This window comes from Motacilla alba, chromosome 1 (assembly GCF_015832195.1).
Source record: "Motacilla alba alba isolate MOTALB_02 chromosome 1, Motacilla_alba_V1.0_pri, whole genome shotgun sequence".
NCBI classification, from domain to species: Eukaryota; Metazoa; Chordata; class Aves; order Passeriformes; family Motacillidae; genus Motacilla; species Motacilla alba.
Window position 1 is genome coordinate 5,516,116 of NC_052016.1, and position 72,089 is coordinate 5,588,204.

General features: G+C 41.5%; 1 long non-coding RNA gene across 1 annotated transcript; it reads left to right on the forward strand.

Annotated features, from left to right (window-relative positions):
- The first annotated feature begins 16,877 nt into the window (after nucleotides 1-16,877).
- On the forward strand, nucleotides 16,878-36,160 carry LOC119702577. The gene is made up of 5 exons (XR_005257384.1): nucleotides 16,878-17,274; nucleotides 27,485-27,661; nucleotides 31,138-31,337; nucleotides 33,151-33,426; nucleotides 34,713-36,160. It is a non-coding gene; the product is annotated as an uncharacterized LOC119702577 (long non-coding RNA).
- Nucleotides 36,161-72,089: the final 35,929 nt, after the last annotated feature.

Consider the following 72,089-nt stretch of genomic DNA (forward strand, 5'->3'; position numbering starts at 1 on the left):
GCCAAATGCCATCAGGCAGAGATCAGCACATTTACTGAACCACGAGCAAGGCCTGGGGAGCCTAGTTAAGTAATTCATTACAGCTTCTTTGAAATTCCTCACAAAATAGGTTTGAGGTTGTTTTTTTGCCAGAAATGCTAGCTTGCTGAGGTGGAAACATTTTGTGGCAACGCACCAATTTCTGTTATCCGGAAAGTTATTTTTGGGTCCCAGGTGAAATTTTATTGGGAGAAAAGAAGGCAGAAAGGGACTTTTTATCTGTAATACTGTGCTGAACAAATGTAGCTACCACGGCTTCTGGGCTAGAATTGCTTGCAATTGCCTGAGCAAATCTGGGCAGATGGACTTAGCCCTTGATTTCAGGTGTCTAAATTGAAAGGCATTTGAAAGAGGATTGAAAAGGGGTTGGACTGGATGATCTTGGAAACCCAACCAAGCCAAACCATCCTGTGACTCTGTGAAGTCTATATGTTTGTGATGTGCAATTGCTAAATGTTCCTATTTATATCCGGTTATGAAAAATGATGTTGGAATTGAGAGAGCCATCAACCTGAGCAAAGTAGAAACATGATTTAAGCCCAATATTTTCATAAGGATTTAAATCCCATGTCATGAGGAAGTGTGTCATTCCCTGCCACAGGACACAATGTTAATTCAATGCTCAGAAGGCACTTAGAGACATCATAGAAGATCTCGTCAAGAAGTATCAGCAAAAGCTGTTTCTAGTTTAAGAAATCACTAAAAACTGGGAAAGTGTGTTGAATTAAATCCATGCCATCTTTACCTTGTCCTTACACCTTTTTCTGGCTATGTGGTCACTGTCCAAGAGAGAACTCTGGGCTAATGAATACTTAGTTCAGTCTGATGCAGTGGGACGTTTTATGCTATTTTAAAGAAATTTTGCATGAAGGCAACAGCAAAAATCCTTCCTGCCCCCTTCAGCTGTGCCTGCTCTCTGCAATTAGCACTGTATGTCTGTAGCTGCACTGGCTCTTGCAGATGAGATCTTCCACAAGGCTCTGGAGGTGGCAATGAAGGAAAAAGGATAATAGAGTTGTGAGGAGTGCTGAGGCTGGAACAAGACCAAATACCCATCAGCATTCCACTGGTTTTGATCCATCACTGACAGTAAACCAAAGTCAGGGATCCACATTAATAAAGGCATTCAAATACCTAAAGCTCACCAAAATCTCTGTGAGTAAAGTGTCTGAATATTTTTATTATCTGGATCCTAACAAAGTTAATAAATAGTGTTTGTGTTGAATCAGAGTGTTGATTTGGCTGATTCAGGCTTTATGGGAATACAGGAAAATTATAGTTATTCTCAAAGAGTTTAAGGTATTACATGGTTACCTTGCATTTGAAACACCACTATCAGCTTACCTCACTGTTGTGTTGTATTGTGTTGATATCACAGGCAGTACACGAGCAAAAAAATGAACTAATGATGAATGCTTGCACTCCAACAAAAAAACAGATCAAGATTTGCTTTGTATGTTGATTACCATTTTATTTGTAAGAAGGACATATTCTAAATATTAATATTAAGTGATCTACTTTGTAGTGTAGTGTAAGTATGAAGTTCCAGGGTTTTTGCTTAGATGCTGGTTCCCCATCTGTTGTATCCATGGTGATAGCAAGACTTTTGTTCTGATTCCTTTTCAAATCAGTGTTGTGATTCTTAGTGATTTTGAAACTGCTTTCCAGCGACTCTAAAAATTAATGGTTAATCAAACAATCTCAGCTTTGGCTCAGTTATCTATGTGCATGCACCCATTATTAAGTAGCAATCTACCTCCAGCAGCAAAGCCTTTCATTGTGGTTTCAGTTCTTGTGTTGTGTCTGTAGGGATAGGATAATCTATTTGAAGAAAATCTGATGAAATTGCACCAAAGCTTTCTGCATCCTTTATTGGGAAATATAAAGGTCGAGCTCTTTCTTTGTAGGGATTACTGGGTCTGTACAGCCTCAGTAGTAGGAGTGAGCAATAGGAATGAGGGAGTGGGGTGATAAATCAGAGGAACACTTGCTTCAGTAGATATCTCTCTTACAGCAATTTGCTCTTGGAAAGATAGTTAGGGTTTGTCTATCATCAGATATTTTCTGGAAATTTTTGGGTAAAAAACCCCCAAAGATAAAGTTAAAAGACGTGACTATAGGGAAAAGAGAGATTATAAAGGAAGGGTGTCCCCATGTGCATGTTTCAGAGGAAAGGAGCGAGGAAGGCAGGAGGTACAGCAGGGTGTGCAAAGGAAATACCTTGGAAAGCAAGTGAGAAATATTCTTAATTTTGACAGTTGTGGAATGGGAAAACTTTGGTTGTCTACCCCACACGAGGGATGACATGGACCATTATGCCAAGGGGACCAGCAAGAACCTGGGTTAGCCCAGGGTGTGTGCCAGTGGGGAAAATCAGTGTGTGACTGCTACAGCTCCTTCTCTTCTAGCTAGAGACTTTTCCCCAAGCTCGGGCTGAATCAAATTAATATGTGTCTGATAGGAACATTGAAAATCTTCCTGGTATTCATCAGGAACTGAAGGTTTCCAGAAACTGTGTATTGCTGTGCTCAGGCTGAACAAAATGAAGAAGTACTCCAGAGATTTGCTGTGCTGTAATTTGCCCTTGAACAAAAATGAAGCTTAAAAAAGGTTTAACAAATATTCGCACTTCTCAAATACTTCTCTGGGGTTCTGGCCTCCCACTTGGCTTTATACACTGAAGATGAGGGGGAGAAGCCTGCACTGTGATTAATCCCTCTGACAAGGTCACCTGGATAAAATATTCTTGGCTGGAAAAAGCCAGTGAAGGGTCAGCAGTGACGCTGCATATGTGGTTTGTTATTGACATACATTACCAGTGATTGAAAGGAAACCTGAAATCTTGTTTCTGCGACTGTGCAGGGCTTTTATAGTTTCAAATAAACAGCTGAAGGTTTTTTCTGTTCCTCCTCAAGTGAATGTGCAAAACATTTGTCTCTGGCCATTCCTCACACTTGCCATGACAGAGCTCCTCCCTGAACCAGTGATGACAGAATGTGGTCCATTTTTTAAATGGGGATTTGCAAACTCAAACACATTCACAAATCAAGTTCAGTCAAGGGGATTCCTCACATTCCTGCCCTGAATGGTCCCCAGACTCCATGAAAAATACAACTGGTCTGCACTCCATATGACCATGTTTTTTTAATTTTGCTCAGGGGGATGTCAAATGATAATCACTGTTGGCCAGTTTCACAAATGACTAGAAATTATCCTCAAAGTCAGTGCTATCGAGATGGAAGATTTCTAATATATCTTGTGCTACTTCTGATGTACAATAAGATGCAAAAATACCTATCTTTTTTACAAACAATTTGACCGATGGAAGAGATGCTTTTAAAACTTGACACTTCAGTTGGTGGAGTTGCAAGATGTTCTGAAGGACACAATCAGAGTTCAAAATGAACTTGGTCAGACAGACAGATGAATAGAGAACTTGTCAAAGAGATGAATAGGTGAATAAGCAAAAGGATGTTCAATGTACCAACTGTGACATTTAGGAAGGAGAGTACAAATGCCAGGTGGGTACTGTCTGCTAGGCAGCAGTATGGGAGAGGAAGGTTTAGAGATGAGAGTGGAACAACACTCTTTTAGTCAGCAGCATGGTATTAAAAAGAATGGGAATTTTACCCTAGGCTGAAGTTGAATTTTAAATAGTTTGGTAGTCTTAAAAGTTCTTTACCAGTACTTCTGTGATAAATGGCTCATTTAGGTCTGATGGCCATTTATCCTCTGTGTAGATGCTCCATTTATTTTTGCAAAGCCAACTCATTCATTACAGCTAGCTCTTAGTAAAATGAAGCATTCAACTGGGAAGGTTGGCTTATGGCAGTCAGCCTAAAGACATCTCCAATTTTGTTTTGAATTAATTGATACAGGCCCAGTGTAACAGCTCTCAAAGCCCACATGTAGTGTGGGGTGCCTCCTCTCCTTGGACTTGCTTTGTGAGAGTGAATTTTTCTGTGAAGAGACAAGGTGCTGCAGAGGACATCCCAGGGAGTCTTCCTGGGACTCCCATTATCTGGAGGAGTCTAAGGAAGTCCACCCAGATTTTGTGGCTTCATCCATTCATATGTCTTGGCTGACATGGATTGTTGATGAGCACATGATTCCTATATTGAATTAATCTGAATTCTGCATTTTATTAAAAGCAGTGGAGACCAAGCTAAAAATGATCTTGCGCAAAGACTCTGATATTCTCTTTTATTAAAGCACAAGCAATACAGAAATGCAGATATCTTCCTTAGTTTCCCTGTGCTTTCCTTATCTCTACATAACTATTTAGCCAATACACACTTAAACAGAAAGAGCTTCTTACCTGTGTATCATGTATTACACAAATTTGACAGTAGTTTAGCTATCCATCTTAGCTGCTCAGAGCTTGGTTTAAAGCTTTACAACAAAAGGAAATTTCAGGTGGTTTCAGTGGAGGCAGAACAGACTGTATGGTGGAAGAGTGGAGTGAGTTTCAACTGAGCAGTCTGGGGTCCCCCTCAAGGCTACCGTATTCCTTTAGGAGTTTCACAAACTTCTTTTACATATAACCTGTTAATATTTATTCCTGACTCATGAAAGAAGGGCTGGGCTAGATGACAGCCTTGAAGTGGCCTTTAATTTCTAGGACCTCTTCATTTCTTGCATAATGCTGTATGACTTCAAACTGCTTGTAGGTAAGTGCACACTGGAAAATGTTTCCCTTGCTTCCCTGAGGGCACCATCAAAATGAAGCAAAGCAAAGAGAAGTGGGATAGCTGAATGGGGCTCTCAAAATCTAGAAGATACTACATCTTGTCTGTCTGCAGATCCCCTCTGTGCTGCAGCCTCTGCTCAGTGCTTAGTTTGCAGAGATAAGTTTGTCTTATCTGGAAATATCTCTGTACTTGAAACTTCTAAGCAGAGCAGATGCACACACCTCCTCATACTGTAGAGTAACCTGTGAGGTTGGACTATCTGGTCTCATAAACCAGACTCTGTCATCAACAGTCTGCTTTTTGAAGTTTCTGCATGGGTTAACTGCAGAGTGCCATCTCCCTCTGAAGATAAGATCAGAGACTGGACCTTCTCTGCAGTGGTAGCCAAATGTGCTCGGCAATGTATTTCTTTTTTTTCCCCTTCTCTCTCTCCCATGCAAACACATACACAGCTAAACAAAACACAAGAAAACAAGTAGAAATAATTGGGATAAACCAATCTAATATAAAATTTGTATCAACAGCCTCAGCCTCTGCAAAGCTTTAAAAGCATTTCTGACTGACTTGGCTGACAAACCCCCATCACCTAAATCTTGTTCCCAGTGTTTGTACCTGATTAACCAGGAAGGTGCCTCCCAGAGAGACTATTGCTCTTGGTTTTCCTGCCAGTAGTGCCCAAGTTACACAGACCCAGAGCACTGCTGTTCCAAGCTCTTGCCTGAAGTCAGAAACAGAATGTAATGCACAGTCCCCAAGGAAGGTCAGAGGCAGCACTGGCAGCTCTTGAGATGTGTTGGGTCCACAGCACAGATGCTGTGCTGTCACCAAGGCTGTGCCATGGGGGGCTGTGGGGTGAAGCCTACGCCCAGGTGTGGGGCAAGGGAGCTAAGGTGAGGCCAACCTCTCTTTTCTGTCCTTGAGCCCCATCTCACAATGTAACAGCAAACCCTCCAGGAGATGCTCTCATTTCCTGTCTCCAAGCCATTAACAGGGTTTCCCAGATTTGCCAAGGTATAAGAGGTGTGTCTTGGGCTTTTTTTCCTTGCAAGAGAAGCGTGATATTTTCTTTAGAGAAAATTATGGCTTATCTCCACAGTATGTAGCTGTTTGAAACAGTCAAGCTCTGTCTTTTGGACTGATCTTCTCAAGATTAATCAAATCTGAAAGATTCCTGACCGATTAATTCTTGAACACTTTATTATTACACTCATCTGAGCTAAAATAGCTATGGAAAATTCTCTTGATATTTTGGATAAATTGCAAATACTTTTTCCTTATACTCTGGAATAAGCATGCATTATCCATAGAATCAAGGTTTCTCATATTTTCCCTAAATGAAAGTTTAATATTTATTGAGATCTTCTGTTGATTAAAAGCTCTGAATAGTGTATCCAGAAGACTAATCGATATTTTAAATGCACTCAGACATATTAGCTGCTTACTGTTACATAGAGAAATAATGAACTTGCTGTATGAGAAGGTAAAATTCATGAATAATTCATAGATGCATTAATTTATTCAGTTTTGCTTTTTGAATTGATTTGGCAATTATTCTTGTACTGCACATCATTTACAAACACTTAGATATAAATATTTACAGTTGCAAATTTGTGGTCAAATAATTTCTGTTCTCTGATTGAATGGCTTCTGTAGCACTCCAAGCAGTGCAAATTGTGAATTTTACTGTTAAATATACAGCTCAGTGGAATGTGGGTGCTGGAATGATCAAGTAAAGTGGATACATACTGACTGCAAATATGGACAAACTAATGTATTCTAAACAGAAATAAATATTTGCAGGCAAGTTTTCTTCATTTCTTATTGCAATAGGAACAAGGGAAAGACCTCATGTGTTGTGCTGCCCCAGACAACAAAGACTAATGTCCCTCGGCACTGATATTTTTTATTGTTTATTCAGCTCTTCTCACTTTTTCCTTTGTTTTCATTTTTTTCCCCTGCTAATTGCGTTTTACCTCTTTCAAGGATGACCACAACATTCAGAAAGAGGAGAAGTCCCTCTAAAGGGGGATGACTTAACTCCACAGTGAAGCGATGGAAAGAGAGGATCCAGAAGCTGAACATTATGGATTTCTGAAGAAAAGGATGGTCTGAGTGAAAGGGTTAATTCACAGTGGCTTATTTCAGCCAAAGGAGACTTGCCTCCTAAACTCCTGTGTATTTATTGGAGAAGGAGAGACTTCTCTGGAGGATGATTCAGAAGAGGAGCCTAGTTTTAAATGCTCTGAATCATGCTGCTAGTCTGCTTATTTTGAACAGTGCAGTTTATCTTCCCTCCATTTCCTACTTGTTGCCCTGATTGATGAGTAAGGATTTATGCAGAATGAATGAATTTCACCTTTTATGAATAAAGCATAGCATTGCAAGCATTTAGAGAACTTGATTTGAGACTAAAGAACAAGTGAAAGTATTAAGAAGTGTTATTTTATATATTTCTCTCTCTAAACAGTTAGAAGAACCTTAAAAATTCCAGCTTTTAGGATTTAAGTCATTTAATACAAAGCAATAATTCAAAGTCACTTCATGTGATTTTTTTCTTCTTGAAGCACTCCAGAAAATTGTTTTTCCAAAGTTCTTTCACTTTGAAATGCCTGCACAGAAGCACTTGAGGCTGAAAGTAAAGCTAATCCATTTGCAGATAGCACGTTCAGAAAAGAACAAAACCTGTGAAATTACGAACAGTTTGTTCTGAAGAAAAAAAGATGAACGCATTAGCATTCAAAGCAATCCTAAAGCAAAAGTAGGTATTTTGATGAAAATGCATTTGAGAAAAGAGAGTGGATGCTCAGTTGGTCTTAAAGCCAGACCAGTGGTAGCCTGGTAGGGATGCAAGGGATGCTCAAAGGAAATTTGTCACTGTGTGTAGCTCATGAAAGGGCACAAAACCATGTTCAAACTGTTTGTGACTGCTCCCCTCCTGGCATGAAGTGCTTATGCTCAGAGAAGAACTTCACCATCACAGGTCGTCAAACTGCTGGAGCTTCTGCTCTTGGGGAAGCAGCATCACGGGGCTGCTGGAGCACCTCACATCTGACTGAGTTTTGGGTCCATGTGCTGAGCTGCAGCTGATGCCCAGGAAGGAAACTCCTGACCAGCAGCCTCCTCAAGGCCTGCTGTAAGTGCTGCCCACTGCCTTGCTCTCCTTGGTGGTCTCTCTATGTCTTTTTCTTTCTGGCACTGGGGATGCACAGGGCTGTGGATGGCATCTTTCTGGCACATCAGCATCTTGGGACAACCGCTGCTGATGCCTCTGAAACTGGGTCACTTAACAGATGCTTCTACAGGTGTTGAACAGTGCATCTCTGTAAGGTGGCCTCCAGTAGGAAACTCAGGACTTCCAGCTGCCAAAGGCTGTTCTGCAGGGACCTCCGGTCCCAGGCAGCCACTGGTGGTCCCACTTGTAACACTGACTCCCTGCTGACATCCACTGCTCTTCCCCTGTGCCTTTGCCACCCCTATGCTTGATGAGGACTTAGGAAGACCTTCAAGCACCCTCACAAATGATTTATCATTAAAAGACTGTTTTAAATATGATTTCCATTATGGGCAAGGTCCATATGGGGATTTGTGCAGTTCAGAAATGCTGTAGGAGGGGAGTGATGAGTGAGCTCCTCAGGGCTCTGCCAGGTGACTGTAGCATGTGCTCCACTTGAGTCACAAACATCAATTGAGAAGAGGGGAGGCCACAGGGCCATTGCACAGAGGTGAGAAATTCTGTGTTGCTGAATTCAGTGATGGTGTAAAGGATGCTTGAACCTGGCTTCCTGCTCATGATGTGGTACATTGTGGAGCAGTGTGCCTGCGGTTAACTCTTCCTGTCATGGGTGAACAGTCAGAAATGATATTTGCTTTTTTGTGCAGTGCTAAAACACTCTTCTAGTCTCTTCACATTTTCATGTGAAAAGCAGGAACAAAATTCTTCTGTCACTAAATTGAGTTGTCAGAACAACTGCATGTATGAGTTTAATTTCAATTAATATTTAATAACTATCTAGCTTTTCTTGGGATAATGTTTTCACAAGAAGAGAAAGATCAGAGCAGACCTCCTGCTAGTGTAGCACAGATGCAGCAGGAACTGCAGAATTGCAGGGTCAATACAGCAGAATGAGATCCTGCCATCTGTAGTCATTGTGGGTAGCACTCCACTTCTTCAGAGTCTGCATTTGGGTCAGTATGATTGTGTAAAGGAAAGGACATACTCAGTGTTTATTGAGGATCAGAGTTTGACCCTAACTGCAAAATCCTCCTTCCCTTGCAAAGAACAAACTGGACATGGCTTAAGGCAATCCTTGGTGTCTGCTGCCTTTTGTGAGAGGGGTGAGATGCCTCCTCACAGATCTTGCATGTTTTAAGTCTGTGCTGTCCAGCCCTTTCCGCAGTCACATGAATTCCTCATTCAGCTGTGTCATGGCGATATAATTTTATATAAAGCAGACTTTAATACAGCAATTTCTACAACATGTTCGGAACAGCAAACACTTCTGTATGGCAAACAATGCTAGAAACACTCAACCATCAAACAGTAGCTCTATGATTTTGACATCAATGTCAAAAGTAATATTTCTACTCTCAGGAGGTTAGCAGATACAGGTGCTTGTGGTCCACAGAGAAGAATAGGTGAGGATTTGTTTCCTCACATTTGTATTGGCTCTGCAGTGCTAAAAGTCTTGTTAGTTCTTGTCCTTGGCACCGTCACATGCATTACTCTGAATTTTGAGAGTTAGAAGAACCATTAGGTACAAAGGAGGGAACAAGAAGACCCACAGCATATGTTCAGTCTGCAGGCGAACAGCACTGCCTGTGCTAACCCCGATCCATGTGCATAAAGATGGTCTGGGAAGTTAATTATGACAGGCAAAAAAAAAAAAAAAAAAAAAAAAAGAGAAAGGACTGTAGGAATTTGCTCCAAATGACAGCAAATGCAGTTGGCAGGATGACTGAAACTCAGTCCCTGAAGAATCCCTCCAGGATATGTAGCTTCCCTGACACAAAGTGACTGGGCTCATTAGCTGGATTTGATGATAGATTCATTTGCTACCCATAGCCAAACTAACATGTGTAATTCTTCCTCTTTCTAATTTTTTTTCTGCCATTGGACAGGGGCCAGCTCCATAGATCAAGTTGTTTATTTGTGGTGGCTTTTTTTTTTCTGATGATGGATGAACCAACTGATAGTGCCATCACTGCCTTGTGAACCCAAGGATAAATTCACGGGCTGTTAGCAAGAGCAGTGCCTGATACCTGTCATCTCCACTGAGCAGGCACTGCTCCCTTCTCCCCAGCTCTCAAGATGGCTGGAGGCACCTTTTCCTTTAATGTTTTATTTTTCACTGAGCTGCACTGTGTGGTTAATTTTCCTTCCTACTTTGCAGCTTCTCATCACCAGCCTCCTCCATTACATAGGTTTATTCCACTTTCAGATATCACAACTCACCAAGTGAGAGGCACAGGGAGGAGCAGTGGCACAGATTTCAGAGGATCTGGCTAATTTCTCTCCTGGCTGGCATTAAGGTGCAAATAACTGAGGATTTGTACCTATTCACTGGAAATGAATCCCCAAAGGTTTGTGGAGATAGAGGAAAGATGGTTTTCAGGCATGGCCCACCAGATGCCAACAGGGGGAGTTTCAGCTCTGCCTCAGATTTAGGCCTCTGTCAGTCTCCTCACCTTTGCTGATATTGATCATGAGGGATAAAAGTTATTTATTTTCCCACATTTAAATAACATTTCTTAACGCCTCTTTCCTTTAAAGAAACACTTCCGCAACTCTTCTATAGATTGAAAATGAAGACGCAGTTCATATCTCTTGTGGAAATCCTTTTAAAAAGAGACCAGTGATGGAATGGTTCTACACCTTGCTTTGCTGGAAGGAAAGAAAGTTAATTTGCCTCTGGGACAAATCAAAACCGGATTTTAGAAAGTAATCTCCATTTCTCTCACCTCCCTAAAAACCCTGATGATAAGGCACAGTTGACTTCTCTTGCTCATTTTGCAATGACTAAGATTTCAGTGGTAAGATTTTAGAAAACCAAAAATCTGCTTCTGGCCTATCAGTTTAAATAAATTCGTTCACAGCCAGATAGAAAAAAAAAAACAAAAGTAAAAATAAATGTACCACTTTCTTTGTGGGGCAATAAATGGAAGGACTTTCATTGTGAGGAGGCAGAAAAACACCTTATGAAAATGAAGCTCAGTCATTAAAGTGGGGGTGTAAACCATGCTCATGTACACATGAATGGAGAAAGGTTTTTTGAAGAGATATTTTTTTCTGTTTATAAACAGGATGGATTATGTCTGTGCAATGCTGCAGTCAGTTCTGCCAGGTCCCAGTGTACTGCGGTCTCTTTTCACAAAATTTCTCTTATCTTATTTGAAAAATTGTTTTGGAAATTGGCTTCAAAGAAGAAGGACTGTGTATTTTTTGAAACAGAAGCATGATATTTCCAGTTGCTACTGAAGAGGGTATCTGCCGTATAATGAGCCTCTAGGGTTCACTCAAGTTGCATTTCAATCATTTTTTGCAGCCATCCAGGCCAGACTTCAGCTGCTGAATCTGCTTCATTTCTGGGTGTGAAAACATGTACAGATTAAATCCAAAGCTCTTCAGGAGAAAGCTGAAACGTCCTGAGTCATCCAGTGAGAGTTAACACTAGCTCCTCTTTTCAGAGACTTATTACCTCTGGCTCTGAGCTTCAAAACTCCAGCTACTTTCAACTACGATGTCTCAGCTGAGAGGGTCCAGAGGTGTGATCTTGTCAATAGAGGACAGGATGGAAGAAATCACCCTTTGGCAGAGTTGGGCAAATCCTGGAAAATGGACTTCTTCCTACTTTGTGGAAAGAGCATTTTTAAGAGATTAAATATTCTTCATTTTCCACAAGGTATATGAAGTTTGAATTCACAAGCTTTGTATATTTCTTCATACCCATCCATTGGAGGGCCATGCTCTGTGTAATATCCAAAAACATATAAGTAAGGATGTCTGTGTATATATGTATGTATGTATGTATGTATGTGTGTGTATATATATATATATACACACACATATAAACTGTAATTGCTTATTTCAGAAATCCAAATTAAAATTCATATCTACAGCAGTGATATTCATCATTTCACTCAGTCCAGTTTTGCAGTCAGTTAAAAACCTTTTTAATTAGTAGCTATCAGCAATCCTGTGAGTGGGTTGCTGAGTAGAGAAGGTTAATGCTGTATCTGAGGGGGAAGGGAGAGAACTTACTGTAGGAATTAGGACATTTTTCTTGATTTGATGAAATTGTGTTGGAGAGAAATCCACTGTGTCTTGATATTGACGTAATTGCGTTGCATATGCTGAAACATCCCTCTGTAATGGGCTGATCCAAAGGGCAAGGATGGCCTGGTGAGGTTTGCCGAGATGCTCTGTCTATTCCCATGCCAGCAGACCAGCCAGGAGGGGTGAATGGTTCCAGGGGTATTAGGAGGGATGCCAAGATCAGTCAGGGCTGGCAGGTTTCACTAGGACAGTTGCAATATTGTGGTAATGCATCTGTCTGGGCAGGGCTCTTGAGTCAGAAATGGAGAGTAAAAGTAATTCCCAAGGATACTGAAGTAGGTCACTCCGTCCCTGACTGTGACCCAAATATCTCCCCTGAGAATGAAGCCTCATTTCACACCCCAGCCAAGCAGTGTGAAGACAGGGCTGGAAACCATTGCACTTCTCCTGTGTGTGAACTTCTGGTTGGAGCCCAGACTGGTTGTTGAGGCCACTGGCAGAGAGTGAAAGAGGGGAAAGGCATGTGGGTGTAGGGAGGGCATTCAGACCGAGAACTGAGAGAGGCTGTCTCGCAGGATTAAGGCAGCTATGCAAGCTTGCACAGGTATTTCCACTCGCGCTGTCCTCACACCTTCTCTGAGGGGAGGTTTATGTCCTGGACACAAGGGCTGTTTGTGCATTGCCATGCCCCACACACACAGGGCCCCTGGCCGTGCCTGCTTGTGTGGACACGCCAGTTTGCACTGTGCCAGGTGTACCCTGGAGAAGGGAACGGACAGGGAAGGAGCTGTGGAGCAGCAAACACCGTCTGGGATGGCTGTGGGATCAGGCCCTGCAGGGCCCAGCTGGAGGCCATGATGGGGACAAGGCCTGCATCTCCTCTGTGCCCTGCTGGGCTCTCAGGCAGCTGGGCTGAGCCCTGCTGAGCTCTTTGGGTTGCAGCAATGGAGATCCCAAGGCTATGTTCTGTAACTGGGGGATGTGGTCCGTGTTTGGGGAGCATAAAAAATGTTGCTTGGGAAACAAGCAAAATGGCCGCAGCGGGACGTGGGGTACGTCTTTCTGTGTCTTTGGCCAAGAAGACAAAACTGCAGCTGTCGTAACACCATGTGAAGCACCAAGGGTCACAATGGTGTTTTAAACAGGATGACCCAGTCAGTGGGGAGGTTGGTGGTGCATGCACCACGTGCACAGCTGGCTTTGCAAACCACTAAATCAGAAGCCTTTGGAAAGAGTAAGGAGGAAAGCATCAGCTGACTTGTAGAATGAAGGTGGACATTTGATGGAAGTACATTAAAATTGGTTAATGCTAAATGAAATAACAATAGAAAATGCCTTATATCTTTATCTATAACTCCCAGGCAGGCTTACATGGACAGTAAATAAAACAGTGTGTTTTTATGGAGTAAGGCCAAGATACTGTCAAGGATCACATAGCTTTTAGTCAAAAGTGATATAGAATCATGCTGCCTCTAAATAGAAAAGGGACAACTACAGAGGGGAAATATCTGTAGAAGAATTGTTGGTTCTGACAGCTGTGTGTTTAAAGCACAAAATCCCATGAAACACCACCAGGAATTAGAGAGGAATGTGAGGCAATTCTTTAGAACAAAACAAAACAACAAAATGGGAAGCAAGTAAGTTGTGTCTACCATGTGCCTAAGAACAATAGTGCTGAGTCAAAACCTGCTGGATTTGGTTGGGAATGCTGTGGTTTAGCAAGCCCAACTGAGTTGAACTGGAATGCTCTTTTTGTCTTTCAAAAAGCCTGTAGAGGCTGGCAGAGATCTGGTCAGCTGTTCAAGCCCTGCTGAAGAGCCCTCAGAGTTCAGTTTTTATACCTGGTTAGGGGCCCAGTAGAAAAATTAAGGGTCAGGCAGGTTGTGTTTGAGCACTGTGTGGAATGGGTTTATTCTGCATGGAAGAAAAACATTTGTTGCCTCAGAAAGATGTGTCCTCGTGCACTCTTCTGAAGCAGGGGATTGCTGTGTAAATAGGAATGTGAGCAGCAGTTTGGGGAATTATTTCATGCTTATGACGTTACACAGACTAGTTTAGCTCTTTGTTTAAGGGCTCATGTCCAAATTGATTCAGGTTCAAGTCAGAGCTTTGGTCTTGCACCTTGCTCCCTCTCTTCTTGCCAGCACTGATATTTGCATGGTCATGTCATGAGACAGTTCAGGGAACTAAACTTCTCAAAGGCCTCAGCTTTTTCTGCAGAGTTACTTTTTACTTGATTTGACTCACTGAACCAGCTTATAGTAGGATCATAGCAAGGCCTGGTACTGGCACACAACATCTCACTGGAATTTGTGGGTGGGGTGAGAAGGAAATTGCAGGACTTGTACTGGTTGAGCTCTTGGGGAGCCTCAACATGCAACAATTCATTCTTCCTCCTCCTCCACTGTATCCACTCATAGACCCTCAGTCCCCTTGGATATTTTATATCCATGTTTACCTGACTGTAGACTCTAACTGGACTCCTTCACTCATTAGCATGTGTCTATTTGGGTCTGTGAAATGCTGTTCCCAGCTTGGAAGGCTTAAATCTCACTACCCTGATGTCTCCTTCTCAGGTCAAGACAACAGGGGCATATAGAGAGGTACAGAGACTCCCTGCCATGTGACTGAGGTAATGCTGACATGTTTTGGGCACATCTTGGGAAGAAGAATGGGTTTGTGCCAATGTCTTGGCCTCATCCAATGCTGGTGAACCTTAAGATCATCACTCATCCTCTGGGCATAGGCAGGCTATGCAGTCACATCCATTTAATATTAGAAAGTATCTATGTATGAAAAGAAGTAGACCTCAGGATGGTAATGGTTTGGTCCCATCTTCTTTATGGGGCCCACACGTATCAACAGCAATGTGCACTTTGGTAGAACTGGTAGAAAGCAGGGCTTCAAAGGATGGTCTCAAATGCAGTCCCCTGGAAACTTGCCTTACCAAACGACAACATCCTTCAGTTCAAAGGAAGTCAAAGTATTTTCAAAATTTGGTATGTAAGTAACAGTTGCAGTTGCTGCAGAGATATTCAGCAATTGTGGCTCAGTGTGGGAAGTAGCCTGTGAAATCAGGAGAGGTGGGGAAAAGTCCCAATGTACAATTTCTCTCTTGAGTGTGGGTTCCACATTTTTTGAGGGCCTGAGACCCTGACTGTAATTTCACCTTTTCTGACAGTTTGACTTCTATTTCCATTTGCCAGACATTGTCATTATTTTGTGCCTCTATGGCTCATCTGTTTGCCAGAGCAATTTCTGCTAACTCTATCCCAGCTTATATGTTTTAACTTCCAGTGGCTTCCTCAACATTTCCTCAGTGTTCCTCTGTTGTTGGTTATGGAATGCAGGAATTTTTTTCCTCCCAGAATGAGTCTGTAGTTACCTGATGGTTGAAAAAATGAACATTATATTTCAAGGCAGTAGCACATAGAAGTGAAGAAAGTAGGTGATGCTTTTCACTTAGCTTGTTTTTTTTTCACCAAGAGCAGACAAGTGACTATTCCAATAATTAAAAGGAATACATCTAGAAAATAAGCTGCATAATGAGTGCCCAGATGTTGAAACTTCAGCACTGATTGTGCTTTTGGTCTCCACAGATCTAAAATGCAGAAACCAAATTCCAGTTTAGAGCTGATGCTTTCTGATGGTATCAGCTCTGGTATCAGCAGCAGTTAAAGAACATACTATTATGATTATTAAATTAATTATTCTTTTCCATTACATACTTCAAAGTGGCACCTAACAGGAGGAAGACTAGGGAAGAAATAAATACTGAAATGTGATAGCATGCATTTATATGATTTACCCACGGTCAGAAGTGAAAGCAGTAACCTGTTAAGTGTTTCTAGTTTTAATATACCTGAAGAAGGGACAGAATTACTCCCACTATGGAGCTATCTATGGCTGGTTTTGGTCATATGGAAATATGTAGCTTCTGTGCCCAGGGGTGATGGGACAAAATCTAGACTAGCTGTACTCCTCTATGTATGAGTAAACTGGCTGTATTTCTCTCTTATTCAGAGGATATTCATCTTGCTTTTTAATCTTAGAATATAAGCATGGCTAAATCTCAGAGAAAAGGCTTGAAAAAAACCCAGTAAATTTCTTTTTGTTATACTGCTTTGGACACCCTTTTATGAATAAAATGGCACGGCCAAGCGTGAAGTAACAAAGGAATTGTAAGCAGTGGCCAGCATGTGGGAAGTCAAAACTATCTACAGCTGAAAACGTTCTTATTAGAAATGAAGGGCAAACAGGAATATAATTTATTATTGCCTCTCTATGTGGCTTCAGAGATCACATAATCCAAAGTAAAAAATGGCATGCATATGTTCCCTAAGATATTCTTCACCATAGAGGGGCTATATATCAAAACCTTATTTCCTGGTAATGAATTTTAAATAAGTGCCCAGGGCATCAGGTCACTGATGTTTCCACTTTGCAAACTGGGTGGGCTATGAAAGCCCCTAGAGCCCTTCAAAGGCGCCTTAAAAAAAGATCCCAAGCTTTAACTGACCAAACTTTTCAAGAAAAATACCTGAAACAATTAGGAGAATGAAAACCAGGAGGTCAGATTACTTGGCCCATGGCTGAGGATTTACATAAATAGGCCTAACCTTTGACTTGAAAATAAAAGGTAAGTACAGAGACCTGACAGAACAGCAGGTCATTGGTATTTACTCTGTAAAGTACTGCCTCTGATGCTATGACAAAAATGCCAGGAATTCCACTGATCACTGTGTGCTGATAGGGCTCAAAGGTATGCAGGCAGCTAACAGAAACCCAGCCTACCTGACTGATCGAAACTGCATTACTCCCACGCATTTATAACCCGCAATCTGCGAGCGTGGGAAAGCGTGCAAGGCCTCAGACTAATTCCTCAGGAAAAAAAAAAAAAAGAAAAAGAGAAAGTTGCTGTCCTTGAACATTTTTTCATGGTAGTTACGGGCAACTTATAATAAAATTAACAAAAATTCTCTGAGTGAGCATCTTGAGACCTATTCTTCACAGTGTGTGCTGCTGTTCAAGAGACTACAGAGCTGGTGTTGCCCATGCAGGCTGAGATTGGTACCACATTCATCATCTTGGGACTTTGTCAAAGATGAGCTGTGCTTCGAGTGTTGAACTGGTAACCAGCTGTAGAAAGCCAGTCCCTGGTTTAACTGAGGGAACTCTAGACCGCAAACCTGCAGGAGAAATGCCATGCTGTGTGTTTGTGCTACATTTTGTCAAGCAATGGCTGTGTGCTCACAGATGAGAGAGGGAAAGGTGAGCAAAACAATTTTTTTTTCATTTTTAGTTCTAGTACAATAGCAAAGATGCTTTAGATATTTTTTTCTTTTCTACATGGATAGCAAAGAAAGAAGAACCCCTGTGAAAGTGGAAACAATAAGGGCAGAGTTTTTATGTTCATGTTTTATAGAGAGAGATTTGGTTTCCTGTTCCAGTTTGAGACACAAGCACACACCAAGTATCCTGCAGGCTGTTTCAAACTTGTTTCGCTAATTAATCAAAAGTGATCCATTACAGAAAACCTGCAGGAATGTCAGAGAGAGATGCTTCTGCTCTACTGTTTTTGACTTGCTTGTTGCAACAGAGGGGGAAGCTGTTAGTGCCTGTCTAGTAAATTATTGAAGGATGGTGTAAGAGAGCCTCCCGCCTTCCTCTTGAAGGGCCAGGGAGCCTGGGGCTAGCCAGCCACATGCTGCTTTCCCTGTCTGCTAGACCACTGTGGGGTTTTGGAGGGAGATGGAGGAACACCCCACAGCTGGATATTGATCACAAAAGACAGGCTGGCCCCATGCCCTGGGCACAGCCTGGCCAGGCCCCGGGATTGGAAAGCTGGGCAGGCAGTGCTGTAGCAGAAGGAGACAGTGGCCACCTGAAGATGGTCAAGCACAGTGTCCCAGCACCCATGTCTGACCAGCATGGCCAGGGTACCACTGGGCACAACTTTCTTTCCTCTCTGGCCAGCCAGCATGAACTCAAAGGGAAGTTAAAACCCTTTGAGGGACATCCTGTCTGGAGGGTGTTTGTGGTGACTACAGCCCCTTTGGTGTTAGTCCTGGTGCCCCCCCTAGCCAGCCTCAAGTGCCTCCTCCAGTGGATCCCACTGGCCCTGGTCTTCCTGGACAGAGCAGTAGCCAAATGGCCTGAGGTGTCACCTATCCAGTCCCTGTACTGTGCTGCCACACGCTCGATCTCTTGCATGCTGACCTGTATTGCCTGCCTTGCTCTCATCATCCGCTTCTGTTTGGCAGGCAGGCTGTTAAGGGCTGCATCTTTTCTGGAGTGCTATCCCTGCACAGTCCACTCACAGACTGCTCTTGAGTGCTCTCAGACTAGATTTTGGCCAGTGAGTTAGATTTTGTGGAATGCTGAACTTTGTACGCTTACCTTTACCAGTGGAGCACCAGACTGGCTGTACTCTTCTTCTGAGTCTCTTTTTATTAAGTGTCCAGTATATAAATCCTCTTTTCCCATTTTGCCATCCAAAACATGTTCTGGCTTCCTGTGAAATGCCTAAGGCCAGAACTGAATTCATCTTTATGTGATCTCTGATGGTAGGCGGCTTTTCCTTTATGGTGCTTGTGCCACTCCATTCTTGCAAAACCACAGGAAAATATTTAGTATGACAGGACTTTCAAACAGTGTGCTGCCATCTGCTTTCTTCAGATAATTATTTGCTTTTTTCACGATCACTGTTGAATGTGACATTCACCCTGACATTCTCTAGTGGCTGTTGAGCTCATGCACATGTAGCTTTTCCTTCAGTCTCTGCACCTAACGGAGCAATTCACCTTTCCAGCCCCTCTTTTAGCTTCTGCCTTGGAGGTAGAGCTAAGCTTTCACTCCCTACAAGAGCTGAATGGAATTTGTTGAGAGAGACTGTTGGAGCTGAACCTTGTTCCCAAAAACTCATCATCAGCCCCTTCAGTCTCCACCAATGTTGTTTTGCCCCCGACCAACAGGTGCCTCTCTCAGCAGATAAAAGCAAGAATTTCATAAAATTTTAACCCCAGGGAGACTTTTTCTTCCCCAGCTCTGTATTTGTTGAACATGTTACTTATTCCTCCACTCATCCACTTCCTGTGCTGCCTAATTAAGGTAAGACACTGGCCCTGTAAAACACAGATCAGCTCAACTTCCCTTCTTTTGCCTACAGATTTTCCCTCAGACCTAGCAAGACCACATTCTAGACCAGAAATTTGGGTACCTACATTCAAATGGAGATTAAGATGCCCTTATTTTTTGCTTAGGTTGGTTGTCTGTTCCACTCCAGGCACAGTGCTGTCCCCAGCTCTGCCAGAGGACTCCCTTGAGTGGTATCCCCTGACTCGCTCAGCACATGGTCTCCACACATTTGTAAACTCCTCCAGTGCCCTTGCGTAGCTCAGGCTCATTAGGCTGCTTCCCACTGCACAGAAGAGCTATTTCATATATTCACTCATAGCTGGAAAGCATAAACATTCAAAAGCAAAACATTACTCAAAGTCATAAGGATGGAAGGCTGCAGTTGTAAAATCTTGTGTAGAGAAGCCCATTTTCTCTTGTGAAGAGCTCTCAGGCAACATATCAAGCTTGTGTTTTGCTAGAGGAGGCATCAGCTGAAACAGCGGCAGCCAAAAGGCATTGATTCGTTTCATTTATTTTTAACTTTCCCATTGAAATGCCTGAGGGGGGAAAAAAAAAGGAAATCACTCCCTTGGAGAACCCTTCAGAGCTCTGGGAAAGATACCTGCTGCAATGTAGAAACAAGCTCGTTCAGGGAACAGCCAGGCCAAGCACTGCCCAGGGGGCTGCAGTTTGTTCTTTCCTAATCTATTTATTTTAACCATGAGCACAGCCACCTCTTTCAAAGGCTGTTGCCCTGGGTTTGTTTTTTGGTTTGGGGTGGGGTTTTTTTGGGGTTTTTTTTTAGATTTTTGTGGAGAGCTGAGCAGACTCCAGTCACAGGGGTGGAACGAGCAAGAGCAGGGAGAGCCTGAGCCTGGGCAGCCTGGGCTGCGTCAGCCAGCCGGTCACAAGGATGCCTGTCATGTGCTGCTGCTCCTCACACAAAGATCCCTTTCTTTCCATGCCCGGTGGGTTCTCCATCAATGAGAGGACCTTGTCCTAGGAACAGAAATCAAACGTCCGTAATTGCAGTGTCACTGATAAAACATGACTTCTTTACCAATTTGTGTGAGCACTTTGACCTCCTGCCTCAGTGCAGCAGACTTCGAAGATTCTTTTTTGTCTCTGACTCTTTTGAAGGCTGCGCTGGAAATATTGTAGGAAAGTTTATTTGGGGAGTATTTTTGATCCATCTCGAGCAAAAAGCTAAGCTCATGCACTTCAGTCAAAATTGCACTGAATTGTCTGGAGTGATTGCTAGCTCTAAAAAATAAAAATGGATTTCAGGTTATGGTTTATTTTTTGCTTAAATTTAGAGCTGCTTTTGCATGAATAACTAGTATTATGTATTTTCAACAAAAATGAGAGCTAAATTTCTGCTCCACACAGCTTCCATTCCTAAAAAAAGGTGAAAAACTTAAGAAGGTTGAAAAGAAAAAAAAATTCAGTGCTGAATAGCATGGCTGAGCAGCTGTCTTATTTTTTTCTTCCCTAAATTGGATTATTGCTATAACTGTTCTTTCTAAGTTAAGATCTCACTGGGGGAAGGAAGAAAGTTTCTAGGTTTCTCAGCAGGAAAGTCTTTAACAAGAAGTTAATGTAGGATAATGAAGGGGTCAGGAAAATTGTAAGCATGAAGGGATAGTCCAGAAGGCTCTGCAGAGAGGAGTACAAATAAAGATATTAAGGAGGAGGGGAAATGTGCAGCAACTCTTTTGAATTTTAACCAAGCTCTTCATGCCACAGCACATCACCCTGGCCACAGCAATCAGCAGCACCCATGGTCAGTGTCCCAAGTTGTCACAGAAAAGGGAAATTTCTTGTTCTCATGTTCTTTAAAGGAAAACACCTTACAAGTGACAGGATTTAAAGTCTAGAAGATACATAGGAAGACAATTCTGTTTAAACACAAAGCTGAACTGAAAATGGAGAGAAGCAGATATTTTTTGGGATTCTGACAATTATGCTTTAAGTTTCTAACATTTAACTCCAACAGGGAAATAGAACAAATTAACTGGGTTAGCAGACCACTTAGATTTGCTGTTGTTTTTCAGTCAATAGGTCACTTCCCTGGGTTAAGGGTTGTGCTCTGCCAAGCAGCAGGATTTTCTAGCTGATGCTGTATTGATGAGAAAATAACTCTCGGATTCAATGGTGCCATAGGTCATCAATAAAATAAGAAATTCTTATGTTCTTCAATACTGCAAAATTTCTGCCTTTAATATTTTTAGAGTACTATGTTATTTTTTCAAATATACTAGATTTTTTTTCAAATATATTAGAAACCCATCTCAGCCAATTTTTTTTTGCAAGTGACTTTATAGACATTATCTTCTGAATTCCCCTTGAGATGCTGTGTACTAACTGTGCTGATAGCTAATTCAGGTTTATTAAATAGAGTGGGATTTTGCCAGTTAGGTCCCTTTAGGGTCAGGCTTGGACACTCAGAAGTGTTAAGGCCATGGCAACTACTTCATCATGCAGATGTAGGTACCACTGTGGTCTCTATAGTTGTGTTTGCACTGATACCCCTAACAGTGAAATAACTTGCCAGCTTTAAACACTGCTTACGATGGGTGAGAGTAGCACTGAGTTCCATGAACAGATCTGTTGCTGAACAGCATCGTTAGCAACAGAAAAAATGTTATCTCATCTACCAATTTCAGGAGATTTTATTGTTCCCAGATAGGATAAGAAGATTCCACATTCCTTATTTCAGAAAGAAGTGTTTTTTATCTGAGAAATATCCTCACTTCTCAAAAACAGATGTCACAGGCTAAAATACTTAAATACTGAGGAAAATGACTGCTCTCCCCTTTCCTTTTGCCCTCAGCAAAAATGAAATCTCGGCTAGCTACTGGCATTTTTTTAGGAATTATGCCTGCTCAGATATTTTTTTATATATTGCTGCAACTATTTTTTCCTGATTCCTGCAGAAATGAGGCTTATGCAATCCTGCTGCGTGCGCTTGTATCTTCGTCACTTCCACACCCCCGAAATCTTTTGAACCTATTGACAAATTTCAACCCATTGATCTCTCAAAGAAAATCAAGTTCCTACAAGCTTTGCGAAAAGAACCTGCTCACAGAGAGGCTGGCTGCAGTGTGAACAGGCACCATTTCAGAAAGAGGAAAACCCACTTTTAGGAAAAGTGTTTATTTATAGACACCTGTCCATGGGGAGCATTTCAGGGAAAGCTGTTTCCTTCCTTGAACTGCAGTCAATTTAGTTTGAGGCTCTGGTCTTTCAGCAGCCAGGCTTCAATGTACTGATCTCCACAGCATGTGGGGATACTGATTTGCAGTAATGATTTACCACCTTTACTGCATTTAAAGCAAATGATTTTAAAAAACCACCTAATTTTCCATTTTCTCTCCTTTTTTTCCCCTTCCTTTTGGTTAAGAACCAAAAACTGCCCAATAGCCTGTATCTTAAGACCAAGACATTATACCCATCACCCTAGAAGTCAACCCTTGACCTTTAACACTGTCACTTTTCTCTGTGGATTCTCTGAGGTTAAAGTTACAGAATTGCTGAAACAGATAACAGAGTGCAGAAGGCTGAAAAGTGACTGGGACGAACCTCCAGGGACAAAGTTAATCTGTTGGAGCATTTCCTGTGTGTACTTTGAAACCTCTCAATTTAACTTGATCAAAGCATGAGCCGACACGTTTCAGCTCCCTACTGAACAAACAAATTTGCTGCTTATCGTTGTGTCCACCTCAGCCTTTAATTTACTTTACTTAGTAAGCCAGTACATGTTAAATGAACAACCTGGTTACTACAAATGCTGGGTGCTGGTCTCCAAAAAAAGGCTGCAGCTTCCCTGACATTATTTAGCTCAGCACATCAAAGACCCTGTTTTTCACCACAATCTCAATGCGAAAGGACCACAGCTAGTGTGGTCAACAGAGGCCTCTTAGGGACCACTAGATCCATCAGCATCCATTGGCTTATATTTCAATATCTTGGGATTCTACTTTTCTTTTTCATTAATTCCCACAAGATATAGGTGGACCAAGAAAATAAATGGTGGTACTTTCAAAACACATTGGTTAAATCACATTAACACTTTTCAAAGCACATATGGATTAACAGCTCCTATAAACATCACTTTTTTAAATCAAAAGCAGTAACTAATACTTTTTTAAAATGTTCTGGTAGTTGGGAATTTTTTCCCCAAAAAATATCTTTAGTCAAGTTAATAATAACAATAGTAAAGACTAGTGTGAGGTGTTGCCTGAAGGGAGCATGGCCAGACATGATAATGAGCTAAAGTGGCTGCTTTCTGTTTTTAAACCAAAACAACTTGGCAAGTGTTTTTAAACCAAGTCTGAAGTATTTTCATTGTTTTCCACTTACTTAAATCCACTGGCCCATATTTTCCAGCATATTTGCCTTTCCTTATTCTCAGAGAAATTGAGTCCAATGATTTTTAACTGTTCTTCAGTGCTTCTCTGTGGCAGTAGAACCCCTAAACTAGGAAATTACTCCTGTCCCTCCAGGGTGTAGGTTTCTGTGTCCATCATGCAAATATTGGAATATCCTGGGCTAGAGGAAACAATCAGTCAATAAACCAACCTCTTAATCCAGCCTTCCTCCCAGAGCAATGCTGGAAGGGAATTTCACTTGATACAGGTAGGTACAGATATAACCTACTCTTCATCCAAACAATGGTTGCCTTTGGCAGCTTCTTTCCTTCTTTCAAGTAAAACTGTCTTCTTAAAATATTCTGCAAGCTCAGATATTAACCACAATCAGTTTTTATTCTACTTCTGCGTTCATCACTCATTGAAAATGCAAAATACCTAGGCAATGTAAGCAATGATGGAAAATTTCTAAAAAAGTGCAGTGCAGTGACACGTCTCCTCTTGGAATTAATGGGACACCTGGGATGCTCTCCTGAACAATTCCCTCAGTGTCATTCAGAGACTTGTGAGCATCTCTGTAAGAAATGACAGGGCAGCCAGCCACATGGCAGTGTCTGCTGACACAGATCAGCCTCCACAAGAAATTCAATAATAAATGTATTGTGCCTTTCCCCATAATACCCACAAACCTGTTGAGTTTAGGGGTTTGTGAAGCTTGCAGGTGATCTTTTGGTTTTGCTGGCATATAAGACTCTTTCAATTCCACAGGGTTCCTTCCCAATGTGGACTTGCACTGATTACTCTCTTTCTCCATGTTATTAATTTAAACAAGTTAAGCAACTTATTTTTCCACCTAAGTGAAAACTGTGCCAGACATAGAAAACTACTTGCCCAAAAGAAGAGTTATTACTAATAAATGATCTGCATTTTGGGGTTAGCTTTAATGAATTAGCTGTAATTATTGCAAGATAATACAAGATTTATCATTTTGCCAACCTGGTTTCAAACTTGTCTAAGGAAATCTAATTGTAACTAGTTGCCATTTTCAGGAACAAATTTAGGCAGCAGAGTTGGCTGGGTAATCTTTCCATGCTTCTCTGGCATGAAGCTGAACTCTAAAATATTCTCCAAATAGGGAAAAGAGCAAGTTTATTCTGGACTAGGTGGTAGCCTGGTGCTTGTTTTTCACATTGGGGTTATTGGAGAAACAGATTTAAACCCTTCCTTGGCTTGATCTGGGTTTCTCATGCCAGGAGGGATTCCCCTGACACCACTCCATCAGCTGCTCTGTGATGGCTCTCCTTAAATGGGTCTGGCCATGGAAGTTGCTTGTGCTCCTCCAAGAGATGTTGTCAGTGTGGGTTTGAGCACTGCTCCAGGATGAGGGACACTCGGATGCTTGTTCCTGAGCCAAGTATTTTTTTATTTATAACAAGTGGAAACTTCTCCAGTGGGTGGGCTTGGAGAAGATGCTTTTTCCTTTCTATCAAATGACTCTGGTCAGGAGAACACCTAATCCTGAAATTGAAATCTCTACATCAGCAGCCTTGACATGTATTGTCTCCTAGAGTGACACAAGCTGGTTTTTATACCAAAAGTTTTGTTTTAACATCTATATTTCCAAAAGATTCTCTATTTTTTAACAAGTTCACATTTTGTAAAAAAAAAAAAAAAAAAAAAAAAAAAAAAGATATTTTACAGAAATTTCCATAGCAGCTGTAGAGAATAGGAGGTCAAAGGACTGGCTCCTTGGGCTGCTCTGTGGACCCTCTCACTCAGCCCTCAAAAAAAGGTCAATCCTTTGACTCCCCTTCTCATCCCAGCTGGTCTTGGCACAATTAATCATAGAACACCACAGCTGATGCTGCCTGGAACATGCTGCTAAGGGCTGCAAATGCTCTTGCAGGTATTCCTGTCTGTACTGAATCAGCCAAACAAGTCAGGGCCCTTAAATGAGCAGGGCTGCATGGAGGCCAGCAGCCCAGAGGTGACCTGTCCCATGTGTGGAGCCCTTACAGAGCTAGAAATGGTTTTTAAAAGCAGAATGGAAACAAATTATTTAAAATCCCCCACAAAAGAGTCACCGTCAGCTGCTCAGGTGTACTGGAGGCCCTGTCTCAATGGAAGTCTGGTTGGATGGTTGGGAAGTAAATTCCCACACACCCCTGGTTACCTCCCCTACGAGCCAGGATCTGTCAGCCTTGCATGCTCTTTGGTCCTCCTCTTCTGGATGAATATTAGTTATACTTTTCTAGGCAGTTTTGTGGGTGGATAGAGACAAAGGAGAAAATAGACAGGAGAAAAAAAATCTCTATTTATGTGACAAGGCCACCTGCTCATGTCTTCTCAGGGTGGTGGCCTCATTGTGTGTACTGCTTCTCTTTTCCTCTACAGACAGCGAGTGTTCCCCACATCTGCAATTTTCCAACCATGAGTAATTTTAAATTCAAACACCAGTTTTAGCCTTCAAAAATTAATCTTTGCAAAGCATCTATGTCAGGAAAACTGCTGTCCATTAGTAGGAAATTATTCAGAAAAAGGAAGACAATTTGCTTATTTATGTAAGAAACTGCTGTACAACTAAATACAGATATAGGTCAGTAAAATAAGTTCTTTGATCTATTGCCACAAGAAATCAGTGTAAATATGTTTCCTGATAAGAGCTGCTATGGCATAATTGCATTTTACAAACTGTGTAGTGTGCTATTACTCAGGAAATATGTTCACTGATATACATGTCTCCACTCAGCCTCATGGCTGAAAGGTTTGCTTTTTTTCTTATTTACAGTTCTTGCACATTTTTAATAAGGTGATTAAACTCATGAAGGCATGGAAGAGAGTACAAATAGGGAAGATTGATTCTAGAGCATACACAACCACTATTGAAATAGACACCAGTTGATTGTTTTCAAACATATGTATGTTAGTGGCATTTGAGATTAAACTGCAAGGCAAATATTAGGAGGGATTAATTTATACTGTCAACTATGACTGTTCTGGGCTTCATCCTTTTGCTAGAATAGCTGAGAGCACAACTCCATCACAGCTGTAAAAAGGCTTGTTCTTCATGGAGTTTTGTCCTGTTTGGGGAGAACAGTGCTCACTGTAGAAATTGAGCCCCCCCAGAGCTTGCTCAAGCTGTTCACTGAATGCTGGTGGTACTGAATGCTCACCAGGTCCTCACCTTAGGGCAGATTTACCCTGGGCTTTAGTGGGATTGCTGATATGGAAGATGGGAATGATCATAGCACTGTTAGAACTCCAACCGTGATTCCCTATTTACTAGGGATGCTGCCATAATAACGAAAGGTTTCCAGGTAACTCCTTTGTGAACCTACCTGAGCAATGCCTGCTGGATAGAAATTGTTCAGCCAGGCAGGACTGAGCTTATTAAACATTGTCTCAGCATGAAAATATGTATATGAGTCTACAGGTTTAAGCAAAGCCATCTCATCAGATTTAATATGGGGGATATGAAAAGACCATTGTTAAAAACAAGAGTGTCAGGGAAGTGGTTGCAGTAGTATTTCTTTGTTTTGGAGAGCACATGGTTGAGCTACCAGAAGCAGAACACTGCAGCAGGGTAGGAAGAGCAGGAGTGCATCTCTGCTCTCCGGCTACAGAGGCTGCGATTTGACTACTTGTGGGCTGCTATAAAGTCCCATTTTGCCTAGGCATGGTATTCATGACAGGGTAAACAATCCCCTTCAGGCTCCAGTGGGATGTCAGCCATCCTCATGGTCTGTAGTGGGCAGCAGTGGAAAAAACAGTGGGTCATTCCCGAGAGAGAGGATGTGGTTCTGGGTTCATGGCCAGAGTGGGAGGCGATTCCCGCATCCTGCCTTTTCACTGGGTTCTGGAGCCAAACGTGCTGCTCTGCACATCGTGTTCTTGTCATAGAAAAACAATTTCTACAGCTGTCTTCCCAGCAACAGCTTCAGGACAAGACCTTCCTGGGATAGCCTGGGGAAAGCTCTTGCTTTTTCTTACAGGAGGTGCAATAGGCAGTCACGTGGAGGACAGCCTGAAATCACAATGAAAATGAAATCTGATTTGTCATTGCCTGCTCATTTTGGAGGAGTAATGGGAGCCATCACCATCGCTTGGGATTTTTTAAGTGACCTTTGTGCTGTTCCATGATTTTACTGCTCCTGACCTCTCTCCTTGAGGTATCTCCTTTCAATTTTTTGGGAACCAGTATCTTTGTGTGATTGTGAAATGGTTCAGTAATAATTGCCTTCCTTCTTAATTCACTTGGAGATTGACTGGTGGGAAGTGTTTGGTGGGACATTCTAAGTTCCTGATGGCATGGCAGTTCAGACTGTGAACAGGTTCTGCAAAGCTAGAAATAGTTGTTGCTGATGTCTTGTTGTGATTGTAACTCCCAGAGTATGCAGAAAAACCTTCTCCTTAGAGATATGCAGGATTGTCATTGCCATAGTTGTTAAAAATTTGGCTTTATCTTTTTCTTTCCTAATATTTTTTTAACCTTTTAAAATATGTTGGAATATTGAATAAGATAGGCAAAATCTATAAAAGAATGTATTAGGAATATATTGTAAGAAGATACCAGAAAACAACAACATTCATGTTGCACACAAAGTCTCAATTTGGCTGCTTTGGGACAGTACAGTCTCTAATTACATGAACAAATATCATTTTTGAAGTCATATTATATAAAAGTATTGACTACTTAAAACCTTAGACAAACATGAAAGTCCCACCAGTTATGTTACCCTTGCTCTGCTTTGTCGCCCTTGTGGGTATGACACTCATTTTCTACAACAGTTCACTGACAGTACGGGGGGGTTGCTTTGAGTTCAAATGTTCCTGACTCCAGTGCTTTCCTGAACAGGGGTAGAAGCACTAGAATTTTGACAGGCTTTCCTCACTCAAGCCCATGAATATTGCTAGCAGGGGCCATAGCTGGAGAGCCGAGAACCTTGGCTGGGAGGAGGATGTCCCATTGCTGTGTATTAGAAGAGCAGGGCTTATCTTTTTCAGATTTCTGAAGAGAAGTCTGTAGGGATTTCAGAAGATATGTAAAAGGGATGTAAAATGGGAGATGTAAAAGAGGAATAGTCTGACCCAGGCAGGAAATTGTTTTTCCCGCCTGTGTGAGGGCATCTGACTTGAGTCATCTCACTTAGGGGTGAGAAAGTTAAAGCTCTGGATGCTAAAAGATAAGGCTATTGATAAGATACTTGAAAAACATGAAAAGAAATTATGTGTCTCCTTCAGACATGCATCAGGCTTTTCCTCAATCTCTTCCCCAGCAGTATTACATGGAGAAATGCTTCTTTCTGTACAAGAACTTTTCTAGTGGTTAAAGACATTAATGAAGTCTGAGACAGACCTTTAAGTCTTGTTTCTTGACGGCTCCTAATAGACTTCATGAACTCAATGACACAGTTTTACGTCCCTGAACTTCACCATATTTCTCTGTAAGACAGCCTTCTGCTTTCAGTGTTAGATACCTCACATAGCCTTGTGAGGACAGACTTCATATAAAGCCAGCAAAGATTTGCTGGGGGAAAATAATGTGTGCTGTAATCATAACATCTTAGAGTTATTATCTTTTGCCATTAAAAGCATTGTACTTTGGCATGTGAGAAAGGGAAGAAGGAAAGATGCTCATTAGCAGCTTCCTTCCTCAGGCTCTGAGCTTCCAGGGGCTCCTCTCTGAGAAGTGTGAGCACAGCTGCAGTCCCACAGCAGCCTCAGCTGATGGAACAGCTGCCTCTGCAGTGCAGTGCCATCATCTGCCCCTCTCCTTCAGCCCCATCTATTCCCTCCATTCCCTGCACTGGCCTGGATGTTCTCTGCTCCTTTGTGGAGCCATTTTAAGGTGTTAATGTGGAAGAAAGCTGCCTGTGACCTTTTGTTTGTGGAGATAAGGAAGGCTCTGAGGTGTGGCAGGACACTCAAGGTGCCCCAAGGTTCTTCAGAAGAGCAGGGTGGTGGGACAGGACAGCAGAAGTGGCTGTGGTGGCCAGAAGACACAGTGACTGAGGCTGCCAAGGAGCCACAGCCTTTCCCTTCAAGCCAGAGCTTCCTGGTGTGATGGAAGCTCCTGCTGAGACTGCCTGGCTTCCTTAGAGCCTCGCAAACACCAGTGTTGCCCTGACTGCCAGGGAAGTGCAAGAATGAAGAGGAGAAAGGAGAGGGATGAGGGTACTGTAAGATGGGACTACAATCAAGATTTACTTTAAGAGAGAGAAAAAGGAGTCTGAAAGTACCATAGAGAAAATGCTATTTCATGGCTCTGCAAAGTTGACCAGACTGGGGTTATTAGAAGTTTTCTGGATATACCATTTTCCCACAGTAGAAAATGCCAGATTTGCTCACCTCTTAAACTCTGCAAAAAAATTCTGGTCCTTCTTCCCTCCCTCAAAAAGGATGAAGTCAAATTAACAAAGGTTGAGAGAAGGGCAGCAAGGATGAGTGAAGGTACAGGGGACCTCAACATTTTCTAAGGGGAGAGGCAAAACAGAATAATGACCCTGGAGTCTAGAAAAGAGACTTGGCAAGGGCAGAGAGGGGCTGTAGGTTTGTGGTCCTTCATGGGATCATCAATTATGTGGTTGATGGGTAAGAAGAAAGTGACGAAAGGGTTGTTTCACTATTACTTGCTAAAAAGGGGGGTGAACACCCTGACAAGTTACAAAGATAGGATGATTTAGGTTGAAAGGAATGCCTAGACATAATCTGGTCCAAACCTCTCTCTAAGTACCTTCAGCTTAGCTCAGGATTTGTCTTCCTTGGTTTTGAATGTAGGATGCAGATCCTACAACCTCTCTGGGCAGCCTCTTCTAGTGTTATCTGACTGAAGACCTGAAGCAAATTAAGAAAGTGGATCAATGCATAAATCAGATCATTGGATGTGTTTTACTCATAGGATGCTATAGAGTGGAAATTACTGAATTACTTCCTAAGATGACCAAAACACAAAATGAAAAATGCTTCCTAGGCTACTAAAACTGTAAGCACAACATCTGGCTTGAGGCAGCAGGTTGAGGAATCAGCATGAGTCCCACCACAATTTATTTGTCCTCCTCTGCCCTAAGACACCTACTATTGACCACTGTCAAAGGTCAGGTGTTGGTTTTGAAGGGCCTCTGGTCCACCCAGCATCATGGTCTTTGGTCTGATCAGTGGGTGACCCAAGCCTGCCAACACATCAAGCAGGTGAAAATGCTGCTCTTAATGCTGCCTTCCGCTTTCACAGGACAGCTGCCCAGGCAGGTTCAGACCTATTTCCATCAAGCATTAAAAGTTGGTTTCATAACATGTATTTTTCTGTCAAACTTTGTGAATAAAACAGTGCAGGAAGATGTCGTGACTAACGCGAAGCCTTTTATTCAGGCAGCAGATGAAGTGGGTTAGTTTTAGAAAGGAGTAGGAGTCAGAAGAACATTCAGCTTAAGCAGACAGACCAACCCTGGTTAAACTGAAGGGAAAAGCAGTGACACTAGGCCCTGCATATCTGATGTGAAAGACTAGGAATACAATACTGGATTTATTATTCAGGTTATACATTATCCCAGAAAACTGTGGTTTTATAGTGGTGACATCTGACCGCTTGCTATCAAGAGATAACTTGAAAGTGCTGCATGATAGGAAAGCTGTTCTTTTCTTGTTGCAGTTATTTTTATTGACAAGCTTTCAGACACCATGAAAGAGTCCACTGGTACTCAGCAACAAAATACTGTTCACAGCCAGCCAGAGCAAGATTGAAGGCATGAAAAACAAAGCAAATGAATACCCTGCTGCCTCTCTGCACACATAGCTGCTTGTTCAGCCTTAAAAACAAGTAAATAAAACTCATGATGTTTGGATTCAGAGGTAAGATGATTCCTCAGTGCAGGAATGTCTCTCATTTGTTGGATGAAATGTGCAGCATCTTGCAGGAGAGGTGCTTCTTTCTGCAGTGTGTCATGTGCAGCAGAGCCCCCTCACTCTCACATCAGACCCCTCCTTTCCCACTCACGGGAGCTGATAATCTCTTTGTTGCAGAAACATTAATTGATTGCTTGGGGGGGGAAATACATTGAGAAGGAATGCAATACTTTATTTATAGGTTAGTTGTTGCTTTTCCTCCTGTAAATTGCCTTTACTTCTGCTGGTTGATTGTTAAGGAGAGCAATGCTGTGATCACAGGCAAAGGCTTTCTGGTGTCTCTGTTTTCTTGCTCTAATTTCTGCTGTTCCCCTGCCGAGCTCAGCTGCCAAGGGAAGTTCTGCACCAGCTATAGTGGTGTCCAGAACTCCGAATGGCATAAACCAGGCAGGTCCCAGGCAGGGGATAAGCCACAGGTCCTGTGACAGGCGCAGTGCTTGTATCTGCAGCTCCATCTCCAGAGGCTTAGTGTTGCCAGGAGTATCATGGCTGAGACGTGGTGGATGGGCAGGTGGAGTGAGCTCAGCCAGGTGTCATCACGGACACCAGCTGTGCCAGATCACCCAGTGTCTGAGCCTATGAGCAAAATGATACCCTCATTTCCCCTCCACATGGGCTTGCAGGAAAGGAGGAAGCCTAATCTGTGTACAGTAGGGCTCCACCTCAGATGAGCAGCTCTGGAGCCAGGATTTGTCCTGGATGGCAAAGGAAGGGCAAGGTGGATGCCCAAGTCTGCACATGGCAAAGACGGGGAGACAATGAACATGCAAATTATTTTGTTTTTTGTATCTTACCCAAGCCTTTATTTTTAGGGATCTCAGTTAGAACAAGAGAAATAGCAAAGCTTTTAGTAAGATCAGTTTCTCTAATGACTCACCAAGTGCTACAAAGTCAAAACAGGTTGCTTCTGCTTGAAAGGTATAAAACATGTCATTTTATGGTTACTGTACAAAACACTGCATATATGCATGCAAGGGAACATTTTAAAATCTCATCGACCTTTTTTCTTGCTCAGCTAGAGGCTCCTTTCTCCTGTTCTTTTATTCGTGTGTCATGATTTGTATTAAGCATTATTGCTCTAGCAATTAAGCAAATTTCCTCGCTGCACTCTGCCAGTCAGAGTGCTGCTTCTTAATACTCCCAAAAGAAAGGAGGAATTAAGTTGCTGTACCAGTGTCCCAAAACAGTTCCTTTTGCAGTCCACTAGAGTCTTTTCATTGGTGTTAGAAGGGGCATCAAGTTCTGTGAGCCCTGGGGAATGAGTAATACCTGCATCTGACCTCCAGTAAAGACCTGCAAGTCCATCAAATGTCTGTTACATAATGCTATTTTCAACAACATTAATACACCTACATTTCTTTAATGTCTTTCATTCCAAATGAAATTTCACCACCATAGTGGAAAATGTGCCTTTACTGTTGTAATTACAGAAGATTTGACAAGAAAAATATCCCTTTCAGCAAAGGCTGACAGAAAAACAAAATTCCAAGGAAACAAAATATTGTGTAATGCAATTAGAGATTTTTTGCAAAAAACTTTTGAGGGAAATACTCTGATTTCTTCAGAAAAAAAGGCAGCCATTTTAGGATTTTCCATTAGTTTCTTAATCTCTCTGCCCATTTAAAAGTTTTTTTAAAAATTTTATTTGATGGAACTGGAAGCATCCAGAATTACCCAGGCCCCTAGAGGATATAAATAGTAGCATGTGGTATTTCCTTGGGTGGAGAATAATTCTTTTGCATCACATTCCTTTTGCAAGTTATGGGACACCTCTGCTACAGCAGCTGATGACTGCTGACGTGGCTGATCCACACCAAAGTCCCACTTCCACAGCAGCAACTCTACCCAGGCCCCCACGGCTGGCATGGAGCCCACCTGAGCGTGAGCTGCAGACAAAAGATGCTCAAGACATCCCTGCATTGTTTTTAGACCTGCCTGAAATGGACTCTGAAAGGAGTTTATCTGATCAGTAAAAGCAGCAATGTATACAAGAAATAGCTCACATCTTTGAGATCCTTGGTTTCTTTGTACAAAGGTAAGTTACAAAATCCCTGGTAGGACTCTGCAGGTGAAATGGTCTTTTTTCTCCCCTTCCTTTCTGCTGGGGAATTGTGCCAACTGGTTGCTCAGGGAATTTGTCCTTCTTAGCATGCTGGTTTCAGGATGAGGATTTCTTGCTGAAGACTGTCTTGAGGATGGGGATGAAGTAAAAATTTAACCACACTCTTCCCTTGCAACACTGGCTTCACAAGAGCACTTCCCCTTCCTGGGCCATGGGGAGGTGTTATAAAAACAGGTGGAGGTGCATCACTCCCATATGGAACTGTGGACAACATCAGATTCTGTGGGGTTTTTTTCTACACTGTTGATCTGTGACCTGCACAAACTGTTAGAAAAACGGAAAGAGTTAAATGTGATAGCTTTTGGGAGTGCCTTCCCAGCTTGGTGCAGGTATTTCCTGCCTGACAGCTCAAAAATGGTAATTCATGAAATAGGATGCACAGTTCTTTCTGCTCTCTGCTCATTGGAAAATCAGCGATGACAGACGTGATCTCCAGAGTGGCTGTTCTGTGCCTTGCCATGCCTCTGGCCTTCTCCCAAGCAAGAGGGTTTGGTGCTGGGACACATCTCCAGGGCCCAGCCACACATTGTAGGGGCAGAAGGAAGAGCTTTGAATGGCCTTTTGACCCTCTAGTCCCTAATCCTATTTACATCCTCATGTGTCAGAGAAACCTTTGACTAAAGTGGTCTTCGAGTTCTGGGAGAAATGTGCTGATCTAGGTCTTGTGCAATGGACTGGGGACAACCCCAGCAGGGAGGAGTTTTACAGCAGGGTGATGGAAAGGTGGGCTTGTTGACCATGGATGGCTGACTTGCACCCCAAACTTCCCAGGATTGGCCCAGTAACTGCTCTAGGCTCTTGCAAACGTGGCTTGCATGTCCTTCTCCAGGACTACTGAGCTGCTCTGCTTCTTCAAGATCTTTAAATTTGGGTTTCCCCACAGCCAGACCTTTCTCAAGCTGCCTAGCTTTTTTTTCCTAGTACACCCACATAATTACTCCAGCACAAAGAGTGGGCTTGTGAAGCAGCAGCATTTTAAAAACCACAAACTCTGATCTCAAGGCAATCTTTCCCTCCCACTTCCTCCCCCTTCAAGCAGGGGTGTCAGCCGTGCTGTTTCTTTCAAACTTTCTCTGAGTCATCTCATCAGGCAGCTTGTAAATACTTGAATGCATCCATCAATGTCAAGTCAAAGTAAGTAAGTAGCAGCACATGCTGTGCAATGGACTTTCCCTTGATCACATTCCTCTCATTTTCAGGGATGCAGAGAATTTAGGGGTGACCTTATCTTCCTGTACCATCAGCATACATACAGAGATGTCATCAAAGATGTCTCATCATGAGAACAAGACACCAGAAATAAGGTGAGCTGCTTAAATTCAAGAAGGCTTCAAGTCTTCTGAAACTCCCACTACTGTATTATCCAGAGTGGAATGCCTTCATGTGAGATACTCCATTCATTTCATCCTAAACCTAAGAAATTTGAGGAGCTGCATTACCAGCATGCCTTTTGAGAATTTGAGAATGTGTCATTGCTAACCATTTTGGACCAGCTGGTCACAGCATTATGAACTGTTGCTAGAAAAATATTATGTTTTCATATTACAAGGGTGTAATTTGCTGTGTCATCGTTGCGTACTAAAATCTAAAAGGCAGAATGTGATTCAGAGGGTGCATGGAACACAAACCACCTCCTCAGAAGGCAAAAATCTCTGCTGAGGAGCAGCAATGCTCCCAAGTATGACTGATAAACATGTGAGTCTTGTCGTGAGCTAAATGGCAAAATATGGACCCTGCACCAAGGCTTTGCCCAGTACAGTGCATAATTCTCTGGTTTGTCTGCAAGCAGGCTGGTTTATGGCAATGAAATCATGGCAGTGGGAAGAAAGGAAAAGTCTTGCAAAAGTTCTGAGTTATTCCCTCCAGATGGCTTGGAAAGAAGGTCTGGTGTCATCATGATATTTGCCTAATAACCCTGAAATGATCAGTTGAGGCGGATGAGTGTACTCTCAAACAAGTATGTGTGTGGAAATGTGCTCCTCCCCAGCCCTTCCACCCAGACAGGTTGGTTATGTGTGAAAATTACATTATGAGCCAGAAACTCAAGCTCAGTGCTACCTTATGGAGTAGACTGGGGGGAAATTGTCTGAGTAAGAAGAATATTATACTGCAAAATGGAAGGGAAGATGTTCTGAGCATACTCTTCCTCCTCTCTGCTCCAGCCCCCAGTGAGAGCTGAGCACCAGTTCAGCTGTGAGGGGCATGTCACTCGTACCGGCTTTGCTTTTAAACATAAGGCACGGAGATCTCTCTCTAAATTCAGTGGCCTGTCAAAGTAAGATACTGATTAAGGTGAGTACAGACAGTAGAACTGATCCACAAGAAATTTTTCCCTACCATCACCAAGGGACATTTCAAGGGTTGCCCTTCCCTCTTTTTTCCCAGGGAGTGCAAGTTGAAAATCAGGATAATTGCACAGCAAAAATGCTTTCCATCTCACTCCTTTATTTACTTTTTTTTCATTATTTCCTTCCACTCCCAGGTGAAGGAATGTAGGCTGTTTGAAGACCTGATCTGCTCGGGTGGGGCATTAACTTAATTTGAAGCATTGCTGAATATTTAGTCATGTTCTGTAGGAGTATTAGAATCAGAAAATTCTTGGATTCCTAACAAACTCTGCACATGTGCATGATCTCCAGAAAGAGAACAAGTGTTTAAAAACAAGGCTCTGTACACAATTCTGAAGTAATTTAAATATAAGATATATATATGTGTATATATATATAATTTAAGTTAAAAACATCTTGCAGTACTACATTACTGACAGCTGAAAGTCAGACACCAACTGTGATGGCATAGATCTGTAACGTGCTTTCAGAAAAATTACTAACTGGTATAAATCTGATTTTAAAATAAAGATAGCACAAAGAGAAATTTGAGTTAATTTAAATAGGAGCATGCCATGTACAAAGAGAAATCTCTTTCAAATGGTCAAACTGGTCAACCAACAGCGGTTTGTGAAGGTAGCTCTCTTATTTTTAAATCCATTAACTTGTGCTGTGGCATGTGGCACCTTGCTTTTGTGACTTGTATCTTGAAATCAGGACACTTCCCGAGTCTGTTAAGAGCTGTAGCAAGATTCTCTTCTCTAAAAGATTTTGTGTTTTCAAAAAAAATTTCCCATTTTGGAAAAGGATGAACACAAGCGCTTAAGTGAGTATTTAATCCAGGGTTTACAGAAGTGTTTTCAGTATGGAATCACTTTGTCTCCCTTTTTCTCAGAGTAATAGAAGTACACCTTTTTTTTAGTAAAGCATAAGTACCTGATTAAGTGATGGCTTTATAAAGAGGCCCGTTTCTGATCCTTCAGAGTCAGACTAGAGATGGAAGTCTCACAATGCATACTGGAGTGGTGTGTAAAAAGAACTGGACCCAGCATTTTCAAGCCATGTCCCCTCATAGTTCACACACACTGGCTCCTGGCTCTTTTGGTATCAGATTTCAGAGGAAGGTAGAAATTGCTTGTAAAGCACAAATACTTTATAGTGAATACTCTTTCATTGTGTGAAAGATGAGCTCAAAGCTGCTGGTGGATGACAGATTGGCTGATTTATCCAACTTCCATGGACAGCTTTCCAGCTGTAGATCCAGAGCCATAGTCAATATGTAGTCATCTAACTACTTCCTGGAGAGGCATAACGAAGTAATTAGCTGCCTGAGCTCTATCAGATATACTTGCCCCTATGTGCCCACAAAACTGCTCCTGTGAAAGTCAAAACACAAATTTGGGAGGAGCTCCAGGCCATAATGTTGTGTTCACAATCAAAGTGAGGGAAGGGCAGCTGCTGTATCAAAAAACTCCCCCCAGCTTCCATTGTCAAAGGCAAATTGGTTTTCAGGTCTTAATGGTCATTACCCAATCTCTTATCATTCCCAGAGGCTGGGAGCAGCTCCGCCACAAAGCCACACAACATCATTCACTCGCACACCACGTTGACTTCAGCACCGAGGTGCATCTCATGCCCTGACTTATCTTGGTACGTGCTGCCTATGAATAATTCAGGACATCTCCAGACAAGTTTACCATTTCAGTCCAAGTGAATAAGCAACAGTAACAAATTCGATGCAAAAAGTGTAGCAACAGACTGCGCAGCTAGCGCGAAGCAAGGAAGGTTTCCATGGACACGCTTCTGCTCTGTTAGGAGGCTTTAAGAGAGAAATGCAGCACGAGTGGAGCAGGTTAAGGGCATAAGAGAGGATGGACTGTTCCAGAGAGTTGTGTTTGCCTGGTCAGTGGGGCATGAAGGTGTGACGAGAGCTGGAGGCAGCGGGCAGGATTAGGGCTGTGTGATATGCCCATTCCTGCAGTCCGGGGCTGCTCGAGTTTTGCCAGCGTGCTGTGCTTATTAGTCACTACTGGTGTGACAATGGGCTGCACTCCTGGCACTGCAGCTGTGCCAGATGCTCAGAGCTCAGGTGCCAAGTCACACCGTGCAGGACACGGTCACACACAGATAGACCTGTGCACATGATTACAAAGACACTTTGTTACAATGTTGAATTGTTTTTGGGTACATAGCTTCCTGATTTTTAACTTTTTTAGCCAGAAATTGTACCAAGCAGCTCAGAGGCTTATGTTAGAAACAGGCAGAATTCTTGTGACAATGTGTTTGGCAAGGATAACACTCAGCAGATTTCAAGGACATTTTGACAGGAAACTTTAAGATACATTGTCAGTGCTATAATGAGAAAGAATATCCTCCTATTAACATGTATCTAGATTTTCTCCTTGATTGTTTGGTTAATGATCCCAGCCTTGTTAGCTGCTACCAGCAGCTAGAGGTCTGAGATGAAGAAGATGAAGAATCATGGATTTCTAAATTAGAAATGTTCAAAGGTAGAAATGGGTAATAAGGAAATGAAAGGAAAAATCTTTGTGATCATCATCCAAACTCTCGGGGGAAATGAAGAAATCTGCTATGGATAGGAGGTACTCTCCATTCAGCCCTTCAGGTCAAAGGGTTTTCTGAAGTTTCTTTCTTTGAAGAGAGAAAGTAAAATGAGCATAGATTTAGGAATACAGGGGGAATGTGGAATGTGGAATACGAATGGGAATACTTGGAAATGTTGTGGTATTTGGGTCCCTGTTTGCCTTAAACAGAGGGGAGGAGAATGCAGTTCTTTGGGGAGAATGACTTTACCCTGCCAAAACTTGTCACACCTAAATTAATTCATTATTCCTGTTATGCTTGTCCCTTGCAATATTTGAGTAGATGAAAGCCAGCCCAGCTTTATTGGTGGATTTGGGAATTTGTTGGGGTTTAGGGTTTGGACTTGCAAAATTGTTTATTTTTGTGTTTTTCACCACAGCTTGTCTCTTCATTCCAATGTTTCCTTCAAGTTCTCTGAGCAGGGACTGTCTCTTGCTATATTAATACATCCTGCTTCTGCTATGAGGAGTCCTGCTCTGGGGCAGGGCTGCTTCTCCTGCACAAAGCATATCTAACTTTTTGTTTTACAACTAGCTTCTAAAGGTCTTGCTTATCTTTTATCTGCTATTTAGGTAAAGAATCTACAGCAAAGAATCCTATAAGTCTTTCCAGCTATCTGCCAAACTAATTAAAAAAAGTCCCATTAATTTCTTTTGGGCAATTACTACATAGTGAATAATGCAGTAAGTCACTCCAAGCTCCTGTGTAACGTTTCCTTGCTTTATGGATTGTTTCCTAGCATGCCTGCAGCAGAGCTGTTTATGTTGTTTTCACTTTGTAATTTTGTGCATGAAGAACTACAATAAACATAATTAAAACCAAATTTCCCTATCTCTCCTCCTATATTTCTTCTCATGACTCTTCCCTTCTCTTAATCGTCTTCATTCTCCTGCTTCCTTCCTCTCAAATATATTAATTTTTCTTTACTCTTTCTTTTTTCTTTCTGCTTCCTCTCCATTCCCAGTTCTTTTCTGCCTTTATTTTTTTTTGTATTCCGTGTGTTTTCAGAGCTCTCAGAGGACCTACACTTAGCATAAGCTGAGGTTTCCAGAGATGACAAGTTTGTGGGTAGGTGCCAGTAAGATTTGAAGCTGAAACACAATCATTAAAAAGATCTACAAACTCTTGCAAAACTGGCTTGTATAGACTCATACCTGTGAATGACTTATGAGCAGACTGTCTACATTGCTTGTATTTTCCATTTAAGGTGATCAAATGTCATCTTTCCACCATTCATCCAGCTGCCTGATTTTGTATCTATCAGTCATTTTCTTTTTAAGTAGCTGCTACAGTACTGAAAGCACAGCTGGATTTTACTCCCTAAAATGTCCCTTCTGCATCTGGTGCAGAATGCAGAACCTATTTTAGGGGTCAAGATTTTCAGGCTCTCCAGGATTTGTTTCTGCATGACCATGGGTTGATCAGCTCATCCTTGATCTTCTGCTTTCCATCTGCAAGATGGAGATATTGACTTCTATGTAAATTACTTGGAGTTCTACAGATGACAAAGGCCTTTACTGTAAAAAATGCCTTTTTCTTCTATTTACACCAAGAAAGCACTAAACAGTTCTTGATGAGTGTTCACCCCTTGCATGTAGAGCAGATGAATGCTGGCAACTGGGATGAGGGGGTGAAGTTTTCCACAAAATTTAGCAGTTCATCCAAAAAATGTGTAGAAGCTGATGAGCGTTACCCAGTGGGATTTCTTTAATTACTTCTTCCTCTGCATCTCAGGAAAAGCCATCACATCTCATTATGCAGATTCTGCTCACTAAGTGGGAATAATTGGCTACTGGAATGACACTGCTTTAGGTAAGCACTGTCCATGACATAATGACAAAAAGTGTACCCCTTTTGAAAAAGAAAGAGATGCCACCCTGACTGTGCTGGACACCAACACCAGTTTGCATTTTGCTACCTTTTCTAAGGGCCCCTGTAGCACTTGCTCTGAAATTTTGTTTGGCCACTGATAAAGACTGCAGAATTTGGCTTTTAATGAAGAGGAGACAAATTTCACCTTGGCATCTTTCAGAAATGTCATACTTGAGTTAAAGGAAAATGCTTCTGCTCAGCACAGAATCCTGTTTTGACAGACATAATGAAATATAGATTAATGCTTTAATGCTAAAATGTTCTCTCATGTACTTTTACTAAGTTTACATCAAGAAAACGTGTCCCAAGGTGTGGAATGGGATCATATTTTTTCCTTACAACTACATAGCTTCCAAGCTGCTTTGAATGCTATTTACCAATGAAAGAAAAGAAGGTGAGAAGGTTTTCCCCACCCCTTCACCCCCTCCTCTATGCTTGCTGCTATTACAAAATACCCAAATGAAGAAATGAAGCAAAGATGAAGATGAATTAACATTAAGCACCTTTGGACACACCTATGAGAAGGACTTGGAAAGTTCCAAGAGAGCTGGGAGAATGAAATCCTCTTTTTGTCAACAGCTGAAATGGGACCACTTGGAGGAATTACCACCAAAAGTCACCATGTTTTGTCAAGTCCAGAATAGCTGCACTTGTAAATTACACAGTACCGTTGCCTCTGTGTAAATACGACTGCCATCATTTCTTTAATGCTGTAGTGTTAGAAGACTCTTGGTGCCCCAAATGCAGCAGCGACCTTCACCTAACAAACTTTTCTAACCAATTAATTCAAAGGTTCCTTGCTCACTAGAAGGGAAGAGATAGGGCTTGATCCAGATTTTGTGGGGATGGGGAGACAGACTTCCCTTTGGCTTTGCTGCCTCAGGCCCCCAGAGAGCACTTGTATGTGCATTTTAGCATGGATGTTCCTCGCACGTCTCCAATCCAGCCCAGGGGTCTTGGCAGGGACACAGCCTAAAGGGGTGACCCAGGGTTCATCTCACACTGCACCGAGGGCAAGGCAGCTCTCTGTTTCCACTTTAATTGTGTCACTGTTAGCCAGGGCTCACGTCTGCTTCCTCTCTCACCCCACAAAGGGAAAATGTGTGCCAAAATGCTTCCTGTTTTTCACTGCCAGCTGGGTCGCGTGCTCGGGGTGAAGCTCATTAAGGCAGTGTGTGGCACTAAACCCTGCAGCCTCCAGGAGTGGAAACAATCATGTTTCAGCATCCTAGTCCTGAGTGGACTCAAGTGGAAATCAGGCTACAGAGCACAATCAGTCCAGAGACAAAACCTGAAAGAGGGAAGGCAGCCACATTTAGTGGTCTGAACAAACCAGGGGAAGAGGGCATTTGTTCCCCACAGACGGTGTAATTGTCCTTTGTTTCAGACAACGTAGGAAGAAGAGCCCAAAAGGAGCACCTGATGGTGCAAAATTGCTTATAGTCAGAAGGATTTGCCTTCTTTCCCACAGTATTAAGGGGTTGTCCATTTGGGCAACCCTTTTCTGGCTGATGGAGCTGACATGCATTACAAAAGCATTATCCTATTAATTAACCTTTTAAAAAAATCCAATTTCTTGACAAAAGCACACACATCTGTGTCCTTGCCACACTTGTCTGTAATTTATACTTCTCAGCTGTGATATGTCTCCCTCCCTATGTTGCACCTACATTTTCCTGAGCCTTTCAGGCCAAACTGTTTGAACAATGCTGGTCATTTTGTCCTATAAGGGCTTCTTTTTCTCCCAGAGCAGGTTACAGGGCTGTTATGTCTAACTCCAATCTCACACGTGGAATAAAAGACAAAGAAAAGTTGTCTAGTGTTTCAGTCTCTCTTCGTTCTTGGTGGCTAAAACAAGATTTCATAATAATGTTTATGTTTAGAATTTCTGCAGTAATAAGCAGATCAGTATCAGTGTGTATGCAGCAAGTTTAAAGAGCTGTTAATAGACAGTTGGATGGCTTAGGAATTTAAAACCTTCATTACTATGTCATCAGTTCAAAGCCAACTCAGTTTACCAGGGATCCCTGATAGCATCAGTCTCTCCTTCCCAGATGAAGCAGGTATGCTTGTCCAAACTTGGAATTGCATTGCAATTCCACAGAAAAAATCAGGAATTGCAAACTTTTCATTCCACAATTTCCTACAAAAAAAACATTCTGAAAATGGTATTTTTAAAAATGTCAATGCTTATTTTAAAATTTCATTTGGCCTGCAAAACACTCATGAACAGCCAAGATTAAACATATGCCAAAAAGTAGAATGATGCAACAATAAGAGATAATACACAACTTTCTTTTTTCAAAGAATGAATTCTGAAAATCTATTTTATAGTTGTGATCAAGAAAGGATATAGCCAACAATAATGTGTCATTTTTGTTATTTTCTCAAGGGGAAATAGTTATGAAATATACTATTTTGATTTTTTAATAGGAAAATACATCTTTAGTAGTTTTTTGAGATAATTTAGGTTAATGTGCTGCTTTGAATGTCCTTCTGATATTGTATGTATACAAATTCCTCATGAGGAAGGGAAAGGAAAGAGCTGCTTGCTTAGAGTATTCCACTTAGGATGTCCTAATAATTTGTTAATAAACTTGTAGTCATTTTCCATGGCCATCAGTTGTGATCTTGCAAAAAGGATAGGGGCAACAAGGAAGTGAGGGAAGGAGAAGGAGAAGGAGAAGGAGAAGGAGAAGGAGAAGGAGAAGGAGAAGGAGAAGGAGAGGAAGGAGAAAACACATTGTTTCTTTAACAGTGTATATCCTACATGGTAACACACTGCTTTCCCCTTCCAAATGCTCTGTGAGGAGACAGTGCGTTTTTAAAAATACAGTTGTAGGTTTTAGGTATTTTCCTGATGAGACCCACCAAGTAAGATCAGAGGGCTAAAATGTAGCTCATTATTTGTTTGTCTGTCCATTTCCACCATGATGGGAAATTGAAAAAGTTATCCACCAGTGATTGGTTTCTGCCTTCCAAAGCCAAGTAAGGAGTTCAGAGAGGATGATTGTTTCCTTGTATGTGAAAAGTTGCTTTGTATTTATCTGTGTTGCTCTCCCAAGGGAGGATTTTCTTGATTAATTGGATTCTGGTGATGAGAATAGATGAGATAATGGTGTGGTGAGTTCAGTTTTCAGTATGGAAATGCTCAGGACATTGATTGTACTTAACACTATATTTAAAAAGAGAAAAATTCATCATCCCTTTGCCTTTGCTACTGTCACTAGGAATGTAAGGGCCAATTAACATAAATTATAAAGGAGGAAATTTTCTTAAACCACAGAATTTGAATGTGGAAAATTTCTACTTTAATTCCTGAAAAACCGCCTTTATCGCTTTTTTAATGGAAATTTTCTTGGGCTATGACCCTCTCCTCTAGTGCCATGGTTTTCAGCATTTTGTCTATGAATGCTTCATGGTCCACAAAGTATTCCTTGGGTTCAGGAAAAGGTGAATAAGTAAAGAAGGTTCATATATGCTCTTGAGTGATCTATACACATGAATAGTTGTGGAAAATTGAAAAGGTTTGGACATCCATAAAGCAAGAAATTTCACTTGCAGTCAGTAAGGAGTAGAGAAATTTCAGACATGGGTATCTGGAAATTTTGTGTTTAGTCTAAAAGACTTTCCCATAAACTACTTTACAAGTTAAAATGGTATAGGATTGTTTCATGGTATTTTTAAAACATGCAATGATAAACTAATTCTCACTTGAGGGTATCTATGCCCTCACAATGCCAGACACACTCAGGATACAGACAACACGTAGGCATACTGCTTCCCTAAGAGGTTTTTGAATAGGCATGGAGAGACAGACTTTTTCCTTTAGAAAAACTCATGGTTAAAGAAAAACAGTGAAACAAATTGCTTGCTAATATTCTTTCTAAAGAAAGATGTCACGTGAAATTGTTCCATTCCAACCATAAGGTCGTAACTCCCTATTTCTCCTTCTCTATTTTTCTGAGCTGTAATAATGCCATGTTCCTCCTTGGTATGGTATCTGACATCAGACTGATCCTCATACTCTGAATGCCAGGGAAATCTGACAGATTTTGGTCATTCCCTGACATTCTTCTGTATCCTGAGGCTGGAATCAGGCCTAATCCTTTTCCCTGGTAACACAACTTACAGCAACAGGCACCAGCTGACCTGCAGGGTTCTGTAGGTAAACTGCTCTTTTTTTGGAAAGCTTTCCAAAGAGATCTCAAAATACATCTTTTGACAATTACTATTACTACTGATTTTTTAGAAACAGAAAACTCCCCACACCTTTTTCTGCAAGGCTGTAGTTTCAGTGTGTCCAGTAAAGTACCCACATTTTATATCATCTGAGGATCTGAATCCAAGCATCCTTCTACTGCTGGTTATGTAGAATGCTACCTTTCCAGGTTGGTGCAGCCATGTATTAGGGTATAGCTTTCATGAAAATTCTCAGCTTTAACATAAAATTAATTCTTTGGGTCACGACTTTCAGATTTTCAGCCTGTTACCTCCACAAGTAGCTCCAGGAGAGCCAGAGATGTTTGGAGCATTGGGATCTACATGCATTGAACTTCTTTGGAAACCAAATTCCTTGTGCTTCTCTCTCCTACAAAAGATTTACATGTGCAGTGAGGCATGAGCAACTTTGTGGATGTCAGTGGAACAGCCTCCATGTATGCAGTGAAATACATGAACATGTGCACTATTGAGCCACTTATTTTGTGATTTCCTTGTCTTGATCTTAACTTGAAGCCAGTGAGGCTTGAAAAAATTGTCTTAGTTCTTGTAAGAGATGAGGTGAAAAGTGAAGCTGCTGTTTATGCTGCATTATGCTGAAATTTCTGAGTAATCTCAAGGTAAAATAGCTAAAGAACATTTATGTTGAAGCAGTCAAATATTGTAGCCTAACTATGACTCATAGCTGCCAAGTTCAGCATCTTAGAACTTAAAAATGACTGGAACTTTGTGAGAAAAAACAGGTGAAACTGGAGATGGTGGCACCTTGAAGCATCCTTCTTTGACAAGGAGGTGATGTTCTCTGGACTGCAGCATCATTTCACTTGCTTGTTATTTGCAGATGCCCATGGCTGAGACAATCTGAGTCAGTGAGACACAGAGTGCCACAGTAAAATTTGTATTTTCAAAGGAACTGAGTGGTGGCTGCAGCTCACTGTGATTGTGTAAGCATCGCTGAACTTCTCACAATTTCATGAGTGCAAACCAGAAGAAGGTTCAAAAGTTTTTGTGTTCCTTCCTTTCTCAGTCTGATTTTCAGCTATGCACAGCCAGGACATTCAGCAACCTCTGTATCTTAAAATAAATATATACAGCTATCAGCATCAGGTGTTTCCTACATGGAAGACTTGTGCAAAGAGAACTTTCATGAGCTTTTGGTAAAAACAAAATGTTCCTTAAAGCTCCTTAAGTGTTCCTTCCTGCTATAGAGTGCATGAGGTAAGAATACTCTCTGTGTTAAAATTATTTGTCCTCAAAAAGTGAAAGCTTGCCTTTGGTGACCAAACAAATGGTTTGCTCAAAGGCAACCCAGTGAAAGATGGAATGAAATTCTGGGTTCTCTGTAGACAGATTTTTTTGGCCTCAAGAACATCCTTAAGCCTTAAATAGTAATTACACAAAAGAGCTTGCAGTGATTGTTTCAACATCTCTGCAACAGAACGTGTATATCACAACATGCTTTATGAAATGCTCCCTGGATAATGTTTGGAAGTTAACTTTGCCATATGAAGGTAAAAGTTCCCCTCCTGTTTGAAGGGTTTCATGAAAAAAAAGAAAAAAAGTGGATCGCCCACTGACAATTTCAAAGACCAATTTTAACAATATCACACTTTTGTTTGTTTATAGTAAAGCTCTTGTCTAAACTTGAAGATTCAGGGTTGTTTTCCCCTGGAGTAGTTTTGTTGGCACAGTTCATAATCTTTTAAATTCCAAGCTAGATTTTGGAGGACAGTCAATGCATTACTTCATGTGAAAGCTATTATTCCCTATGAATAATTAGCACTCCATTCTCCAGGAGGGTGAACGTGAGGCTTCGTGCTGAGCTGCTGCTGGGAATGCTGACTGTGGTTTGCACAATTTGCAGTCCAAAGTGGAATAAACTGTGGGCTTGGGCTACCTGAAACACCACTCCTAGGTGTATGGACTGCTCACTGAATGAGTTCTCTTTGGGAGAAAGCTCATGGAAAGCTTTTTGTGCGCATGGATGTCTGTCCTTCCCAGTCCCAGGTCCATCTGCAGGAAGAGCAGCTTGCAAAAGTGAAAATGGCTGCTGTGGAATTCCTTGCCATGTGGAGGATTGCAGCTTGGAAAGAGACCAAACTGCACACACTTGTTCAGCGTCCTCCTGTCCACAGGGGTGTCACTGAAATGTTTATCCATTCCCGAAGAAGTCAGATCCTAAAGCAGGAAAAGGATGGGGAAGAAGAGCAGGAACAGGCAGATTTTGTTTATGTGCCATGCTTTTCAGGCTGTCAATCCACATATCTCTGTGCTGGTCACACTTACAGAAGCTTCCTGTAATCCTGACTAAGAAATTTCATCTGTTTTCTGAATTAATCTGTCATAATGATGCAGGGATATCAGTGTTGTAAAGCTGCTGTTATCTATGTAATACAACCAAGACATCTTTATAGATTATTAATTCTAGTGTAAACCATTTACCACAACACCCACATAGCTGGTATGTGAGATACTGATAGTGTTGGACTCTCCCAGAGCACAGGAGCCTGTTGCACAAAGAATCCAGTACACAAACCTAAGATACTGAAAAAGATAGTGCATGGTTGCTTATGGAGTTGCTAGAAGTCATAGGAACCTAGAGCAAAATTGATCCATATTTGGCACTGTATCTCTGTCATCAAGAAAATATGATGAATTCTAATGGCAGGCTATGAAAACAGTTTTAGTTCCAAGACTTTTCAGAGTGCTCAGAGGAGTTTGAAATATCTCAGAAATTACTTTTCCACATGAATTGTGGAATTTCTACAGGAGTCTGAGGTTCAGGCCATAGATGTTTGCACATGACCTCAAAAGTCAGTGAGTATTCCTGTAAGAGGACAGGGAAAATGAACAGTTGTGTTGACCTGAGCTATTTTTATCCAATATCAAAAAGTTTCACACACCTTTATAATTATTCTTTCTAATTTTTTGTTTCTCTGCATTAAATATTCTGGTCAAAGTGTGCATCCTCAACAGGTAGCAAATGTTCTGGAGAAAAGTAGAATAGGAATTTGTACCCAGTGAACTCTAAATCATTGTGTGAACACTTTGGCCATATCACCTTTCTTCCTGAACAGGCATGTTTTGAGAAAGAGAGCAAAAGAGAGACACTTCATTGAAGAATTTCTAAATTAAATACTCCTCCCTTTATGCCATTTCAATTGAATGCTAGGAATATAGTTTTAATGCCAGAAAAGGCTATTTATGATCATCTTGCCTGACAAAAGCCATACATTTTTATCAAACTGGTTTCTCTTTTGAGCCTCTAACCCTTGGTAGGGCACACAGGTTCAATTTCAAGGCTTCACCTGAGAAGGAATCCAGTGTACCCTTGAGCAAGTGATTTTGTTGGAGATCTTGGCTGCCTGGAGTGCATGCCTTTGCTCCTGAATGCAGTTAGCATAGTTGCCAGATGTTGGATCTTGCTCTACCCTAATCCATTAGTTTAAAAAGCCCTTTGCTATCAGAGGTATTTACAGACCATGTTCAGATCTTTTTTTACCTTTCTGGGGATAAACTAAACAGACTGAAGTCCAGGAGTCATAAAACTCCTCCTTACAAAAAGGTTTAATTTTAGATTGTTGCTCCCTATGAAAGGTAACTGTAAAAACAGTGCTGTGAAGTTTCACGTTGATGGTTTTAATGGTTTCTATATAAAGAGCTTTGGTTTACCTGTTAAAATTCTGCGTGACTGCCTGCAAGACCTTCACTTTTATCATAGTCTCTGAGGGAAGTTGAGATTTTGCATCCCGTCTGTCATCACAGGCAGTAAACACAGATTAAATCAGACCAGGGATTGAAGATTGCAGTAGAAATCCATCGTCTGCATCCCTCTCCCCTTGCAGGAGATCACATCTCTGGTGACATCAAGCCATCTCATGCCATTCATGTGATGGGCCTTGGAAGTTGCTCAGTCCCCCCATGCCTTGGGTCCCTTCCTGGCCTCCACCACCAGGAGCCACCTCCAGTCCAGCGTTGTGCAAGTGGGGAGTGAGAGGCTGGAGGGCAGTGCCACAGAAAGGGCTTCTGCTCAATGGGGAGTTGAATGTGAGTCAGCAGTGCCCTGGTAGCCAGGAGGGACATCCCTGTCCTGAGGGGCATCAGGCCAGCTGGGCAAGGGAGGGGATTGTCCTGCTCTGCTCTGGGCTGAGACAGCCTCACCTCGAGTGATGGGGACAGTTTTGGGCACCACAAAGGAAAAAAAGATGTGAAGCTATTGGAGACTGGCCAAAGGAGGGCAAAAAAGATGGCCAAGGCCTAGAAGGGAAGCCGTGTGAGGAGCAGCTGAGGTCCCTTGGTCTGTTCAGCCAGGAGAAGAGGAGACTGAGGGGAGACCTCACTGCAGTTACAACTCGTGCAGGGCAGAGGAGGGGCAGGCACTGATCTCTGCTCTGTGGTGACACTGACAGGACCTGAGGGAATGGCCTGAAGTTGTGTCAGGGCAGGTTTAGGTTGGGTATTAAGAAAAGGTTCTTCCCCCAGAGGGTGGCTGGGCACTAAACAGGCTCTCCAGGGCAGTGGCCACAGCCCCAGCCTGGCAGAGCTCAAGAAGGGTTCAAACAATGCTCTCAGTCACATGGTGTGACCACTGGGGATGGTGCTGGGCCAGGACTGGGATTGATGGTCCTTGTGGGTCCCTTCCAGCTCAGCATATTCTGTGATTCTGTGATTTTGTGATCTTCTTTGGTCCTTCTACTCCTTCATCTTTTGCGTGTGGTGGTGGCCTTTCACTGAGTCAGCAGCCAATGTCACCCCGAGAGGCCGGACAAGTGGCCCTGTTAATGAGCCACAAGATGAAGCAGAAGTCTGCTCTTGCTCCTTTGGCCACACCAGCTCTCTCCTGCAAACACCCAGTGAAGCAGTATGTTGCTCTCCAAAAAAATAACTTGAATGTCCCCTAGTGCAAAAAGCATCAATTTTGTTCTGTGAGAGGATTTCACTTTTACAAAGTCATTTCCTCACAGCAATGCTGCCCTTTGAGGCAAACAAATGTTTTTTTACTCCCTCTTGTTCCAGTTGGTGGGTGTAGATAGAAAGAAAATTCCATACTTTAAAGATAAGAATTACAAAACTAGTGGATTAAATTGGTGACTATGAGGAGGAAAACCTAAATACAGAATGAGTGAAAGAAAAAGGGAAGAAGAAATGAAGGAAGGCAATGAATATCTGAGGGAAGAATACACAGTGTTTCCTTTTCCCTCTACTATTTTTTCTTCCCACCAATCCTTCCAATTTAAATCTTGGTTGTAGGCATCAATCCAGCAACTATATGAAGCAAGTAATCCGTGCAATGTATGGAAATAGTATCATTAACTTAGGTGACCACAGTCAAGATCAGATTTCTGTTCCTTTTTTTCTATAATATACATGTAAAATTATATTTCCCATGACAGAATATTTCCTTTGCAATTTGTTAATTGCCTCTTTTATTATGAAGAGAATTTGTACTCAGAGAGCTACAAAAGGCCATAGGGCTCCAACAGCACTTAGAAACAGTCAGATCTGCAATGGGAAATAATGGGATGAATTAAATGATCCCCAAATGCTTTCCAAGGCTGGAATAAGAGCTAAGGCTGTCTTTTAACAAGTTACCTTCTCCCCAAACACATCCACATTGTAAAATAGGCAAATCCAGGCTCTTGTGGGTGAGAGCTGCACCTGCAAGACCCAGAGGTGCAGGAACAAACAGTCCACCTGGTTTTCAACAGGTGGGGAGCTGGATCTGAGGAAACTCTTTGGATTTGCCCCAGTTGCAGGGTAACAGGTGTAATGCTGCTCTCCAAAAACCCCAAGTGCAGGCCAAACTTCATAATAAAATACTGGGAATTCAGGCTGCAGTGTTCGAGGCTGGGTGCCATCATACTCTTCCCCCTGCCTGATGTTTTTGCCAAATGAAAAACATTTCCAAATACATTTCACAAGCTGTGTCCTTTTAATTACCATTAATAATATTTAAATCTTGAAGATACATGCCTACTTTAATATTTATTATAAATAAGCCCTCACTATAGATTTAGAGTCCATTTTAAAATGCAAATCATCTCTAAAAAACAGATTTAAGACAGATCTTATGCAATATTTATCAATTAAAAACTAGTTTCAGGGATTCATAGTTGCATAAGGATTTATAAATAAAAAATAATACTGGGGGATATGTTCATTTAAACAATTTTATTTTCTTTAGATTCAGTTATATCTAATATTTTGGTAGTTAAATTGAAATCCTGCTACATAATTTACATCTGAGAACATAAGCTAACATCTAATTTAATTTCATCTTCTTTAGAACAGATATAAAACATATTCTACAGCTTCATAGGGACATTGTGGGATTTTTTATAGTTAACCTGACAGGACACAAGAAATGCATGTATGGATAGTTGTTAGCAGTCTTACAGCATGGTTAAACTCTTCTTGTAAAGAAATAAAGAAGGGTGTGGATCCCTTCAGAAGATCAAAGAGGTCATGCATGTTTGTTCCAAGTGTTGTCTAGACCTGGTCCTACCTAGACTGTGAGATCTAACACAATTCTGGTCACAGTCTGTATTGGTTCAAAAGAAAACAAAAGTTCTGCAGCTGCTGCTGCCTGAAATGTTTGGTTGGTGCAGCCAGTCTGAACTGAATTGTAAACTTACTATATAATAGTAACTTTTTATTCCCCCAGAAAGAAAACATTGGGAAGTTAATATTGATATGTTTTATTCACAAAGTATTTGAAACTTCCCGAGGCTGCAGAGGTTGGCAGGGTCTTAAAAACACCTACAGATTCAGAATTTTGTCCTGGTATTGCTGGGTAGATCGGTTTGTCCTGTTTTCCTGTATCCTTCTGTGGCTTCTTACCTCAGTCTTACACTGAAAACCCCTTCAGACACAGACCAACCTTTGCTTCTGACATGGTGCCCATGGCAGGGTTGTCTTTCCCTATGAAGTCTCAATGACACAAACCATTATACCAAAAGGCCATTGTGGCAATCTGTTTAGGATTGCTGTAGTAACAAATCTCTGAAGACTTTGAACAGACCTTGTTTGAATTGCAATGAATCTTCTGGGGAGAAAAAAAAAAATCTAGTTGTGATTTAAATATTTTCCAGTGGTAGAGAATCCATCACAATCCTCTGCAACTGATAAATTTTAATTATCAACACTTCTATCAATCGTTATCATTTCCTTAAAACAACCACAACAAAACCTACCTGCCTGTTTACTCAGAATTGCAGATGAATCAGATCTGTTCAGCTTAGGAATCTGCCAGGATGAAGGTATCCTCCTGCTATGCCACTCCATCCCAAAGGATATTGTATTTCTCCAGAAATTCACCCCAGGACACATCAAAAAGTTTTGGGGGAGATTGCTTTACTTCTCTAAAGAGTTAACAAGCAATAGGGCTGAACAAATAATGAAATATGGAACACTGTGGATTTCACTTCCCCCTGCTGCAAGATGTCCACGAGCAGCACATACATTATTTAATGTGGCTCTTCAGAATTGCTGCGCAGAGCTGTACATCGGTGTGTGTACGTGAGAAAGGAGGGTTATTATTCCTTCCCGACCAATTGCTTGGCAAATTCCCCGCAAATATTTGGGTCTTGAGAAATATTAACTGTGATGGATCATATCAGTATTTTGGTATTCTTTCTGGACTTGGCAGGTGCTGTCAGCAGGTGTAATGTATTTGGGCTTCAGCTCTGCCATGCAGACACACAGTCAGAAAATTCAAAAAATTGAAACAAAACGAAACTAATCTCCCCTTCTTGAGTCAGTCAGGGCTTACATGAGACACTATTGCTGTAAATCTTGTGTTTGGTGGTGAAATCCATGGACAAATCTTGAAATGGATGCACTTTACTGGAGCCAGGCTGGCCCTGGGCACCTGTGGCATCATGGCCATGAGAGGTTTGAGAGTTCCTGCCAATGACAGCCTCGGTAAGGAGTGGATGACAACTCCAACTTTCACTCTTCTCTTTTCCCTCTCAAATACCTGCACACCCCCTGATTCACAACCTTCAGCAGCAGGTAAAGCCTCAGGTGGTCATCAAAGGACAGTAACCCCTGGAGGTATCCTGGTCCACCCACTGCCTCCGGGGAACAGGAATGTGGACGGGGTACAGCAGCATGGAAGATTTGAGGGCATTAAAATAAAGATTGCTTTTTGCTAACAATCCTCTGTGAAATTAGCACCTACTTTTCCTGATTGATTGTTTGTTTGTTTTTTAAGTACCTGACACTGAAATGCAGCGAACAGGCATTCTTGGTATAGCTTGTATTATGAAACAAGAAATTATTTTAATTGCCCTAGCAATTCCCTTCCCGTGTCTGTAAACAAAACGATTTCCTTCAGCAGCAGTCTGACTCATGTGGTGGTTGACAAAGGAGCTGCTCCCTCGGATCAGGGCTGCTGAAAAGTTCTCTGGGGGCTGCAGCCTCTCCCCTCAGCTGGAGCCCAGGGGCTGCAGCCAGTCAGGGGATGCTGCTGGGGCAGGGACTGATCTCTCAGCCCTTTGCTTCCAGCTGTCCTCACCCAGCTCAGTCTGCACAGCCCCTGCTCCTCTCCTTTGCAACTGCTTGCATTTACAAGCATTCCAATTCTGCCTGTGTGGAAATCATTTTAGGATGGGGAAAGGGAAGAACACTGAGCTGGGGGAGCTTTGAGAGCCCAGCTCTCTCTGAATTATTTCTAGATTGAAGTATCTTTGTGAAGTTTGGAGGTTTTTTCCCCTTGAGCGGGTTCATGCCCTGTAAAAGGATTCAGTTAAGACAGAAAAGCAGTTGAATCCAAAGGAATAGAAAAGGGATTTTGGTGCATGGGAAAATCCTGTGGATTTTCTCTGAAAATGTGCTGATCTATAAATTTATGCACTAAATGCAGGACACAAATATTATGAAAATGGATCTCTGGCACTGCCCAGCCTCCAGAACCTCCTCCTCTGGTGTTGGCTTTGAACTCACAGCTTCAAAATTATTGATTTAAGCATGTTATTATTGATTACATAATTAAAGTATGAGTGAAGGAAGGAACATGCAGCCAGTTATGGTATTCAGTTTCACTTGATATGACTTTATGAGACACATTATTTATTTGTGTCTCACTGTGGGATGAGATTGAAACATGTCTTTAGATATGCTTTTGGCCCTTGGCAGGTGAAACATCTTGGATTAATATCAAATCTTAAGCCAGTAGCACAATTATATGAACACCACACTTCTGCTTTCATATTCTGGATGTTTAATCATAATGCTGTAGTTAACTAAATGCCTGTAACTGTCTCCCTAAGCCTAGTAAGTCTGTATTATTAATATAAAGGTCCTTTGCTGAGACTTTTAAAATTCCTCTATATTCTCAATGCTCAGGTGAAAGAGGGAGAGATGAAAAGAGATTTTCAGACACTTCAGGGTGTAGAAATGACATCACAAGCTTTTTTTCTTAAATTCATAATAATTTTCTGCAGGCTGCACTCTGACTTATCTGCAGCTTAAATTGTGTAAAAACAGATTGGCATTATTTAAGAGACACAGATTTCTCTGGAGAAATAGCTATTTTTCCTACATGTATCTCTCCTGGTAGTGGGACTGCAGAAGCACACAGATGCCCCAGTCAGAAATTGCTCATAGACACAAAAAGTCCTTTGATAGTGATACATACACATTTTAATTAAATAAAGAAGACACGACTTCAAATTGATTCGTGTAGTAGATGATACAGCAAAGCTAATTATTATCTTTGAATCTGATAACAACAGAAGTAAAATCTTCCTGATGCAAGGGAAAGAGATATAGAGAGCATTTGGGAAAGAATGTAATGCAGATCCAATGACTCTTATTTTCTATTAAAATCAGATATGAAAGTAATTATAATATTTTTCTGTGCCTGTGTCAAATTTTGCCAATGCCAATTAAGTTGGAACAACAAATTTTTAAAAAGATACCTCAAGTAACTTGCAGTATTTATCTAGTCAGCATTTTCAGGTGGATATAGTACTGGTTTGCTGTGATGGCTGCACTTATTCAGCCTGAGATGAAGTAGAAGAGATGTTATTTATAGTTACTCCTTCCATTACACTCAAAGCTTGTACTCTGTGCCACAGAAGAGCATCCAGCAGTCTACAGAGTTCAGATTACTCCAACTGCTCAGACTCCAGTCTGGCCTTCATTCCACAATCAATAATGATCCAGCCCTCATTTTTATTGCTACCTAAGCATAGTTACTAAATAGGTATGGTGGGAGATATACACCACTAGTACCACTAAAACATCTTTGTTCAACATCCTGTCCATGACACAGCAACAGTCTTTTTTCTTCTTATCCTTTGAAAAAAAAAAAAAAGATTTTTGAAAGATTTGCCACTTTGATGAAGTGAATTTTCCCTTAAAACTCAAAACTCTTTTGGGAAACTTCATGCAGCTGGTTACAGAGTGTTTTTTCACTTGCTTGTTTTCTAATTGCATATAGATTACAGCCAAAAACTTGGTAGATCTGAACACATATAGCCTCTGGAAGATGTGATCTGAGCTCAAAATTGAATTAGATTGCAAATTTTGCAATTTTTTTTGTTTTCATATCACACAACTCTGAAGCCAAACACTCTAGACTACATGGCCCAAACTCATGTCCTATAAACCCCTAGAATTTACCATCTGTTACAAAGAGAGCAGAAGAGTCTCTTGGTATTGATACTATTAGTATCAAGGTTAATTATTAAATCATTAATTACATTTGGTTCAAATTTTTAGCTTTTGCTTTCTGTTCTTCATTTGTTTGCATACCTGTGCCAGCTGGTCATACAGATTGCATAGGATTGGGTTTCTTCATTTGGATTGCTTGATACTTTTGAAACAGGAAAATTGTAAGCAGAGCAATTTTGGCTTTGAATTTTATGATACAATTTTAGTCCTTTGAACTAAAATTTGTAAAACTCTGGGTGTCCTGTTAATACATGAAATCTAATTTGTGCTTCTGAATAGTTGGGGTAGTAAATAACACAATTCTCTCATAATCTGTAATAAAAAATAAAAGGAATTTCTTTTTTTTAATGTGCCAATCTTTCATGGAAAACCAAGTGGCATTTTAATAGCATTGCTTATTTCTAGTTAGTAACCAATAACTAGAAACCCTAATTATTCAAGGTTTCTTTTTTTCTACATTTTATAAATTCTGGATGTTTATTATGAGTTAACTCCTTAGTAAAGTTTTGTGAAGGAGTGTTTTCTTGCCTTTAAAATGTGAAGTTTTTTGCCACTCAAATTCTGTTCATAATTCTGAAGGTTATTTTCTTCTCCAAGGTGAATCTATGTAGAAGCATGAACTGAACTGCAAATGAAAGAGGTTGAGGGCAAAACCTGACCTCAAATTTTGATTTTGTTCAAAACCAAAACCCAGGTGAGAAGACTGTATTTTCTAGCACTCTGTCAAAAATGAGCAGTATTGGGAAACCTAAATTACTCAGGCACAGCTGAGAAGTTCACAGTGCAGTCAAGAAGGATAATGTAGTTTTCAGGTCTGTGGGTTTAAACCCAGGCAATTTAAAGGAATGTTGCTTAAACTGACCACCTTCTAAGGAAATATGCTCAGTAACCTCTCCAAAATGAAGACTAGCTGGCTTACCAGATTTTTCTAGTAGGTACCCATCTACAGACCAAGAAGTTCTTTTCTCAACCAAAAATTCAGGCAAATAGGACATATTTGAAGTAGGGAAGGGTTCAAAGCCTTGTGATTGAACTGGAGATGTTCACCTGTTCACACCAAGCCTGGATTGCAGCAGTTCTATGTTATTAAAAACTATTATCACAGCTGGTTGCAGATGTCCAAAGTATGCAAGAGTTTATGCCACTAAACTTTGTGCCACAACTACACCTTGGTAGAATATGGCTTGGAGCTTAAAAGCAATTGATAAACTGAAAAAATTAAATCATGCTAGGGAAATCAGGATTGAAAATATTCATTAGGATTAACTCTGTCTGGCACTGTACAGATTGGGCAACATGCATTGCTATTCCATATTTATTTTCTGAATATGGTCTGAATAGTATTTGAATTAACTCCTGCATTACGAATTTTATTCCCTGGGTTTGATCAAGCTGAATTGCATGTACATGCTTCACATGTTGACTGTGTGCATTAAGCATTCAGTTTGCAGGCAATCATGCACATCAGAGCACTTACAGATCATTTCAGATATGATGAGAAAAACATCAGCTCTTGGGTAACCCAAACTTGTCCCAGTCAGGTATCTCTTCCTTCCAGCCTCACTTTATCATGTTTCTATGTAAAAGTCAACATCCTTCCTGGAATGTTCCCCCTTAGGGGGAAGAGCAAGGGTGAAAAAACCAGGTAACTTGCCTGTGAGACAGTGGTATGCCTTTGATACATTGATCCTAAGGACAATGCTGAGACATCCTCAAGAATTTAATGGCTTTGGAGCCTGAATTCCAGCTTGCCAGTGCTTTTTTCAATTCTAAAACCATGGAAAATTGAAGACTTTTTTTCTTCTTCTTCTTGTGGGGGTTTTTGTTAGGCTTTTGTTTTGGTTTGGCTTTTGGGTTTTGTTTTGTTTTGTTGTTTGTTTTTTTTTTTCTGGTTTTGTTTTTTCTTTTCTGACAGTGAAAATGCTGTTTAATATTTTTCATTTGTTTTGAAAGAACAAGAATTAGTCCTTCTCTCTATAATCTTGTGTTCACCTACACTACACCAGCATGAAGTCAGTAAATTAGGTTGGTATTAAAAACTGAATCCATTTATTTTCCTGTGTTTGGATCATCTGTGGATTATAACCCTGCAGCTGCACTGAGCCCCCAAAAGTACATAAAGCTGCACTTAGTGTTTCCACATGTAGTCTGATTGCAGGGACACATTAAATACAAATATATTAAAAAGAAGGTTTCAAGAGCAGGCCTGACACTCTTCCCTGTAAGTCTGGAATATAACTACACATTTTTTTATGTTATTCTGGCTGTATTAATGTAGTTAAAAAAAATAATTTTAATCAGAGTATAAAGTCTACCTTAAAAACTTCATTTATTTATGAGCAGTGTTATAAAACAAGTAGTATTTACCCTGGAATGTCTTTAGACTTGTTGAAACTGTAAATTCCAATGAATGCACTCTCTTCTTTGCTTCAGTCCATTCAAAACCCAGTGTCCAAGTCTTCCAAATACTGACAGAAGGGTTTGTTAGCTTCATAGAAAACATCCAAACAGTTCATGGAATTTATGCCTTGGGGAAGCATTTGTTTTTCTTGTTTGGTCAATTAAACACTGCCTTTCTTAAGGGAGGGTGTATTGTAACATCAGGCATGATAATAAACAGAAACACCAACGAGTTGCTGCAAAAAGTTTGGGTTGATGTCGGGGTTCCAGTTATGCCTTTGGAGAGCTCAGACACTCAGGGAAGGGGTAATGCAAACTGAGGAGTCTTCTGCACAATTTTGCTTGAGATTATTCAAACTGAATAGCTCCAAGCTTCTTATGAAGCTGATGGTGCTCTAGTGGCAAGAAGTGAAAAAAAAAATTAAGCTACGTGATTATTTTTTCAATGCGAGCAAAGGGAATTCGAAGCAGAAATGCTATGAAGAAGTTATCATGGTGCCATCAAAAACATTGGGAAAGCTTTTCTGCTGAAAAGGAATAGATGTACAAAGCATACAAATTGTTGAGCTGGAGGCTTAGAAAGTGCTGATTCAACACAGTTCACAATGATTTCACCAACATCTTTACGAAAAGTTTTGCTTTATTTCAATACATTTAAGATGCATGATGTTCAATTTAAGTTTTATTTTTATGCTTACATTTAGATTTATCTTTTTTTTTGCAACATTATAATAGAAGGGTCAAAATTATATGAAGCAGAAGTGAAGCATTTTTGTAAGTATTAAGTGAGTAATTGATTTTGAATTATTTCAATCTCACACAAAGTCAAGGATTACAGATTCTGAAGCCTTAGACTTTCCCATGAGGAGGTCTCAGGTGGGAAATCTTCAAATTGCAGAGGGTGTGCTTCCTCTAATTGGTTCCATTTGCAGGTACTTCCTTCACAGGCAGAGGCACAAAGTCGATCCAGCTCTTGCTCTTTCCAGGAGATCTGGTTACAGAATTGCACTCAAGAAGTTCTGTCCTGTTCATCTCTCTGTCTTTCTGGTGTGTGGCCAGTGATTTAAAGTGAAATACAAAGTGTAATCTTCAAAGTTTCAAAAGAGCTGTTGGTGAGCTTCCCTCTTTGATTCTGTTCCTACCTTATCTCTACCTACTCTGACCCTCCTGATCTGATTTTGTTAGGGATGACTCTGGAAGAGGAGGTGGCTGGAAAAATACAAAATTACACACATCTGTGCTTCTCTCTCTCCTCCCACAGGGTTGCTGAGCACATATAGAAACCCCAGACCTCAGTCCCCAACAGGCCTGTGGCAAGCCATAAGGAGGACATGTTAACTGTGATTCTCTCACAAAGTCCTTATTAGGCTACACCAGCAGACTTTCCTCTTCTTCCTTCTCCAGGTTGCTGTGGGAGTGTAACTGATGCACTTCATTAGGGTTTGAAATAGTGTGAGTAATCCTATTGTTTCTATCACTCTGTGTAAAGTGTGTATAATCACCCTGCTTCCTCATGATGGTATGAGTAACCCTTTTTTATGACAAGCTTTTTCCATATTCCCTATTTTCTGCTCTTTAACTTGTGATTCTGCTCCTGCAGCTTTGGATTGATTCAGGTGAGGGGGAAGGCTGAGAGGTGGGAAGAAGGAGGGATGCAAAGGGAGAAAAAGAGCATTTTTCCTTCCCTCACCTGTAACCCTGATGGTTCAGTTTGGCTGTGGGCTGGAGATCAGATCATAAACCAGAGGAAAGCCCACAGGCTGTGACTGCTGAGGGTTGTCATGGGGATGTGGCAATGGAGGTGCCTTGTCCTGTTCCCAGCAGATGGAACTGGTTGTTTGGTGAGGGTGTCACCATCCCAGGGGCCTTTTCCATGCTCACTCTGCCAGTGCTGCTCCTGCTGGTTCACTTGTACTGAGATGGGAAACCTGGGGCCAAGAAATCAAACATAGACAACATCCAGAGTTTGCTTACAAGAAAGTTCTACTGACAGCTCTCTGAAGAAGGATCTGGAAACCAAAAACCTGGTTCTGGGCACAAGGATAGCAACGCTCCTTACTCATGTCTTGCATTTACCTAAAAGCACTGAACACATAACTTGGCTTAGTTATTTCAGGTGATACATTTGTTTTCCTCGTGCTGCATATGCCTTGTTCTTGCTGCTGCTCAGTATTGAGTAATGCCATCACATCCAGCAGTTTGCAGTGCTTTTCCCAGTGTGTCCCTGTGCTCATCTCCCTCAGACAGTCATACTGGGCTCTACAGTCACATGTATTTCGCAATATTCCTCTGCCACTCATTTCCACCAGCCCTGTCTCTGCTGCAATGTTTTGCCGCAGGAGGAGATGGACAGTGTTGTTCAGAGCATTTCCCAAAGGCTCAATAAGACTTTTTGTTTCTGAAGTCGAGGGTTTGTTATACTTTCTGGGAATGAGACAGTTCCCATCCTCTTGGAAGAGCAGGAGAAGAAGGCCTAAGGAAGAAAGGAGATTAAACACCAGCTACTGGACTGATGGATTTCTTTGCTTTACTTCCTTCATAATATATGGACATAAACCAAAATCTTCCATCTCACACTTTGACATTTCTGGCAAACCTAAAATACAGAGCAATAGAAAAACAAAAGTAGCACATACCAGAAATCAGTCCCACAAACTCAACTTTTTTTTTTACTTTGCTGCCACAAAACTCTTTTCCCCATATTGTTAAAATAATTCCTTCTCTTCCTTCCTACATACAAGCTCAGCCCCTTTGATGGATAGTCCATTCCTTTTTAGTGTTTACTGTCTTTGTGGTAACATTTTTATTTGCTGGATGAAAGGGTAGGAAACCCACTGGTGATTTTCTACTGCTGTTTATTTTATGCAGAATTTCCTCAGATGCTCCAACATGGGTATCTGGGGATCTTTTCTTCTGTAGTATCCAGCATGGAAGGGTCTTGATCCTTGTAAATACTCAGTAAATAAATACAGTAAATACTCAGCATTAGCAACACATCAATGCTTACTTGTCCTTAAATAATTGTTGTTGCCACTGGCTGGAAAATAGAATAGATGGGAGGGGAGGCATACCCTGGGCAAGTATTGATTGCTGTTCCAAGATATTGTCAAAAAATGAGATCCACGGAAACCATAGTAAAACATTACAGTACAAGTTGGTGAGACACTGTGTTCTGAATTGTTTTCAACTTTGTTGAGAACATTATTGATCTTCTATATCCAAGGGGACTTGGTTTCCTAAGCATTTTCATTACAGCTTCTGGCTCACCTACAAGCACACTAAACCAAGAATACTTTGTCTGGGGAACTAAGTGGTCTCTGGTCTGCCTTGCCCTTGAATTGAATCCGACTTCTAAGAGACTTCCTCAGCCCTGATGTCGTCAGCAGAGCCCAGTGTTATGTTGGAACATGAGGGAAATATTAGATCATGGAAATTAACTAAGTGGAAGGACTTAATCTAATTCCTTCATCCTAGGTTATTGTTCTTTTAGAGTCATAACAAATTAGGAAGACTATGTAGTGCAAGGAAAAAAAGGAAAAACACTTTACCCCAAAATCCCCTAAGAAACAAAACAACAGAACATGGCTCATGATGTCTTTGCCTTGTGTTCTGATGTGTCCCTACTCTTGTCCCTTTAATATACATCATGAATTTTTCAGAATGTGCTCTCCGCTGTTGTGCATGGAGCTGTGGGTTACAGATGTTAATAGGACGTGGTAGAAAATAGTTTTAAAATTTCTGGTGAAGGGAACTGTGCTGGATATGGTCATAGGCTGGTGAGATGATCCACAAGTGGTGCTGAACGTCTGTGATTTCGCTGCTTTGAAAATATACTTCCCAGGAGTGGGGCTGATTGGAACAGCTGCAAAAAATGGCACTTTTATTTTCACGTGTTGAGGAGAGATGATAAAGGGCATTTACTGCAAACTGCAGCTTGTGAACATGTTGGTCACAGTTCTGATACCCTGGCAGTGGCTGCCACATGAGAGAATCCCTGATCCTGAGGACTGGCTGGGGCAGTTTCCCAGCTGCCCTCAGACAGATGGAGGAATGGATGGGTGCCAGACTTCTCTGTGCTTTCTCGACAGGTTTTATGGGACCCAGCAGAACACTACTGAAACAGCAGGTCCTGTACCACTCATGTAGTAAAAGCTAATGGGTTTGTTGCTGAAATTTTTAGGTTTTCTGTGTGCAGTTGTAAGCATCCCATTTATCTAACAGCTGTGCTATTGTTGTTTATGACCACTGACTTGAATGAGTTACCAGGAGCTGTTCAGAAGGGGCTCTTTGCTGCCTGTGGCTGTTTTCATCTATGCTCTTGTGTCCCCCAAAAAGAGCTGGGCTTTAAAAAGGTGTGACTCAGCACAGTTGTGTCATGTCATTTATTATTATTCTTGCTGAGAGCCTTGGGTATTACCTCAACACAATTATGAAACAGGGCCCTATTGTGGTTAGCCCTGCACACAAACATGCTGAAAGGTAGTCCTGTTATAAAATGAACAGTACAATGAGAAATACCAGCTAGAGACACTAAAATGAGTGCAAAAAAACAAGATAATGTTTTAGCCATCAGTGCTTGGGTTAGTCTGCAACTGCCTCAGCTGAAAACATAGGATTTCTAAATTGTAAAAGACTCCTTAAAAAAAAAACAAACATAAACTTTACACCATACTTGAGAGCCAAACAGGAGCAAAGATTTTGAGGTGGTGAAGCAACTGAAAGAAAATGTGTTTGCAGAGTGATTAAAATTGGGTACTAGCAAACTTGGGTTTACATCTCATGGTCCTTGATGCTGAAGGATGACTCTGTTTCTGTGGCTGATGGTTGTGCTCCCAGTCCTGTCCTTCTCTGGCACCACTCTTTTGGAAACTGCTTCATGGCAGGATTGAGAGTGTGCTGGGCCTCAGAGCAGCTGGCTCAGACAATGTCCATTGCTCCAAAGAGGATTTCCAGAATCCAGCTTTGGTCCCACAGGAAAGCACTGGATCACCCAAAGAGATCCTGTTGGAATTCTGGATGCTGAGAATTTTAAACTTTCTGTGCTGAAAGGCACAGACTCACAAGAGAGCACTGCATTTGACTTGAGGCTGTGGAGAGGACTTTAAAAATTGATTGATAGCACTGGGATTACAGGTGTGCAGTTGGTTAGAAGTGTGTAATATCACAGGGTGGAAAACTTAGAGTTTGGGGTTTTAGAATATAGAAATAAATACGAAGCAAGATGGAGGTTTTAGGGAGGAGGCAGGTTGTTCTTCTCTACCTTCTTCCTTCTTCTTCATGGGTTTGGGTGATGTTTTGTAGTGGGGCAGAAAAGTCGGCATTGTGGGCTTCGAGGGATCAGTTATTGGGTTAAAAGGGAAAATAATCTAGGTGTCAGTTCCTAATTGGGTATTCCATTCTTAAAAGACCTTGTAAGAAGAGATAGCCATTTTGTGCCTTGCTAATGAAAATCTGCAGAACTCATGGTTGTGAGGCTGTTTCACTGATAGGAAATAATAAACACCTGAGTCCAAACATGAACTACTGTCTCAAGTGCCTTCAATCCCGACCTCGAGAACCCACAAGATCCCATTAAAATAAAGGTTCCAGAAATTTCCAATCTCTCTGCTGCAAAGCTTGATCTCAATTAGCTCAAAAGCTGCAGGACCTTTGCTTTAGCTCCATGGATGACTTATACTTTCTGGGGGTCTGGTTTGTCTCTCACTGCTGATGAAGTTTTCCTCTAGGAAAAGTCTGATGAGTTGGGATGGGTTGATTCTGGCTGGATGCCAGGTGCCCACCAAAGGCACCCAATCACTCACATTCTCAACTTGACAGGGGAAAGAAAATACAGCACAAGGTTCATGGGTTGAGATAAGGGCAGAGAGAGATCACTCACCCATTACCATCATAGGCAAAGCAGTCTGCATGTGAGAAGATCAGATTACTTTATTACCAATAAAAGCAGAGTAGCATAATGAGAAATGAAAAGCATACCTTAAAATACCTCCCCCCTGCCCTTACCTTCCTCCTGGGCTCAACTTCATCCCCACTTCTCCAGCTCCTACCCCTTAGCAGCACAAGAGGACAGGGAATAGGGGCTGCAGTCAGTTCATCACTTGTCTCTGCTGCTCCTTCCTCCTCAGGGAAGAGGAGGACTCCTCACACCTTTCCCCTGTTCTAGTCTGGGGTCAGATATAGGGGAAGCTTCCAGAAGCTTCTCACAGAAGGAACCCTATAATCCCCCAGCTTCCAAAACCTTGCCTCAAAATCCCAATCCAAAGAACCATAGAATGGTTTGGGTTGGAAGGGACCTTAAAGATCATCTAGTGCATCTTCCCTAAGAGGAACATGGACACCTTCCAGGAGATCACCTCTAATAATGACATGTAAGTGTCTAACCCCTGCCAGATGTCTAATAGGTCCTGTGGCTGAAAAATGCATTTGATTCTAGGGAATCAAATGGGCAGCACTGATTCTGCTTTGTATATTTCCATGAGTGCTCCATCAAGACTGAAGTACCATCATGGTGGCTGAGGAGAGATTTGATTTGTGGGTCAAGAATACCTTTTCAGATCTCTGAATAGTGTAACACCCTTTCACACTGATCCAAGAACAAAAAGAACTTCTGAGTAAACACTGTTTTTGCCTGTGACTGTGGCTTCTACCTTCCATCTCCCTCAGGGGCCAGACCTTGCTGCTGCTGCTGCTGCTGCTACATAAAGTTGTTCAGCTGAAGTCTGTAAGGCCATGGCAAGTGACCATGACTGAGTATCTGTCCCAAGGATTGTTTTCTTCTCTGATTAAAAACTCAGGCAAATTCTCCTCATTCCCTAATTTCCCAAGGTCCCATGATCAGGTCTGTGCACCGGCACACCCCACGGGCAGCTTGGAGTGACACAGAACTGCTCTACGGCACGTTCAGAGTGAAGATGTCCTTTAGCAACTCCCTTTGAAGAGATACTTTTTTCCTCCTAAAAATAGAAATAAAAGTTTTCCTGTCTCTCAGGACAGGTTCTGAGCTACAGCAGGTCAGTGGTATCTGGGCTAAGTGAAGATTTCATCAAACAATCATCCCCCAGTGGTCCATGCAGGAGCTCCAAGCATGCTGTTATTGCTTATTTTACCAGGTAAGGAGATGAACCAAGCACACAGCAAATATTGTATGGTCACCTCTGCAGCCTCAAAATGAGTATTTAACCTTGGGGGGGGGGGGGGGGGTGGCAGGGGGAAGTACATAAGAAGACAATGTGGGTGTGTTGGGAGGGGGAGGTAATTTTTAAGCCAAAAAAACATGGTGTTTGGAAATAACAGTTTGATTCATATGGTTTTCTAGAGCTGGAGGAATGATGTGTATTGTCTGAGTCAAGGAAAGTCCTTGGGGAGCCATTCTGAAAATATAAAATGACATGATTAGTATGATCATTCTCTAACTGTCTACCCATAAGACTAAAGAATACTTTTTTTTTCCTACTTAGCCATGCACAAGTTTTTGTACTGAATGGCTGCTTTTGGGAGATTGACAATGCCAAAGGTATAGGCTGGCTACCGTTTTCACTCCAGTTGATGCATCTGGATATATCAGTCGAGGAATATATTGTGAAAATTGTAACATTTTAAAATTAAACTAATCACTGAGAGAAATAATTCATGTCATGACATAAAATAGTTAAAGTAGTTTAGAAAGTGGCATCTATGTTGTAGCCAGCTGCAACTGGATCTTGTCTGTCTCTCAGTTGTGGAGCTTCTTTTCAATTGATACTGTCATTGAAATAGCTGAGACTCAATTCCAGATACCTCGACCTTTTTCTGCTTATTTTAATGCTGGCTGATTCTTCTGGATTCCCTACTCTCCTTATTAATAATACATTGAAAAAATAATGAAATATTATGAAGCACTGCCATGTCTGTGGAATCCAGCATATTGGATTTTTCACCTGGAGTGTCAAGCTAGATTAATTATTCTGATAAGAGCAGGATTAAGCCATTCATCACATAGAGTGAAAAAGGCACTGTTAACATTTGGACTGAGTTGCTCTTGGTCTTGAGAGGTGCAAATGGCAGAACTGGCATTTAGAGGGCATTTGTGCCTTTAAAAAGCCACGTTCCCCTGTTACCTTCTCCCTTTCTTGGGCCAGATTCTTGCTGCAGGGCTGGCTGTTCCCATGGGGGCAGGAGGCAGCTCTGTGCAGGCCTGGTACAAATGTACCAGGTAGAAATGTTTGGCAGAACCCTCCAATGTTAGGTAGAGGGTATAATTAACCTGTCATTTAACATTAAAAACAAAACAAAGCATAACAAAAAAAACCCAACAGAAAATAAAAAAGAAAGAAGGAAGTGATTTTGTTTTTCTGGTTGCCTTAGTTCCTGCTTTCCTAAGGTGAGATTGCCAAGAACCATTACACGGCTTTTGAAAGCTAATTTGAGGTCAGACAGTGAATCAAAATCAATTCTTGATTTTTGTCAAGTGTGAGCTGCAGCCGAAGGGTCTGATTTGGGAAGAGGGTGAGCATCCACGCTGGCATCCTGCCCTCACTGCTGCTTCCAGCTGCCAGCATCTTCTGTGCTGGCCTCCACCTTCCTGTACTTCCTCTGAACTGATGAAACTCAGGGGCAGGATTCTTTCAGCTCAAACCTCTCATGTTCAAAAAACTTATTCTATTTTGGTACAGGGAAAGGAAAAGAAAGTTAGATCTCTGGAATGTGGCCTCATTAAAAAGAGGCAGGTAACCGGCTGGCTGCATGACTGGAACTCGTCTCAGCTCATGCACTTGTAACTGAAACAACTCAACTTTCCAGAAGTCTCTAAATGGATTGCTTTCAGTCGGAACAGTACACAGACATTATAAAACCTGCAATTACTTTTACTGTAGGGCTATAAAACATAGATCTGTTAAAGTCTGGGTGCAGAACACACGGACATCCCACAGTTCCGACCAGCCCAGATGAAAGTCTATTATGAATGATGAAAACAAGGTACTAGAAAATCCATTAGAGCTATTTGTTCCCACTTGCAATGATAGTCTCTGCAACCACATTAAATCAAAGCATCTCTGGGACTTCATTACAAATTTCTTTTATCGATACCACAAGCTGATATAAATAACAGTGTAAGAAATCCTGGGAGAAGAAATTACATTGTATTTTATGATTTAGGGATTTGTGATCAATTATTTAGCATTTCTAGCAGAGATGCACTTAATGTTTTCATTGGAATGGGACCCTGTAGTGCTGGGGACCATGTGCATATTGAGTGAACAAGAATCACTGGCCCAGAGTGCTCTGACCATTTAAATTGGGTAAAGGACATAAGAGTGTAAAATGAGAGACCCAAAATGACTAAACTCCTCTCTAGATACCACCACTGCTCTGGGATTGAAACTACATTCACATCCTGTGAGAAATGAAAAGACATTATTGGTTTTGAACTCTAAGGAACAGTAAAAACAGAGACCACCAGAAACCTGTGGTCACTGTGTGTAACAGCTCCTTCCCTGGGCTCTCCAAAGCCCCTCCTTCTCTCACAAACAAAAACAAGACTGGCTGGTGTCTCTTCTGGAAATAATGACCTTGGTCAAGAATGGTTAGCAAAGAGAAGCAGGAACTGCATGTTTTTGTGGTAAAAATTGAATTAGGACTTTCTACAAGGGCAGGCAGTGATAGGACAAAGGATAATGTCTTTAAACTGAAACAGGGTAGACTTAGATTAGATATTGGGAAGAAATTCTTTACTGTGAGGGTGGTGAGACACTGGGACAGGTTGCCCCAAGAGGTTTTGGACTCTCCAGCCCTGGAAGTGTTCAAGGCCAGGTTGGATGGGGCTCTGAGCTACCTGGTTTAGTGGAAGGTGTGTCTGCACATGGCAGGGGGGTTGGAGTGAGATGATCTTTAAGGTTCTTTCTAACCCAAACAATTCTAACAGTCTCTGATTCTATAATTAAGATTGTTGCGGTGGTTTTGACAAGAGTCAAAACCAGCCTTGTTCTTCCTGACCCATCAGGAGGTTTGCATTTCAGTTTGCAGGCCTTGTGAGCTCAAAACATAAAAAAAAAAAAAAAAGAGATATTAATCAAACATGCCAATAAAGTTCAGAGAAAGTAACATGAACCCAAACCAGTGCTTTCCCCCCCACCACAGATCCCCCTCCCTCTCTGCAATGTGTAATTATCATGAGGTGGTTATCAGTCCTGCAATAACTAGGCACAACAGCATGGGTTAGGAATGTATCATCAATTTATCATCAACATTACCTTGTAATTTCTTTGCTTTTATTGGTCTGTACAGCCTCATCATACATAAATAGTGGTATGCAACTTTGTGAAAATTGTTCAAAATGAAAAAGCCCACCTTGAAATAAATTATATTGAACACATCAATTTCTAACATAAATATATCATTTGCATTTTAGAAATCTAAGATGCCTGCAACCCCAAATTATAAGAACTGTGACTTGTTAACATAGATGAAGAGATGTGTCTGTGTCAGTCACTGGTTTGAAAATACTTTAAACAATAAATCTGAAACTCCAACTTGCATAATGCCACATTTGCAAGGACTGCTGGGATGGGTGAAGTTCAGTCAATCATGGCAAAGGTTCTAATTTCCTAAAGGATGTGAAAATCCAGTTTTTACTCAAGGTGGCTTTGAAAATCTTGGACTGTTTATTCAGCATTATCACCTCCATGCATTTGTCCCTGTGAACTGGATGTGTCAGGAAAACATGTTCCTGTCCTGAAGGATGGTACTGCTGTAATGAAGACAGAATTCCAGGAGTTTTCTTTCAGGATGCACATGGGGGAGAATGGAGTGGACTTCTGAAGGCCTCAAATGGCAGAGAATTCTTTGTCTCCCTCTAAGGGTAAAGCCCTGGAGACCTTCCCCAAGGCCTGCACAGTTGGAGTTGATGCCATGTGCAGGGGCTAACTCTCAGTACAAGCAGCAATGCTTGTTCCTGACCTCAGCCACAGCCTTCCTGTCAGTCAGGGGGGCTGGCTGGCTCCAAGACAGCCTGCAGCAGCTCATCCTTTACCCTTCTTTGGGTCTGAAATCTGGGTTTGTTGTACGGTTCTCATTCTTTGAAAGGAGGAGCAGATGTGAATATCCTAACCAAACAGCATTGGGGGAAGTAGCTATTCCTACTTTGATCTTTAATCAGTGTAATCATGGAAGCAGAGTTACTGGCTTCCGTGAAGAAAGCAGGGGATCCTCCAGGTGGGTGTTGCAGCATTATGTCAATTTTGCCCCTTTTTATCTTTCACTTCACTGTGGAGTGGTACCAGCAAGGTGAATCTATCAATTACATCCCAAAAACCTACAGATTAATAAACACACAGCCCGCTGTCTCCCATCAGCCTGTGCCCATGCTCTCTCTGACCTGTTTGACTCAATGCCACGTAGCAAAGCCAAAAAGCAGGAAAACTTCCTGTCCTCACTGCAGTGACATGATGTAACCAATGTCCTTGTGTCCAGTATTCCTAAGAAAACACCTTCTGAGGTTTAGCTGAAGCTCCTGAAAACATCCTTGAACATGGCTTCTGAACACATCAGAGTTACAGCTTTTATGTGCATATCTGTTTATATACATATGTACATATAAATATTTTTAAAAGGTGAAAGTCCAATTCAACTATTATTTCTTACAAATAGAGTACATCCACGGGGTTTAATAGGAGAGTAAAATCAGATCCCAGCTTATGAAAGGGCTTCAGTCTGAGCTTTGAGGAGGTGACACGTACCAGAGACTTTATTTAGTCATGTCAGCAAAATCTTTGCTGACTAAGGGCTTCCACAGCTCAGCTGGTCTGTAGGGCAGCATCCAAGCTGGATGCTATAGGATGTTGACCTCTCTTGAGAACCCTGTGCAGCAGCCAACCATCTGCAAAACATGCAGAGTAATCATAATAATTCCCTTGGCAGTCTGTTTCAGAGAGGAAAGGGAAAAGAAAGAGAGAGAGAAAAAAAAAAGGAAATTAATTTCAGTTAGCATTGAAATACTCCTGTGATTATTGCCTTCACATTTTTTAGTTTGGGGCTATATTAGAGTAGAACATTTCTACTCTCAACACCAAATGTTGTAACAAGGTCTTCAGGGCTACGACAAAAAAGAAAACTCGTTATACTAGTTTGGTATTCTGCCCCATCAACAAAGATAGATCTTGATTCTTAAGAGGAAATGTGTTTTTACACACATTTTTGTGCAGGGGTGGTTAACATTATTTATTAGTAGCCACAATAGCTTTCATATCTAATTGTAGGGGTGGCCAGCCTTCCTGACCCCATGAACAATATAACAAAATCTTCATGTGCCTGAAAGTCTGTTATCTCTGCATTTATAAGGAGAGGAAGGGGAAAAAAAAGTTAATGGTGAGGGTTTTTGTTGTTTTGTTTTGTTTTGGTTTTTTTTTTCCTGAAGCACTGATACACAAAATACCTCAATATTGCAGTATTGCTGTATCTGATGCCCTGAACTCCTCCATTCCTCTGGAAGCACTGCCAAGGGCAGGTGCTGCTTTGCAGAGCAGCTGCCTCTGGCTGGTGACTGCAGCATTATCAGGCCAAAACTGCTTTCCATGGAAGGCCTGTTTACCCAGGAGAGGTCAGGAGGTGGAAGTGTCCCCATGTGGAGGTGAACCTGTGACAGCGCGTGGAGGTGACTTTAAAATAAAGGCGCTCTTTAGCAGGTTCAGTTCTGAAATTCGTCACTTGTACAAATGGGGGAACAGAAAGTAAAATGAGACTATTTTTCATGTAGCACATGTAATAACCCTTTAAATACTTTGTGAGCCCTCTAGTGGTGCTGTCCGTGCCCCGGAAACCTCCGGGAGGCAGCTGGAGCAGGGCAGCCCTTCGTGTGAGCACCAACCCTGCTCTTAAGGGTGCAGCATGCACATCTCCTTTTTTTTTTCTGATTAGCTTTTAAAACCGCAGAGGTGAGGGCTTTATTTCTGCTTCCCCTGATAAAAAAAAAAAATTCTTCAGAACAAAGGTGTGTGGCTCCTACATCCCAGGAAACTGTGGTGGACAGCTAAGACAACATCATCCTTAATGCGTCTGCTGCAGGTCTGGTTTTCAGTATACTGTGGGTTAAACAGCATAGTAGGGATACAGCAGGAGTTCACCAGAGAGGAAAAATTTGGCTGCAAAATCCTAAACCCTTTTCTAAAAGAGCTCATCTATGGGATTTCTGTGCTGTGAAAAGCATCACTCTGCTTTTATTCCAACCACAGTTTGGAGCGCTCTTTTATTTTTTTTTTTTTTTTAATTGACTCATAAAGACTACAGGAGGGCAATTAGTGAAATAAACCTCTAATCCTCGGTGCAGTGCCTGCTATGGCACTGCTGGTTAACAGCCTCCTTGCTAATCAATTCTCTTCAGTCGGCTACATGCCATAGATGCTATGTAAATAAATGCAAGTTTAAGAGTGTTCTACAGCGAGCAGTTACAGGTCTGTTCCTTCTCCTGCCCCATAAAATCAGCGGGCATGTTAACAGATATCTACCCCACCTTGTAGAAACGACTTTCCTGTTTGTTTGATTGCTGCAGTTCAGGAAAAACAGAAGCAGGGAGCAGCAATAAACCAGCCTGTTCATCGCGGGCAGCACCTCCAACATCTGATACCTCGATGGCAGCCGAGGCATGGAACAAAGGTGCATATTTTAGAGTCAAAACAATGCCCACAGTTTAGGTGGCTATTTTATTTCTTCTGTGATAAATTTAAAGCCAGACTCTTATAGTTAGATCTTTCTGCATAAAATGGCTGCTCCTTGTCACCTTCTTCATGCATAACATTCCTCCAGAGGAGAGGTTTTCCTTTAGGAGTTGAGATGTTTTCCCATTACAAATTGAGATAATAGTGAAAGATGTAATAAGTATAATTTGAAATGAGGCAGTGTGCAAAATTCCATCAAAGACAAATGAAACCTAACTCTGTTGAGGGTGGGGGAAAACTCACATCTTCTTTAATGGAACTAGAATTTCACCCAAGTGTGTCAGTGAGCAACACCTTCTACCTAACTTTTTCCTCTTCTAAGGAGGGTCAAAGAAACCTGTAAAAATGTGTGTATTTGTAATTTCTCTTCTGTGCTGTCCTGAGCTAAGAGCAGTGATGCTCAGAAAGAGATAATTAAATCCTTAATATTTCCAATATTACATCCCAGTATCCTCCAGCACAGAGATGAGGGTGAAAAAATGAAGACCCAGGGAGATGAAATTACTTGCCCTGAATTATCCACCAGAACTTTAAACAAAGCACAGGTCTTGTATGCTCATGGCATTGAGCAGACATTTAAAACCAAGTAAATAAGATGATGCAAGGTCCTGCAAATTTCACTGAGTTACTTACATAACATTGTCAGTCTTCATACTTACATTGAATAGCAAATCTAAATAAACAGAGCATTTTATTTGAGTTGAATAACAAATCTTGAATAAACAAACATTTTATACGAGTGTCTAGCATTTAAGAATTTTCAGAAGCTCCAAAGTTCCATTAT